This window comes from Panthera onca, chromosome F1 (genome assembly GCF_046562875.1).
Source record: "Panthera onca isolate mPanOnc1 chromosome F1, mPanOnc1 haplotype 2, whole genome shotgun sequence".
Lineage (NCBI taxonomy): Eukaryota > Metazoa > Chordata > Mammalia > Carnivora > Felidae > Panthera > Panthera onca.
The window spans coordinates 69,822,810-69,886,815 of record NC_138355.1 but is presented as its reverse complement, the minus strand read 5'-3'; the positions used below and the strand labels follow the sequence as shown (position 1 = coordinate 69,886,815).

The 64,006-nt window shown below is 60.4% G+C and overlaps 1 protein-coding gene and 2 long non-coding RNA genes across 10 annotated transcripts; 1 reads left to right on the top strand and 2 right to left on the bottom strand.

The window, feature by feature from the left end:
• Positions 1-10,644: 10,644 nt before the first annotated feature.
• On the bottom strand, positions 10,645-15,021 carry LOC144614958 (uncharacterized). Its single transcript, XR_013553316.2, has 2 exons — positions 14,504-15,021; positions 10,645-14,195 (listed from the first exon to the last, which is right to left on the bottom strand). It is a non-coding gene; the product is annotated as an uncharacterized LOC144614958 (long non-coding RNA).
• A 5,667-nt stretch (positions 15,022-20,688) lies between these two features.
• On the bottom strand, positions 20,689-51,885 carry MEF2D (myocyte enhancer factor 2D). Of its 7 annotated transcripts, none has more exons than XM_060644643.3 (12): positions 51,532-51,885; positions 35,549-35,740; positions 34,776-34,979; positions 33,317-33,451; positions 32,377-32,587; positions 32,142-32,198; positions 30,478-30,668; positions 30,045-30,065; positions 28,887-29,016; positions 25,288-25,525; positions 24,611-24,917; positions 20,689-24,338 (listed from the first exon to the last, which is right to left on the bottom strand). In XM_060644643.3, exons 2-12 carry the CDS (start codon positions 35,600-35,602, stop codon positions 24,327-24,329), a joined length of 1,560 nt encoding a protein of 519 aa, XP_060500626.1. In that variant the 5' UTR covers positions 35,603-35,740; positions 51,532-51,885; the 3' UTR covers positions 20,689-24,326. The 7 variants fall into 7 exon arrangements, with proteins under 7 accessions (XP_060500626.1, XP_060500625.1, XP_060500622.1 ...); XM_060644642.3 differs by lacking the exon at positions 33,317-33,451 and adding an exon at positions 33,501-33,638 and having other exon boundaries at positions 35,549-35,623; positions 51,532-51,877; XM_060644639.3 differs by lacking the exon at positions 33,317-33,451 and adding an exon at positions 33,501-33,638 and having other exon boundaries at positions 51,532-51,876.
• Positions 51,886-56,251: 4,366 nt separating this feature from the next.
• Positions 56,252-63,805, top strand: LOC132686747 (uncharacterized). Of its 2 annotated transcripts, XR_009613856.3 has the most exons (4): positions 56,252-56,383; positions 60,937-61,141; positions 63,460-63,548; positions 63,639-63,805. It is a non-coding gene; the product is annotated as an uncharacterized LOC132686747 (long non-coding RNA). The 2 variants fall into 2 exon arrangements; XR_014136458.1 differs by having other exon boundaries at positions 63,460-63,805.
• The last annotated feature ends 201 nt before the right edge of the window (positions 63,806-64,006 follow it).

Here is a 64,006-nt window from a genome sequence, read left to right as displayed (position 1 = left end):
CCCGAGGCTGCGGGGGGGTCACACTGTGATGGTTTGTTAGCGCTGAAACCCCCCTGGGCTGCCCAGGGTGTGCACGCAGGTTTAAGTGCGTCTGAGTCCTGTCTCCACGGCGCGCAGTGATGTGTGTGCTGTGTCCATTTCGCCCCGGCTCCGGCTCTGCTTCTGCCAGGGCGGCGTGTTTGCGTGGCTTGAGGCTGCGTGTCTGACATTTGTCGATCTCGGTGTTTGCGGGTGTGTCTGGGGGTCCCTGAGTCCCAGGGTGAACCATGCGCCTGTGCCTCTGTCTGCCTGGGGCCAGGCCCCGCGCCCCCTGCCCTCCGACTCCAGCCGTGCTTTCCAGGTGGCTGGCTGCCCGCTTCCCACAAAGTCCCCGCTGGGGGCGGGGGTCCTTCTAGGCTCTGCCAGCTCCGGGGACGCGACGGCCCAGGCGACCAGTAAACAGAGAAAGAAAGAAAAAGAAAACAGGGAAAGGGAAACAGAGGAGGAGGAGGAGAACAAAAACTATGTGAAATGAGGTAAAACGTTAAAACCAAAGGGATAAAATGACCCTAAATGAAATAAAAGGGAAACATAACAAGGATATTAAAAACGTTAAATTAAATGATAAAGGCAAGGTAACAAAATGGAAAAGAAAAGGCTCCAAGGCGCCCGAGGGGAGGGGCGGAGACGGGGCGATGTGGCGTTGGAGTTGGGGGTCCGTGGGAATGTGAGGGACGGGTCCTGGCGGGGGGGGGGCGTGCTGCAGGATCCAGGGGGCGCGGGAACTGCCGCGGGAAGCGGGGGAGGGGGGCACGGGATGGGAAGACTGCAGGAAAGGGGGGGCTCGGGAAGTCTGGGGGGACTGCAGGATCCGGGCGGGCCCAGGCTTTCAGGGGTGCGGGGAGCGGGGGTCGGGTGCTGCGGGAAGCAGGCAACACTGGAACCGAGGGGCTGCAGGATGGGGGGGGGTTGCCCGCGGGATCCGGGGCCGCGGGGAGGGGGCGGCGCAGGATGGGGGGCCGAGGGAAGCAGGAGGCGCGGGATCCAAGGGGCTGCAGGAACCAGAGCCGCGGGGTCTCCGGAGCGGGGAAGCGGGGGCCTCGGGGTCTCCTCTGGCCGCCCGCTCCCCCGACCCGGGTCAGGCGAAAAGCGGGCTCGAGGCTGTGCGGGTCCCCACCCCCCTCCCCCCATTGCCGCCGCGGAGCCCGTCCCGGGGGAATAAAGCCGAGAACTACCTCCCCCCCGCCGCCCCCCCCCCCCCCGCCACCGCCATCCCCCCGGTCTTCCCTCGAGTCTGAGTTTTTGGCCGCCAGGCCTTTGCAGACGCCGTCTCGGGATTCGCGGCGCCAGGCTTTGGCTCGCGAAGCCAGAACCGTGGAGAGCGTAGGGACCCGGGTCCGCGGCCGCCGCGCTCCCCGCTCGTCCCCGCTCGTCCCGGCCTCGGGGTCCGGAGAAGCTGGGGCAACGGGGGCAGCCTGGGGAGCCCCGGGAGCCCGGGACGAGGAAGATGAGACACACAGAGGCTGGGGACAAGAGGGGCCAAGACCGAGGGGACAGGAGGGGAAGAGATACGGAGGAGAGAGAGATACGGAGAAATCACGGAGGACACAGGGACCGGACAGGGCGCTGGAAGGGAGGGGGGGGGCTCACGGAGTTTGGCGGAGGCCTTGCTACCCTCCCTTCCTCCCGCGGCGCCGGGTGTCCCTTCCCGTCCCTTCCGAAGCTGCGTAGTTCCTAGACCCAGGTTTCCAGGGGCTGAGGGAGCCCGGCTCCAGAGAGTTAGGGCCGTGTAGACCTCGTGGACCTTGTCTGTGGTTCTCCCGGGCAGGGAAAGGGGATGGAGAGCCGCGCTCCCCGGGGAGCTCTAACATTCCAGGGCACAGAGCAGATAGCCAAGAGGGGGACCCAGCCCGCCCAAGCCCTCCAGATCCAGGTGGGATCCTGGCATCACTGCCACCTGAGAGCAAGTCCCGGCCTTCTGGGGGAGGGGGGCATTTCACTCTCAGAACACCTGAATAGACGCCCCCCGCCAGCCTCTTCCACCCCCGTGTCTGTGGCCACCACCAACCTTGTGGCCTTGGCCTCGTCGTTTCCTCCACCCCTTCCGTCCTCCATAAAAGAAGCGTCCTTCCAGTGCGAAGGTGACCAGAGCCGGGAGGGAACCAGACCGACCCGGATTTGGTGGCTCAATCTCACCCCAGAACGTGTTGGACTTGGTCAGTAAGTGTCTCCGGCATTAATCCGGGGCAGGGTGCGCACAGACTTGAGAGGACACCACGAGCTGTGGGAGTGAGGCTGAAGAGCGGGTACTTCCGCGAGAACCCAGGAGAACGGGGAGCAGGACGGCTGCCCAGGAGGGTCCCTGCCCCGAGGTGAACGTCCAGGCGGGCTGTTCCTGGCAGAGGGTTGATGTGAAGGCCCGAGGGCCCGTGGAGGGTGCGGGTGCTGGGAAGGACACAGTCTACAATGGTCGCCCCACCACTTAACTGGCTGTGTGAGTCTAAGCCAGTTGCCTACCCTCTCTGAGCCTCTCTTCTGAACAGGGAAAATGGACGAGAGGAAACTTACTTCCTGGGGCCGTGAACTCAGTAAATTAACGTGCCCAGTGTGTGCCTGTGTGCCAGCTTGGCCATCCACAGAAATTCACGAGATTGTACTTTCTTCCCATTCAGGGTTGTCCGGCCAACTTTGTGAGTTTTTCACTGGGGGGGGGGGGGGCAGTGGGAAAGGTGGTTGGGGGGGGGGGGGCTGTAGCTCGATGGGCCTCCACTCTGCCTTCCTGTGTCAGCCAGTCTGCAAATCCCCGTCGGCTCAAGCTATCTCAAAAAAATACATACATTAGGGGCTCCCGCCTGGTTCAGTGGTCGGAGCGGGTGACTCTTGATCTACTCTTGATCTCAGGGTCCTGAGTTCGAGCTCCAGGTGGGGCATAGAGATTATTAAAAAAAAAAAAAAAGTAAAGTAAAAAAAAGAATATTTAAAAAATACATACATTACAAAGTGTCCCTCTTTCAAAAAATGCTAAAATAAAGTAAACTATATCTTAATACATTGAAATAGCCTGAAACAAAATATTGTACAAGTGTAATTCCTCCTGGAACCCCCACCAGTCACCTGCTACACCTCTTGCAGCTAAAGTTAATACACTGAGAAACGTTGCATTTCTATTCTGTTCCAGGTAACTCCTGCTGCCTCTCTGTCTGTCCCCCTCCAGCTTCCCTTATCTGTGTATTTAGTTTTAAAGAATTGTGGAGATTCTACGTGCGGAAAACTGCGTACTTTGGTTGTTTCTGCTTTGGCTTTTAATTCCCCCAAATTAAATGCATACATGTGATACGATTACGACCAGACACCTGTTCAAGGATGGCTGTAACCACGCGAGGTCTCGGACAAGACTCCCCAAAAACAGATCGCGCGGCGGGTTAACAGACCCATTTCGCGCGTTGACCGACACCGACGGGTCTGCTAGTGAAGCGAAGGCAGCCGGGACCCCCGGAGCGGGGCCCGTCTCGCAAGCCGCCGGCCCCCTCCCGACCTGCCTCCCAAGTTTTCCGATGCCCTCCTCATTCCGTGGTGAGGAGATCCACATGACTTTCCGAACGTCCAAGTTTCTCTATAAACTACAGGCTACTGCGCAGATGCACACCGCAGAGAGCTCCGGGACCTACTGCGCCGCACCTGACGCGGAGCGGTCCCCCAGGCGCCCCGCCCCCGCCCAGGTCCCCCAGACGCAGGGGCTCCCGCTCCTGGAGGCGCCGGGGCTCTGGGGGACGGAGGTGAGCGAAGAGGGCGGAGGGCTGGGCGGAGTGGTTCATTAGCACCTCATCTCCCCTTCCGCATGCCTTCCCCGCCCCCGTCCCTCCTGGGGGAGGGGGGAGGGTCTGCCCCTCCCCCTCTCCCTGGCCCAGCCTCTGCCCCGCTTGGGCCAGTCCCGTCCGGTCGGGAGCGGGGTGGGGGACAGACTGGGAAGTACAGTTCGAGGGTTACAAATTGGAGCCTGAGAAGGATGTTCTGCCCCTCCAAGGCGGGAGACCCAATACCATTGTCTCCACAAAGAAGAGTCCCCGGACACCCTGGGAATGGAAAGGGTTGGGGGCAGGGGCGGTGGTGCGGACACCTCAACACTCTCAAAAGAGGGGGGAGGGCGACGGGGAAGGAGGAGGCTCTGAGAGCCCTGGGAGGAGAGGGGCCGGGGTGGCGCAGCTAACGAGCCCCTTCCCAAATTCTCTGGGCGGGACTGGGCTGCTCCCAGAGGGGGGTCTTTTCTAACAAGGTGCCCCTGGGCCCTGCCCCTCCCTCCCCAGGAGCCCAAGCCGCCAAAGGTTCGTGGAATATAATGGATCATTTTCCAATTTACCAGGGTCTTAGAGATTACGCCGCTAATCCCATCAAAGACCATCTGCTTACATTGTCCCTCCTGAGCCAAAATAAATAGATCCTTTACTCCCTCCACTTCAACCCCTCTGGGGTATTGTAGCGGGAGAAAGTTCGACAAGGCCCAGCCCGTTCCCCCCTCCCTCCTGCTGTGGGCTGGACAGAAAAGGAGAAAACAAACTTGGCTTGTCTGAGGTGTGAAAGGTCACTTATGCTCCTGAGCCGTATTCTTCTCGGGAGCCCGCGGCGCTGGGAATCGGGGAGAGGGGCGGCCGGCCCCGTGGAGGTGTGGGGCTGGCTGCCCGGGGGCACCCCCAGCCCCGGCCCGCCGGGCCCTGGCCTGGCCTCTTTGAGTCTCTCCCACCTGGGTCCCTGGGGAGATCTAGCTTCCGAGCCGACCCGGCACATGAAAATGCACAGGAGCACCAACTTGTTTCCATCTAAGTCATTTGTTTCATAGACATTTATTCTCTTCTTTGTGATTGCTCTGTCGACGACAGGGGCCTCATACTTGGGGGGAGAGGGGCTTCAGGGGAGCCTGGAGGGGGTTTCATGGCTGGAACCTGGGGGGGGGGGTGGGCAGGTGCAACCCAGGCCCCAGGAGTCACACGGGAAGGGAAGTACATGAGGCCTGAAACGGGGCGGGGGGAGCTCCTTGAAAAGGTGGCTTGTGAACAAGGACTTCTAGGTGAGAGGGGTATTCAGGGGGTATTCCACAGGTTTGTCCATGTGCCGACTTCTTCCCCACCCTGGCCCTCAACCAACCTTTTAGCTGTTTTCTAACCCACTCAAGAAACTAAAGGGGCTATTACTTGAAAAAAAATTTGTTTCTTTTTTATTCTCTCCTTTTTGGGGCCCAGTCTCCTTTTTGGGGCTCAGTCAGTAGAGCCTACGGCTCTTGATCTCAGGGTGGCGAGTTCAAGCCCCACGATGGGTGTAGAGCTTACCTGAAAAAAATAAAAAGAGCTGAAGTGACTCCCAGTAGCCTGTCCCAACCACCACAAGACAGCCTGCAGAGGCAGGGCTCCCCAGCTCTGCCCAACAGCTGCCTGTCTGGGGCGACTGCCCCAGACACACTTGGTCCCCCAAAAGGCACATGTTTTGCTTCTGAAAAGCAGCAGGCGGCAGAAACAAGTCACGGGAGTCGGGAGGACCTCAGCCTGAACCAGCCCCAGCGCGGCGGCTTCTCACTGGCAGGGTGACCCTGGGTGCGGACCCTCCACCCCCTCCCTGTAAAAGGTCATGCCCGCCTCGCAGGGCGGCTGTGGACATTCAGTGAGGTACCACACAGTGTGCTAGTCCCAGGACCGCAGGAAGCTTTGAAAGCATTTGCTCAAGAAGTTCCACAGGGATGGGCAAAGTATTGGCACATGTTGGGACGGAATATCAATTCCCGAGTTATAAGATTTGCCCGTTTGGCAGACGTGTGCTCAGGACCTGGATGCACAAAGCTCTGAGGGCCACCAAGAGCACTGAGGCACGTGCCCCGATTAAAGAGGGCAGACGAGGACACGAACTGCTGGCGTACGTTGTGGGACATGACGTGTGCGCAGAAAATAAGACCGCAATTCTCTGGAGAGAGAAAGAGAGCACCGCGTATGGGGTACTGTGGGATCGGCAAAGCTTTCCTCAGGGAAGCGTGGAGGGCCGGTCCTTGAAGGATGCTAGGCCCCGGAGGTGCAGCATGTGGGGAAGACATCGCCTGGCAATGATGTGTACCAGTAAGCCCTGGACGTTCGGGTAAACACGAGCTCGTTATGAGCCAGCAACATCACGGACCTGGGAAGCCGATGCCATCCTCCCTCTGTTAGGGGGGAATCACGTCCGGATCAAGAAAGATGAAAAACCCGTCACGATACTTTGGAGCAGGCTCACCTCAAGTGAGCTGCTGGCACACAAGCCTCGAGAATAGGGTCAGCCAGAGCCTGGAGGGTCCGCCCGAGTGAGCGGTGCGACCTTGGGAGTCGTTCTCCTGCTCGGTGGAGTGCGGGGGTGGGGTGGGGGGTGGGGGGATGCTCACCTGTTTCCGCACAGCAAGCCAGGGGCAGGTCAGATGATATGTAAGCATCTGCGGAAGCGGGAGACACCCCACGTGATTCCTGAAAAAGAGGATCTAACTTCTCAAAAGAGAAGCTTCACGAAGAAACTGCTGGAGACGGGCTGTGGTCTCTCGCTGCTCGCCCTGGGGGTCCCCGCCGAAGGGGGGCAACTTAGTTAAGGGTGCAGGAAGGATCAGAGATGCCAGGGAGGAAGCCAATTAGGTTTGGCATGAGGAAGACTGTCCAAATAGCTGGAAAAGACCAAATCTAGAGAATGATTGGTCAAGAATGGCCACCCGTGAATGATGTGGAAGGAATTTCTGTCCGGGGCAAGTGACTGGATTAGCCAGTTTCTAACATTCTTCCCAACGCCGCCAATACTCTGCGGGTGTCAGCTGACGTTGAAAACCACAAGCTTCCTTGGAGGTTCCGTGAAGGCAGGGATCATGCCCATTGGGTTCTTTTCTCTCTCGAGCGCCCAGAAGAGCGACAGGCATTTAGCGGGTGTTTGATAAAATTTGTTGAATGGATGCACGAGTGGACGGGTGAGTTCGACAGTGCATGTGGAAGTTCTTATAAACCGAGTTCTTGTAAAGTTAGAATTAGCAATGACAATCATTGACATTTGCTGAATGGCGTCTCAGGTGCTTTCTGTGCATTACTGTAGAGACAGTAAGTGTTACAGGGGTTCAGTCACAGGAAGAGCATGGGAAGAAGCAGGGGGTCATAGCCCGTAGGCAAAGGAGACAGGATGAGAGGCGGGGCTGGGTCTGCGTGTCCGAGGCTGGCTGCTAAAACAGGAGGTTGAACTGGGCAAGCAGGGGAGGGGAAATGATCCAGAAAGGGAGATTTTGTCTCACAATTACAAACGCAAGCAGAGTGAGGCCACGGCGGAGGCGGCATCTTCCGCTGGGGCCATATTCGAGACACAGGACACCTGCATGGTGGTGGCTCGGCGGCCAACCCATGGCTTTGTGCCACGCTGAGCTTTTCAGGGCTTCCTGGCTGAGGGGGGGTGTCCTCAGTGGTCCCTGGGTTTGGGCGGAGCCTTCTATCCTGTAGCAAAGAACCCAAACTCGATGGAAGGGTAGGATGGAGAGCTTCTGTGAGCTACATGCCTGATTTCTGCTTCGCTTTTGCTCTGCGGAGAAAGGTTAGGGGCTCTCCGTCTATGAGGAAACTGGAGGAGAGGGGTCTGAGGTGTCCCGAGGGCAGGAATGGATGAGGTAGGACCATTCCTACATTAAAAAGAAAAGAAAAGAAAAGATTCCTGCAACAGTTCTTTTCCCAGCCAGTTGGGTCGGGGAATCCTATCCCAACCCCCTGGCCCTAATCCAGATTCCCCATACCTCGTTCCAAACTCCCCCTCTTTTTGGTATCCTTTTGAAAGTTGGGAACTCTAATCCTCGGGGGCCCTTTGAAAACAACCCCAGACGACAGACGAACACCTGGCTCCCCCCGGGGCCTCTCCTCCCCGCCCGCCTCAGTGTCCTCGCCACGGAGGGTGTCCTCATTCGCAAGAACACCTGTGGAGAAGGGGCCGCGGTGCCTAAAGTGGGGAGCTCCGGCTCCCGCAGCCGGAAGGCACTCGCCCCTGGTTTGCTGCCCTGTGCTGCCACCTAGTGTCCCCAAGCCTTCCAATCCCTCCCCCGGGGGAGGGGCATTTCATTCACTTGCTCAGATTCGTGCATACGTTCCCTTTAATTCACTTAGTGTTTTAGCAAAACTACGAGGAGCCTTCCCTCTGGCTCTGGACCTGGCCACCGCCTCCCCAGCTCCTTTCCACGCCTGTCCTTTCCTGCGGCTCCCGCTCTGCCCCTTTCTCCAGATGTTTCGGGTCACGTCCATTCCAGCCCCCTCGCTGCGCCTCCGGCTCATCCCTTTCTGTTAGCAGAGGTGGGAGGGAGGCGGAAACCCCTCACAGATGGTGAGTTCCCAGCCGGAGGCCCAGGGTGCCCGGGAGAGGGGAATGACACCATCTGAGATCAGACGAAGGTATAACCTTGGGGCACTTGGTAGCTGGTAAATAGCGTCAGGCCAGTTCTTGTTAGGCTCACAGGGCGGGGCTTAGCGCCCCTGACTCACAGGTGACAAAAGTCGAGCTGTTAGCCAACCGGTGGCCAAGCTGGGGCGGCGGTCTTGGGCCCCCTGGCTCCCATCCAGGGTCCGCTCGTCTAGAGCAGACCATCTGGAAGAAGAGCATGGAAACGGAGACGCAGAGGGCCCCGTGCTTGCTGGGCGGGGAGGGACGGGGACGGTGGTGGCCTCGCCAGACAGTAGCACGCAGTCGCACAGCTCTGTCCTGCGGGCGCGCCTGTGGCACAAGGGCTCCTCCCAGTGGCCATGCTGGGCAGTGTCCTCCTCACCGGAGGGTGAGGACAGGATGGGAAGGAGAGGGTCGGAGGGGCTGGGCTGGGCGGCAGGGTGGGGGGCACGTCCAGGGCTCGCGCTCTCGGCCGGGCGGAGCACACGCGCACGACGGGCCCCCAGAGGGCGAAAAGCTGGCACGGGAGTGGGGGCCTTGCAGGCGAGAACCGTGTCCAGCACCAAAACTATTTAGGCTCTTTGCTTGTAGCAGTTTATTTAAAATTGTGCTTTAGAATGAAGTCTGTCAGGGACAGTGGAAGAGGGCTTTGCTGGTTTCAGGCAAAAGGGAGGCACACTTGCGTGGAGTGGGTCGGCATGTACTGGGTGGGCGCACAGGGAACATTCCCAGGGACGGGGGGGGGGGGGGAACTGGAGAGCGGCCGCCGCTGGCACAGGGGAACAGGAAGAGATTACGTGGGCAAACACCACACCGTGGCTCTAGCACGAGCCAGGCTCATTGAACACCACCACCGTCTACTAGAGACCTCACAGCCGGGACGGGAATAGTCAGGCAGCCTCGCGTGGTTGTGGGAGAGCCTGATTCGATGCCTACGGAAAGCACCTGGCACGCTGCAGGGATGTGCCACAGGGCAGCTCTCGGATGGCGGGGGAGCAGTGGGCAGGGCCTGGTGTCTAACCTGTGGGATCCGCGCAGTCACATCCAGGTGGAGCGGCCTAGCAGGTGACTATAAAACCCGGGGTCTGGCATCCCGGAGAGCCTGTGAGTCATCGGTGCAAAGGAGACCCCTGGTACCCCAGAAAGAGGCGAGAAAACCCAAGAGAGAAGGAGAGCGAGGGAGGGGAGACGGGGTGAGGGCCTGCAGACCTCTGGAGGGCACGCAGCATCACAGGCACTGTCCCGAGAGGGGAGAGCGGGGACAGGGGAGACAGCCTCCCAGGGCATCGAGGGCGTGGCCTGTGTCACCAGCTGACTGAAGGGAGGGGGGTGACTTGGCCTTCCAGCCAGCTTTGAGGTCACTGGGGACCCTGAAGACTGCGGTTTCAGCAGAGAAGAAGGGGCTGGAACCGAGAGAGGCAAATGAGGACGAACACTCTTCCTAATTACTCTCGGGACCTCGGGAGAAGTTTGATGGCAAAGGAAGGCGGAGGCAAAGTGGCAGTTTGAGAGGGTAACGGGGTGACGGAACTGTCTTCCCCTGTACAGGACAGATTTGAGTAGGTTTGCTGGCTGGGCAATGGAAGGCAGAAACACTGTTCCTGGGAGCTGGTGCTGATGGGAGACGAAGCTTCCAGAGATGGGGGAGGACAGCTGTGCCCCTGGGGGATCAGCCCCAACGCGCAGGGAGAAAACCACCACCTCCGGAGGCAGGAAGTTAGGAAAAGAGGGAGATTAGGGAAGATACTGAAGGGTGGCCGGAAAGCTAGCTCTGTGCACAAGAGCAGAAGAAGTGGGGCCAGAGCCTAAGACTGAGACCTGTCCCCGTGGGAAATCTGGCGTCACCTTCCCCTCCGCCTCCCAAGTGACGTGTGTCCCAAGTGACATGTGAGTTGGGGAGCTACCCAGAAGGACACGGGGTGGGGGTGGTTGGGGAGAGGGATGGGGGCTGGGCTCGGAGGCTCAGATGGAATTTATTAAATCAGCAAAAATGAAATCTATCATCCAATCCTAGCAAAGGCACAGGCAATGAGTGGACCGTATACTGCTGGTACGATTTTTCCGGAAGGCCAACTTGGCAATAAGTATTAAAAGCTTTTCAAATGTCCCACTCCTCGGTCCTCCTCTCAGTTCTGAGTGGTAAATCTAAGGAAATAAAAAGTATACGCACAGACATGTTCAGTGCTGTGCGCAACAGAAAGAAGGAAACGGTTTTCAACAAGGCGGCAGACCAGAGTGGGCGCGTACGAGGGAACACCAGGCGGCAGCTAAGAATGTAAAAAGGCATTTATTGACATGCGCAAGTGATCATGACGGTAGTAAGTGAAAAAGAAAACCCAACACACGAAATATAAATATGTTCCTGTTCTTTTAAGTATCTACTATACACATGCACACTTGCGGGGGGAGGGGGGAGGGAGGTGAAACCTGGATCTGGCTTGACAACTGCAAAATGACTGCGACCATTAGCTAGGATATGGAACCGGGGCGCCTGGGCGGCTCAGTCGGTTGAGCGTCCGACTTCGGCTCAGGTCATGATCTCACGGCTTGTGAGTTTGAGCCCCGCCTCAAGCTCTGTACTAACGGCTCAGAACCCGGATCCTGCTTCCGATTCTGTGTCTCCCTCTCTCTCTCTCTGCCCCTCCCCTGCTCGTGTTCAGTGGCTCCTGTCTCAAAAATAAACATCAAAAAAAAATTTTTTTTAATCAAATAAAAAATTAGAATAAAGCATTAAGGAGAAATGACCAGTTCTAGTCATAAAGATACTGGGCACATAGATGGGAGGCTCAGGAGAGAGATCTAGGTCACAGGAGAGAAATCTATGTCACAGACACAGATTGGGAGTCACTAGCATTGAGGTGGCTGCTTAAACCTCAGGTGTGGGGACGACACTTCCCTGACGAGGAGAGGGGGGCAGCCAAGGCCCGAGCCCCCCGGAATCAGTGCAGAGGGAGCGGAAGGGACACAGCCAGTGCAGAGTGATGTCGCTAAGGCGGCCAACAATCCTGGATCCGCTATGCCTCCCTCTGACTGGAGACGGGACGTCGCTTCCGTGTCACGGATGAAACGCACACCGGGGCTCTCCTGCGTCACCGCTGCCCCCACGAGAGTCCGGATAGAATGACGACTCATGCCTTTAACCGTTCTGCCTACTTCAGAGACTCCTCGCTTCCTCGTCGAGGCGGACCAGTCCTTTCAACTGGCTGACTTCTCGATTCTTCCCGGCCCCTGGCGGCCGGCTCTCAGGTAGTCCTTCCCCAGCATTTCCAGTATCTCCCGTGCCACCGGCTTGCCCGCTTTACCTGCAGACATGCCGGGATTTCCTCAACCTCAGGGACTCTGACGGGCACGCGTGTCTCCAATACCTCCTGCTTGATGTCACTTCCCGTGGTGCCAAACTTGTCCAAGGCGCCACCTCTGGGCACCGTCTGTCATCACGTCACCACCCTTTTCTTCGCAGACTACAGCAGCGTACCTTCCAGCTGCCTCTGCCGAAACTGTCCTCTCAAAAGCTAGTGGCAATCTCCTTTTCTTACAACCCAGTGGGCTTCGTGTGGCCGACACAGACTTTGATCTGTCTGCAAATCCCATGGTGCCGACTGTCCTTCTTTGTCGAGGACACTTTCCCGTTTGGTTGCATAAACACCGATGCGACATTTCTCAGGTAATAGATTAAAGCAAAGGACACCACTTGGGTCTCTGAGTGTGAGTTTAGCCTAGTTGGAGCAGTCTCACGAATTCAGCAACAGAGACCTCTGCCCTGGTCAGAAAACCTTCAGTGGAATCACGGAGGCAGACCTTAAACTACAGCGAGCTGAGCAGCAAAGCCGGCTTACAATAGGAAGACAGGGAGAATGCAGTGGATTCTGCTAGGAAATCTGTGGAAGGGAAAAAGAAAGAACTTTCTAGAAAGGCCCTGGCAGGGACCATACGAGAACGAAGCAGCGTCTTCAGGATGTGGAAAGACGCTGGCATGTTTCGAGACTGAAGGAGACACAAGCACAAAGGGGGACGCTGAAAACAGAAGGCAGGGAGGGGATAAATGATCAAAGTCCAGGGAGTATCGGGAAGGGTTGGCCTATCGGAGAACCGGCGTGAACAGAAACGGGAAACTTCCAGCAACATCGTCCTGGGGCATGCGCGGATTGAGGGCACCATGCCAGCGAGGGTAGAGACCAGCAGGCCAAGAGGCGCGGAGGGCTTTTTTGTTCGTTTGTTGTTGTTTTTTAACCTGCGCGGAGTTTTAAAATAATCTGAGTTGGTTGTCAGTACTTAAAAATCACGGGATTTCAAATAAAACGCTGGGAGTCCAGCTTCATCTCAAAAACTGGAAGAGACCGCGGACTTCCTTGGGTGGGCACGGCCTCCCTCCCACGGCGGGGCCACGTCCCACATTCACATCCTCCGCCTGGCTCCTCTGGGCGTCTCAGTTTGACACTCTGCCATTCGTATTCCTCCTGCTTCCCAGCCTGGTCATTCTGTGCCACTCTGGTTGGGGACAACCGGGTGCTGTCTCTGTCCTCAACCTTCTCCACTCTTTCCCTCTGAGAACCCGCCCGACCACGGCTTCTGTGAGATTACCTGCCACTCGGTATTACAACGGAACACTGGAGCTGGAAAGGAATTCAGCAATCAGCTAGTTCAACCTTCTCAATCAATAGAACGTGGTCGGATAACAGAAGTCCAGAACTCAAAAGAATTTTAAAGGGCAACTAGTCTCATTTACAAATAAGGAAACCTAGGTCTTGGGGAAATGAATGTTCTTTCTAGTTCACACAATTCTGTGCGGGGCAACACACATCTACCGAGCTCCGGCTCTGTGCCAGGCACGGCGGGGGGAACAGAAACTCGGGTAAGACGGCACTTCCAGCACAAATGGGGCAGTCCCAGAATGAAGGACGTAACATCATGGGACAACGGAGGCAAGCACAGTTCCAGGGGCGGGTATCTGCATATTTAAGTACAGGAGTCGATTTAACTGGATCTGGACAAGGGGCTCAGGCACATTCTTCTTTTCAGTTCTTGTTGCGCGTATACGTTCTGTACCAAACACTCAGATGAAGTGACGTGTCCCGGGTGACAGGCCTAGGAATCGGGTCTCCTAACTCAAACTGAGGTGCTGTTTCCCTGGCGCGTCGGCGTGTCGTCAGCCCTCACCCGTCCTGAGCGCTATCCTCAGTCGCAAACCACCTGCTAGGCACGAATCCACGTTCCTCTACGCCCTTGTGAAGTCAGCGGCACAGCATCCGGGAGCCACAGACAACACACAACAACACCACACCTCATACCCGTTCCGGCAACGAGTCCTATGAACTTTCCCTTCAACATGTCTCTTTTGTCCCGGCCCTTCTCTGGGGACCGCTGCAGGCGAGAACCTTATTATCGTAACATGGTCTTGTCTTCGGCCTCTGATATACAGACTCACATGAACAGTCACAGAGTGGGCTTCTCTCCGAAGTTTGCCCCAAGTGGTCTCTCTCATCCTCCTGGTCCCCACGGTGGTCAGCCAGCTGCTGAGCAGGGCACCTGCCTTCGGGGCAGCTCCTGTCACTCCTGGACACCCACATGGTCAGAAAGTTCCGTCACTCACCCGCTGAACGAGTGCTTGCCGACCACGTTCTCTGTTCCAGGCACAGTGCTCGGCACCCTGGAGATTTAACTGCCCAGGGCTCCCAGCTGACCTTCTGCACGCTCACCTTTCCTGTCTTTGTGCCACCGGCCTCATGAATCTTTGGTCTCCTTTCTTCACCTTGCACATGGAGACAATACCTTGAAGGGCTGGCGTGAGAATCAACTGACAGAACATGTGCAGAAATGCTCTGGAAATCGAGTGCAATACAGGGAAGACCTTCTCCTTCTCCAACCGCGTCTTTTGTTTTGTTTTGGGAGGCGAGGTGATTCCACTTATTTCTAAATCATATTCTATACAAATGAGTAACGGTCCTATGCGTTATGTATAAACCATAAGGAAATACCCTTCCATGTACCATTTAGCCCGATAACTAGAACGTTACCACTAGCACCCGCCTGGTTTTCCGCATCCCACCCCCAACCCCTCTCCAACATAACTACTGATGAACTTTGTGTTTATCATTCCTCTGCCTTTTTAAAGTTTTACCACACACACCTAGACACTATACTGCTTCATTGTGCGTATTTTGCAGTTTAGGAACACGGTTCCGAATGTCTGCCGTGTTCCGGGGCTTCTCTGTTGGTCTGTCCAGTGCAGCAACGCCCCACGGGGCGGGCAGTCCTCTCAAGGGCCGGGGTCTCGGCCTCCAGGATTGAGGGTCTTGGCCTGCGCGGGTGGGGGTCACGGTGTGCGCGGTCAGGGGTTGTGGTCTCTAGAGATCCGGGGCCCTCGGCTGCCAGGAGAGGGCCCCCGCCGAAGGCCGGGCGCGCGGGGCCAGCGGGGCGTCGTCCACCGGCGGCCTCGCGCGAGACCGCGGCCCGCGCGCACGCGTGGGGCCGAGGTCTCTCCCTGCGGGGCGCGCCCCCGGAGACCCCGGCCGGCCACGTTGCGTACGCTCGCGTCTCGCAGCGAGAGGGTGGTGTCGGGCTCACGCATGCGCACTCGCTGCCCCGGGCCCTGGCCAGACGCAGCCACAGCGGTGCGCCCGCGGCTTTTTTTCCCCATCTAGGGCTGAAGCTTCTGTGGACGCATGCGTCGTGCCCGGGCTGCGGTTGGCTGATGACCCCGTCCGTCACTGGAATAGCCAACGGGGGCGTGGGGGGATTCTCAAGATCCACTACCCCGCCCCACGGTGGGGGCGCTGGGCGTGGCCTCGGGTCTTTGTCCGCTCCCGCGCTGGGGGGAGAGCGATTGACTTGCTGCTTAACCGTTAACGTTTGCTTTATTTGCCGCGTCGCGGCGGAGAGGGGCAGTGGACTGCTGACGGGCCGACGTAAAGGGTCATGGGCTCAGTGACGACGGGCAGTTGCCAGTCGGCCATTTATTGAGCGCTTGCTGTATGCCTGGCGCTGTCAGGTGTTCCTTTGCACCCTCCCCCCCCCCTTTCGCCCTGCACGGAGTCGTCCTCCGGGCCGGCGGGGGGCCGGGGTCGCCAGGGGTTGGGGCCTCCGGCTCCTGAGCGGCACGTGGCGGCGGGGACGCGGCCAGGGCGGGGGCGGGGCGGCCCGGTCGTCGTGCGGGGCCGGAGAGCGGCGGCTGCGGGAAAGCGAGCCCACATCGCGGGAGGGCAAATGCAGCCGAGTCCCAGCGGCCGTAAACTCTGGCCCCCAGGCTCCTCCGCGCTAGACCTCCCAGCCGGGCCCTGCCAGACGCGCAGGGGACAGACCCGGGAGCCGCCGGTTGCTTGGGGCCCGCGGGTTTACCAGCTGTGGAGGAAGGCAGTGACACGGGGTGATGGAAGTCTGCAAACAAATAAGCCGTCTGTACCGACTCCAGCAGGAGCCACCTTGGAGCCTGGGGTGGGGTCGCCCGTGTCCTCTTCCCATCCGCTCGCTGTTCCTGAAACACGTTTCCACAATCACAAGGCTGGAAAAGTTACTCAGCCCATGGGACTGTGGAATGAGTCAGAAGAACATGAGCTACAGCGAACTGGCCTGGCCGCCTCCTCGGCTGGACGACCAGATACCACCCTTTGCTTCCCGTCTCCCCAGGGCCGCCTCTTTGGGGACAGGAGCCCAGTGGGTGCTCGTTCTCCAGTGGACCCAGGAAACTGGAAGCCACACCCCTCTTCCGCCCTGTTGGATCAGGAGCTGGAAAGTAGAGAAGCTGCAGAAAGTCGCCCCACCCTGGGGGGGAAAAAAAGCGTCGTCACGTTTGTAGGGCTCCGCAGTTTACAAAGCCCAGTGTCCCGTTTAGTCCGACGGAACACGCTGTGTGCCAGGCACTGAGCCAGACACGAAAAAGGGGAGCGCTTTCGGTCCAGTTGTAGAGAAAAAAAAATGGGAAACTAGGGCCCGCACTTCGGGGCAGGATGAGCTGGGCGCTATGAAGGAGGCCTCCCAAGACCCCTGGCATGAACCAGTGGGGCAAGACAGGAAAACCAGGACAAGTTTTTCTAGGAAGGGAGCCTTGAATGGCAGGAAAAGTTTCAAAGGTAGAAACAGGTGTAGAGCAGGTTGGGTGCACAGGCCTCTTCTTACCCTAGGAAGTCATCCATCCAGTTTCTTGTCTTTGACAAGTAGCAGTAACAAAATTAGTGACTCACACTTACTGAGCCCATATTATGGATCAAGAATGGTTTTTGTTCCTCTGGAATATTCTTCAGGTGCCTGAGAAGTGTCTTCTTCCCTCATCAAAAGAAAACCAAGAGGGGCGCCTGGGTGGCTCTGTGGGTTAAGCGTCTGACTTCAGCTCAGGTCATGATCTCACGGTTCGTGGGTTCGAGCTCCGCATCGGGCTCTGTGCTGACAGCTCGGAGCCTGGAGCCTGCTTCGGATTCTGTGTCTCCCTGTCTCTCTGTTCCTCCCCTGCTCTCACTCTGTCTCTTTCTCTCTCAAAAATAAATAAAGATTTAAAAAAAATTAAAAAACAAAAAACCAAGAACCTCTGAGGGTGCACTGGGTGTCCCTATGAAGAAGCAGTGGGGCCTTTGGAACCAGATCTTCCTGAGGTTTCCCCGTTCCCCTACCACCCCTGACGTACCCCCGCAGCCACCCCTGGGGAGCAGAGCACCTGTACCCACCCACCCCCCTTTGATGCCTCAAAGAATTCATCATTGAGTTTTCCCTTGTTTGAGATTAGCACAAGGCTAGTGAGTCAAGCAAGGCTTTAGTAAAGACAGGAGACCACAGATAGGAAATACATGTCTGGTTAATCGCACCTACACAACACTGCTACCCTTCGGTGGCTCAGGGCCTCTACATGACTCTTCTCGCCAGGCCCCCCAGCCTTCCTTCATGGTCCTTGGAGCTCCCGTGTCCTGAGGTTGATGTCTTCATGGGTGACCAACACCATGAATGGCTTCCCTCTTCAGAAAAACCTCCCTGCCCACATGGTGATCTCACCCTCCAGGCCTGAACAGCATGACCATCTATCAACAGTGGGCAATGGCTTCCACGTGTACCCGGGACTCGGTTCATCTGAAACAAAACTTCCCTTCTCCAGACACACCTGGGGCTGCAGCCCGACCACCCCGTCAGAATTCCAAGGCTCAGTTTGGGAGCCACTGGTGCTCCTCCGTTTCCTTCCTCCTGTACCTTCACCAGGCGGTTTCCAAGCCCTGTTATTCTCCCTTTTTAATATTTACTAAGGGGCACCTGGCCGGCCCAGTGGAATGTGTGACTCTTGATCTCAGGGTTGCGAGTTCAAGTGCCACTCTGAGTGTAGAGATTTCTTAAAAATAAAATCTTGAAAAATAGTATTTACTAAATTGACCCTCTCTCACTTGTAAAGGACCCCATCTGGGCCTCAGTTCTGCTGTCAGGAGGAGCTTACACAGGCTGGAGCTTTCTGAAATGCAAATCTGACCAAGTCCCTCTTTTACTTAAAACCCTTTGAGGAGGGCGCCTGGGTGGCTCAGTCGGTTGAACATCCGACTTCAGCTCGTTTCATGATCTCACGGCTCATGAGTTCGAGACCCGCGTCGGGCTCTGTGCTGACAGCTCAGAGCCTGGAGCCTGCTTCGGATTCTGGGTCTCCCTCTCTCTCTGCTCCTCTCCTGCTCATGCTCCGTCTCTCTGTGTCTCAAAAATGAATAAAACATTAAAAAAAAATTAAACAAAAAAACCCTTTGATGGCCTGACCGGGGCACCTGGGTGGCTCAGTTGGTTAAGCATCTGGTCTGACTTCGGCTCAGGTCATGATCTCACGGTTCGTGGGTTTGAGCCCCACGTCGGGCTCTGTTGACAGCTGGGAGCCTGGAGTACACTTTGGATTCTGTGTCTCCCTCTCTCCCTGCCCCTGCTTGTGCTCTCTTTCTCAAAAATAAACATTAAAAAAAAAAAAAACCTTCGATGATCACACATCTCCAGAATAAAGTGCAAATTTTGGCAATCACAGCCCTTCTCAGTGAGGCTTCAGCTTTATATGCTGTTCCCTCGACCTGCCCCACGCTCTTCCTGAGCACACCGCTCTCCTTCCCCACCCCACATGCTCTCCCTGCCAGCAGGAATGCCTTCCTTGTACATGTTTGCCCAGGAACTCCGGATGCCTTCAGACCCAGCCCGGACACCTCCAAAGAGACTCTCCTGATCTCTAACTGGCTTGGATTTGGGTGTGCCTCAAGTCTGACCCCACAGCCCACTCACACCCTTCCTATGTGACATTTAGTACAGACTGCTGAGTCAGGTGGTAAGTGTTGCGTCACTTGGCCCTTGTCCCCACTGAGCTGTGAGTTGCCTGGAATCGGGATCTCGATGCGTCTGGTCCGTCTCTCCATCTCCGGGGCCTAACAGACGGGCTCACGCAGAGTAGGCGCTCAATACACGCTTGTCGCATTTCAGACGGAAAGATGGCGGGAGCAAAGATACGAACGATCTGTCAGGGCCCGGAGCGGGCCTCCTGGTCGGCCTCTACTCTGAGGGGTGTGCAGCTGGGACACACGGGGACTAAGCCTGAACAAGAGTTTGGGTTGGCTCTTTGAGGGGGCTGGGAGCCAAGCGGTGGGGTTTGGACTTGGCCCCAAAGCCCCCTGCGATGTTAGAGGACCGGAACGGCACAACGGGGGTGGGTGGGGGTGGCCGGGGAAGGGGAGGCAGGGGTTCGAGAAAATAGGCGGCTATGAAATAGGCATCTTCCAGCTGATGAAACAGCAGCGTGGAGAGGGGGACCGCCCAAGGCCGCACGACCGCGAGGCGGTGGGACCAGCAGGCAAGCCAGCTGCGGACTGCGAGTTCAGAGACCTTTGTGCCCCGCCACAGGGGGTACCGCGGTCCGTGGGGCTTCGGGGCTGTGCAGGTGTGAGTGGATGCCCCATCAGTCAGGATAGGAGAGGTCATGGTGCAGACACAGCACTAACATCTCTGTGGCCCGACACGCTTATTTCCTAGTCACACAAAGTCCCTGTCCTACTGGACAGCACCGGAGACCCCTTAGCGACCCAGGCCACTCGGATGGCTCCCGCCGCTCCCCCAACAGGGACAGAGCGCTTGGAGCACAAGCGCCAGTGCGATTTCGGGAGCGACGCGGGTCTTGGCCAGAACCAGTCCGATGACCACGCCTGACTTACGGTGACTGGGAAATACAGTCTTCTACACGTCCAGGAAGGAGAGCAGGGCGGGAGATGCCTGTGGGCTGTGGTGATGCAGGTCACACGGTCTGAGGAACAGAGGTGCCAGGGACAAAGGACAGGGGTTTTGCTCGGGGATCCGGGTGATACTTCAGGGCACCTCGCGGGCGCAGGTGGGTGTCCCCAGCAGCAGTGTCTGCGGAAGCTCGGACACGGTGAGGACAGGGGAGACAGGGACCGCTCGCAAAGGCTGTTGATGGGAGGCCCGGGTTCCCGGTCGCGTGGGCCTCTCCCCGGGGCTGCGGTCGTGCCCACGGCGTGGCATCTGGCTTCCCCAGGGGCAAAGGACGAGACGGAGAGAGAGACGGAAGTCACGACTTGGCCTCGGCAGTCTCAGGCCTTCCCCTCTGCGGCGTTCGCGGTCACGCACGCCCACCACGAGTCGGGGCGACGGGCCGGCTGCGCGAGGGCACGAGGGCCAGGTTGGGGCAGCTGGCGGCCAAGGGGAAGTGGAGTCACATCTGGAGGACAGCGGGCCCTTCCTGCTTGGCTCCTCCTTTTTGTCTGCTGCGGCAGGGGGGCCCAGTGAGGTGCGGCCCCACGGCGGCCCTGGGGAGGCAGGGCCGGGACGGATGAAGAACCCGAGGCCCAGAGCGTCAACCATGCGACGTGGACTCCCTCCACCTCCGTCTTCGCACCCAGCTGGGCCTCTGCGGACACTCAGCAGGTGTGGGGGCGGGAATAGGGGTCCCTGCCCCTGCTGGAGGGCACCAGCTTGGGGGGCCCGTGGGGACGCCTCAGGACCGCAGGGAGAGGCTCCCCAGCACTGTCAGAGGGAGAAGAGGGCAGACACGCCCGTGCACTGTGCCCGCACACTGTGACCATGGGATCCACGGCAAGTTGTTGCCACAGAAAGGGTTTGCAGTAGTGAAGCCTCCCCCCGGCCACCCCCTTGTTCCTGACCTGGCCTTGGGTGCTCTTACGGGTGTTCCCGTGTCCCGAGATCCTTTGGGGGACTTCCTGCGGGACAACCCTCTCCTCCTGGGACTGCCTCTGCTTTTGACCCCGCACCTGGAGGAAACTGTCACCGGAGAGCACCCCCTCCTGCTGAGGGGACACCCCCCACAGTCACCCTCTCCTCTGCCGGCCGCACCAAAGAAACCAGAACCCAAGCCCGAGTATCAGAAACGTGTATTCTTTTTCTTTTAATAGTAAACCTCTTTACAACAAATATAGTGAAAGAGTTTTCAAACAAAACTCATAAGAATCCCGAGGACTTTGTCTTCTTATTGTGTAGAATACTAAGAAAGCATCACCATACAGCACGAAAAGAAATATTGAAAACAAATCAACAGTCACACACTTGGACGCGCCCTGCCCGGGACCCAGGAGCGGCCCCAGGAGTGTGGGTGATTGTCGGGTTCCGGGGGCAGGGGGCGCCTCCATGCCTCCCCTCCCTCTCCCCCCTTCCCTCTGGGACCTGAATGGGGAAGACAAAGAGAATCCAGATTCTCCGCAGAACATTCCAGCCCCCTGCCCCCACACAAACCCCACGCCTTCCACCACCGCTCAGGGGGTGGAGAGAGGCAGCGGAGGAGAGAACCAGAGTTCCCAGGCTGCAGGCCTCTCTCTTCCATGAAAGCCTAGACTCACCCCCACCCCTCCCCGGGAGATTCCAAAGAAGTCAGTTAAAAATATATAGATATAGATATTTCTAGATACACTTTTACAGCATTTCTGTCTCTCCAAACAAATAAATAATCATCAAGAGAAGGTGCTTTACTTCCTTCCTGTCCAAGGTGGGGAGGGCTGGGTCGGGGTCAGGGGTCGGTCTCGCCGTGCCGAGTGCATTGCTGGGCGGGAGGGAAAATGGCGTGCTCCAACGGCATGGGAGGCTCCTCTTGCCCACTGTCCCCGCGAGCTTGGGAAAGCTGGGGAGGGAGGGGCAGTGGGGGACTCCAGTGAGTACTTTGGCAAATGCCCAGTTCTTAGGAGGAAAGAGTAGGTGGAGGCAAATTTGGCTTGTGAGAGGAAGAAATGAAGTCCTCGCTTGAGGTCCGGGTTCCCAGGGACCCATTCATCTGGCCAGCCAGGAGCCCCTACCCCCAGGAGAAAGCCCGGGGTACCGCATCACAGAAATGTCACATAGCCATTCACGGACCAGCCCCCGCCCCCAGGGGGAGAGAAGACAGACAGACACACATCCACACGGGGGAATCGGAAGCCAGGTTTGCCATTACAAGGCAGAGGGCAAAACTGGTGAATATTGCACCGCGAGCCTCAGGGGCTCCCTTCCCGCCCCGTGTCTGGTGGTGGCCAAGCCCGGCTTCCAAAGGTGGGCAGACTGGCGGCAGGAACAGCCTGAGGAGGGACGGCCAGGCACCCAAGGTTTACTGAGCGCCGATCATTCACCCATTCGGCATCTATTGAGCACTACCTACGGCAGACACGGGGCAGGGCTCTGGGAATGCATGCACAAGGCTACACCCTGAACTGTCTTTCCAGGCCCTGATCAAGTCTCGTCGACTCCTGAAAGTCCCTCTAGGAACCTGCAGGAAGACCGGACGCGCTGTGTGCCCAGCCAGCAGGTGGGGGTTAAACTCTGAGTAAGGAAGAAATCACTGCCCGGGCGAGGAAAATGCTTCCAGAAGGAAGGGGAACATGAGTGTCACCCTGAAGGCAGGGCCGGGGTGGGGGAAGAGTGTACAGCCGGAAAGAGAGCTGTGTGTATGCAAAGGGCCGGGGGCCAGGGGGGCCGCCTGTGCGTGGAGCCCAGGAGAGGTAGGGCCGCAAGGACAAGCAAATGGGGCGACTGTCGGATCCCCCCCCCCCAACTGCAGTGCAAGCCTGTCAGAGCTCAGGGTAGAACAGGGCCGGGAATGGGGATCGGGGTGGAGGGGCACGTGTGGCACACAGCCACCTGTCTCCCCCCCCTCCCCTCCCCTCCCAGGCACGTGCACCCCCAGAGATGCCCTCAGAGCTCAGTCCACACAAATATCCGTGTATATGCCCAGACAGGCTCAGAGACACACAAAGGTACGCCCGTGCACACACAAATACCAGATGCCCTCGTGAACACGCTCAGGTGCTCGTGTGGTCACACACACCCCTTGATCTGGTTCCTTCCCTGCGTCAGGTGTCAGAATACTGCAAGCGGCTGGGTCACAGAGGCAGGCACAGTTTCCTGCCACAGACTGGGCCTTGTCTAGTCTACTTTCCCGCTGGGCTGGGATGAAACCCCCAGGGAGCGCTGCACCCCCAGGGCAGAGGAGCGAGGCTTCTGTGAGACATGGGGGCGCCCCCCCCCAGTCGCCTGCACATACTATCTCAGGCCAGGCCCCTTAGGTGGGGCGGGGGGGGGGGGGTGGATCGCAGGCTGGGGGCCTGCCCCCTCCGCTTCGATCTGTGATCCAGCCTGAGGTCTCAGGACCCCGTGCTGAGGCTGCCCCCACTGGGGCGGCAGCAGGGAGGGGTGGGCTGGGGGGGAGGGGGGCAAGAACAACAGCAGAAGAATCCCATCTGTACAGTACGGGCCGTTTGAGTCATTATTATTACAATATACTTTGACAAAAATAGAATCTCATTTCATATCAATACAACAACAACAGAAAAAAAACAGTTTCCTGGACTGTTACACTGCTAACGTTTTCCAAAGGTTGCTATTTACAATTACAGTAGCCAAGAGGGAAGGCGGGATGCGGCCTGGGGGTGGGGGGACAGGAGGTAGCAGACCAGGAGGACGCCCGGAGCGGGGGTGGCAGGGGCCCGGAGGGGGCCGGGGAGGGAGGGCCCAGGCGGGAAGGAGGGAGGCGGGCCTTCTGCGGACCTCCTCCCCCATCTCCCTTCTCCCACCCTCTCGCCACCCCGGCGTCCCTCCTACGGGGGTGTGGGGACGTGTCCGTGCAAGGAAGAGCGAGCCCCACTCACACCTGCCGCTGGACGCGAGGGTTCCGACCCTGCTGAGCAGCCTCACTGCAGCTTCCCTCCCCTCCCTGCGCTCTGGGGCCGCTTCCTGGGGCTGGTGTCGGCTGAGGGATGGGGCTATTGCACTGTGTGTCTTAGAGAAACCGCTAGGGAAGGAAGGGGGCCCCGATCCGCCCCTCACCCCAGCTCTCTGCCCCCAGCCTCAGATTCCCGGGCGGCCTTCCCAGCCCACAAGCTCGGCCGGCGCTCCCACACCTGGGGGGTGCAGCTCGCTCGAGAATCAGTGAGAGTGTGTCGTGTGGGGGGGGGGGGGCATGAAGGGGCTGGGCTTGGATACTCCGCCCCACGTGCCTGTGGCCGCAGGAACAGCCCAGAAGCAGAGACCCCTTCCAGAACCTCTGCCTCACCTCCCCCCCGAAACACAAACCCACCCGTCCAGCCGACTTTGGGGCTCAGTCTATTGTAAGGGGGTTTGCTGTTTGGTAGTTTTTTTGGTTATCTCCCTCTCTCTGGGGGACGGGGCGGGAGGGCTCGGCACCTGTCCTGTCCCAAAGGCCTATCGGGCTCCCCACCCCCTCCTGCAGCATATGTGAACAACGTGCAAAGTGTCCCCCCCCTTCCCGCAAAAACAGCACCCCTCGCCAGTAAAATGGTGGGGGTGCAGAAAGAGGGGACGGGAGGATCCCCTCTCCAAAGCGAGAATCCAAATTAAAAAAAATATAATAATAATAATAATAATATAATAATTATACACAAATGTAACCGTCAACAGGACACGGGGCACAAAAGGAAGTGGGGTCGAGCGGGAGGAGCCCGGGGCGGGGAGGGGTGGGCGGTGAGATTGTCAACTCTTCATCAGGGAGGCTGAGAGGAGGGGGGTGGGAATCGTCACTTTAATGTCTGCGAAGAGAGGAGATGGAGAAGGGGTGTGAGGGCCCAGGCTGTGGGGGTCTGCGCCCCCCACTCCCCTCTCCCTGCAGGGCCAGGGCACTGGAGGCAGCCGGCGGACACAGGTGCGGGCCTGGTGCTGGAGGGACAGACGGACGGGCCCGTGGGGGTGGGCAGAGGTGGCGGTGCTGCCCCATGAGGGCGACGCGGGGCGGGGGGGGGGGCGGGGAGGGGGCCCCGGGGTGCAGCGGACACTGGCGGGCAGGAGGGTGACGCTACAGTACCCAGGTGTCGAGCCGCATCCTCTTTACAGCAGAGCCGTCGGCCTCGGGCTCGGGGGCCGGGCGCAGCAGGCCCAGCGTGGGCCCGAAGTCCCCCCGGCCGTCGTCCCGGTCCCCGGTCTCGTAGGAGCCACCGGCGGGGCTGCTGAGGCCGTCGCCAGGCTCAGGGCGGGTGGCCGGGAACACAGCTGGAGGGGGCGGCGCAGGGCTGCGCTCACGGCTGGGGGACACCGGCTCTGACTTGATGCTGATGTGCGGGTGGGTGGTGACCGTGAGGGCGGCCCCCACGTGGGGCAGGGGGCTGCCCGGGCTGGGCACCGGGGGGCAGAAGCAGAGGAGGTGCGGAACACAGGGTGATGGGGGGGCAAGGGAGGGAGAAGGAGGTGGTGGGGGTCGGGAGGGATGAGCGGACAGAGAGGAGACAAGAGAAGAGGGGCCACGGGAGGGAAAGAAGGAAGAAGCCACATTAGTTCTTTCTGGCCGGTGTCAGCCACGGCCCCTTGGTACTCTGGGCTGGCAGGGGAGGGGCTCCGGCTGGGTCTCCGGGGCCGCTCGGCGTTCAGTGTTCTGTGCTGTCCGCCGGTGACAGGGCCCTCGAAGGGGCCCCAGCTCCCCCAGAGGACCCCATCTTCCCGCCCTCGGCTCTGTCCCCAACCCTCCCACGGAGCCCCGGGACTCACATCAGGCTGCTGAGAGACACAGGGACCAGGTGGGGCTGCGCCTGGGGTGGCTGCTGGGGCTGCTGGGGCTGCTGGGGCGGCTGGGGCGGCTGCGGCTGCTGCGGCGGCTGGGGCGGCTGCGGCTGGGGCGGCTGGGGCTGCTGCGGCTGCGGCCAGGCGGTGACGCTGCTGAGCGACAGCCCCCCTGGCGAGCTGAAGGCTGGGAGGGAGGAGAGCTCTGCGCTGGTCAGCTGGTAATCTGCAGGGGCGGGGGAGAAAGGGACAGGTCAGCGGGCACACCCCCGTGCGGCGTCCGTCACCGTGCCGGGCATCAGCACCCAAAGCTGAAGCGAATCGTAACCACCACCAGGGGCTGGGTTTTTAAAATAGCCTTGAAGTCGTTTCTTTTTAACCCACCCGTAAGTATCGCTTTGAGAATGTCGACTGGAAAAGAAGAGGAAAACGTCAGGAAGGCCCAATATACGTCTAAGTGTCACCTCTTCCACTGCCGGGACTTCCGGGGCCTTTCCCAGACAGAGGGGCATCGCGGGGACACCCGGGGAATGGCGTTCTGGGGCAGACCACCGTCGCCGCCCTTCCACCCGCGGCCTCGAGACCGCCAACACCAGTCAGGGAGAGGAGGGCGGCGAGGCTCCGCTCGCCTGCCCTGATGGGCCCCCGCGGAACAGGGGGGCGGGGAGGGGAGCCTGCCCTCAGCATAGCCGGCCAAGCCTCCCCTGCTTCTCACTTTCTAAATTCCTGTCTTCGTGAAGAAGCTGCGGAATCTCCACCAGAGACTAAACCAACGCGAGGGGGTTCACAATTTACACGCGCTGGTGTATTTCACGCTGCAGCTTGTTTGGGGTGGTTTAGCAGCGTCCCCCTCGGAGCCCAAGGTGACAACGGCAGTGGCAGTGGGCACGGGCACACCCCGCGTGCTGTCGCCACCACACCGCCATGCTCTTCCTCGAGGAGTCGCATACCGTGGCCCCAGCTCCGCGCAGGGAAGACACCGCCGGGCACAGAGCAAGGGGAAGGGCCAGAGCGACGTGGTCAGACGTCCCGGTGGCCTCCACGGAGGTCCGTGAGCGGGGACAAGTGCCTTGCTCCCTGTTCATGGACCGGACACATGAGAGCCAAACGCACCGCACGGCGGTTGTGAGGACCGAGCTCTCACACGTGGGGCGCACACAACAGACTCTGGCACTCAGGAAATATTCCAGAATCCACAAACGAGGCAACTGCAGCCTCTCATTTGGGGAGCCTCTATGAGAAGCGTGGGCTTCTCACAGAGAAAGCCAATGGCTGAGCTGAGGCAAGACCCCAGGGCTTCCGATTACCCGTAAATCCCCCCTAGGGATATCCGCTCCACACTTGCCTCTGATCTTCTAACATCAGCCAGCAGCTTCGAGACGCCTGCTTAAAAACCAGAGCCAGGGCAGGAGGAGCCCCTAGGACCAGCTCCTTGCCACACTCATCTTACAAAAAGGAAGCCCAGCCTAGAAAGGCGCACTGCGTCGTCGCCTGCCGCCCTGGGCAGGAGGAACACGGCCCACAGGCCCACTCGATCTGCTCCCAGAGCAAACAGAGCCAGACCTCCGCAGCCAGGGTCAACAAGGGGCCAGGCCTGTCCCTTACCCAGGACATTACCGGAGCCAGATCAACCTCAGCCGGAACTTGAACGGGGGGCCAAGGACTATGAACGGGGAATAACTAAACAGCGGTGTGTTTGCCGGGGTTTTGTTTAGATACCTAGGGTCACCTGAAAACACGTGCTGTTTAAACCGAGGCCTGCTCACCTATTCCTTCAGCAAGAGAGCCGGGGCCCCTGGTTTCTGGGACAACGTGAAGAAGCCCACACTTCCCGGCGGGGCCGCAGGGCCAGGCTCAGGGTCACAATCTGCCCTCACACCAGACTGACAAACGGAGTCTAAAGTCTGGCCCTGCTGGGCGCCTGTCCCTGGTTCATGGACACCCACTAAGCTCCCCTCCTGCTTGAGGAGACCTGCAAGGGCCACAGAAGGCGGCAGGAAGGCACCACCACGTGTTTCGGGAACCCCCCAGACAACAGCTCCTGGAGAGTGGCCTGCACTGCCCTCCGCCAAACACCCTGCCAGCCCCCAGGGAGCCTGAGAGACCCCTTGCGGGCCCACGACTCTTCCAGATGAGGAGACCGGAGCCCAGGAGGACGGCCGCCTGAGGCTGCCCCAGGACAGCGTAACCGGGCAGTGGGTCCACGTACAGGAACACACACAGGGACAGGGGACTCATTAGACACCTGGGTGATAAGATCTGGACACAGACACACGTCAGGGTCTGGCCCCTCAACATGAGGTGGTTCCCCCAGGTCTCTTACCTGCCCCAAGGGGCATCCCTATGGACGCTGCTGGGTTCTAGATTTTTGCCCAGGGGGAAGAGATAGGATCTTGTATTTGGTTTTGTTTTTTTTTTAATTTTTGAGCAATCTCTACACCCAACGTGGGGCTCGAACTCACAACCCTGAGATTGAGAGTTGTACGTTCTACCAACGGAGCCAGCCGGACACCTCGATTCTGTATTTGTACAGGCGTCATGGTGTGATTCTGGAACCAGGGTGTGGGGTGGCTGGAGAAGCGTAGGGGTCTTTTGGTCTAGTTTGTTCTGATCACAAAACAGCCCTCACGCAAGCTGTTCCCGAGCGAGGGAACCGGCAGTGGGGGGTGGGGGCTGCAGAGGTCTCTTCGCAGGGAAACAAGTGCTCTGAAAGGAGGTGACAAGGAACGTCCCCACCGAGAAGTCCTTCCTGATGCAACAACAGAGTGCAGGCCAGGATGGCTGAGTGTCACACGCTGTTGCTGGGAGGGGACAGTGGGTGACACAGGCCAGGACAGCCCCGGGGACCCAGCAAAGCCTGGGCACTGGGTGGCCTGATTTCTTCTACCCAGAGGCCTCTCCTGCGCCCCCCAAGCGGCTCTCCACCTTCACACCCCTCTCTGACCTTCCCTTTGTCAGGGCCCTCCTCTCCCCTCCCCATCACCCCCCACAGCAGAGCCACCTCCTGGGTGAGAGGCCGTCTCCTCCCTCCTCCCCCTGCCCGAAGCCCCCAGCTGGCCTTCCCGAGAGGCTGGGCAAACCCTCCTGATGGGCCTCCCTCTCTCTGGCCTCCTCCACCTGTCCCTTCTCCAGGAAGCCTGCCCTGCCCCCCCAAGGGCAGCCTGAGTCATGTGCTCAGCCCCCCACCCCCACCCCTGCCGCTGGCCTGGCCCCTCCTCAGACAAGGAGGTTCCTCAAGGACAGGAACTCCTCTTCCGTTAGGTCCTGTATTAAAACGAGGAATCCCCAGTTAGCAAATTTGAATTTCAGACAAAACAATGAATAGTTTTTTTAATACGAGTACGTCTTTGGGACATACTGTAGCAGAAAAAAGTCTTTGACACGTATTTATACTGCAAGATTACTCGCGGTTTCATCTGAAATTCAAATTTCAGGGGGCATCCTCTCTCTTTCTATTTGCTGAGTCTGGCACTGGCAGCCAGGTGGGGTCTCCCCGCTGGGGCTGGAGCACCCCCCCTTCCCCCTCCCCCCCCCTCCCCCCTCCGGGGAACAGTGCCCCAAGGCCAAGGGCACGCGCAGCCACTCACCTGTGTTGTAGGCAGTGGGCATGGAGGAGAAAGGGAGGCCCTGGCTGAGTAAACTCGGTGTTGCCACGGAAACCACCGGGGTGGTGAGCGAGTGGGTCGACTGGGAGGCCCCAAGGCGCTGGGCGTTGTTCTGCGGGAGAGAAGCGGGTGTCAACGGGTTGCGGGGGGCGGGCCCGCCTGGCGGGGACGCCTCGGCGCGGACACGCACGCCGACGCCGTCACGGGGACGCCGGGGCCCAGCGAGGGGCGCATGCACGCGTGCAGGGAGGAAGGCGCGCCCGCATCTGCCAGGCGTGGCGTGTGCCTGCGTGTGAGCACACACGCGTGTGGGGCTGTCAGCTCCATCTGCCGCTGAGTCACTTGTTTATTCCAGCTCCACGCTGGGGCCGAAACTGCCGCCGTGTTGGCCGCCAAAGCCCGCCTGCCTTTTCCAGCCTCTCTGGCCTCCCGTCAGGGAGCTGGGGAGGGAGGAGCCCCCGCCCCGCTCCTGGCTCGGGGCCGGGAGGGAAGCGTGAGCGCGCGTGCGCGGCTGCGAGCGCCTGGGAGCGCAGGTGAGGCGGGCTGCGAGCGGGCCTGAGCTCGAGGAGGCCGAGAGGAGGCAGGGAGTTACCAAGGACACCCCTGGCCTGGCCCTGGGCCGCAGCTGCCTCTGGGAAAGTGCTGCCACGGTCTGGCTGGCACCCCTCCCAAGGAGGTCCCTGTCCTGGGTTCCAAGAGTGCTCAGTGGGACTGAGTCAGAGGGCAAGTATGGTCCAGCCCCGCCAATGCAGGCGTCCTGGGGCACATCCAGACGGGCCCTCCAAGGCCAGAGGCCGGCCCACCCCCTTGCGCGTGCGCGCGCGCGCGCACACACACACACACACACACACACACACACACACAGGGTTAAGGGGTGTCTGTGTGAACGCATCACATAAAGACGTCCACGTCCACACAGGTACAAACACATGCATGTCTAACCCTGACCCCTGCCCCATTCACCTCTATACCCCGCTTGGCACTGAGCACAGCTCCTGGCAAACAACCGAGTAAACAAACAACACACACGACACACGCAGGCGGGAGGCAGGGGGCACACGCACACTCCATGCTGGGGCACAAGCCACGGGTGGACCCGGAGTTCAAAGCCACAGCACACACCTCACAGCCTCAACTTACCAGATCTAAATGGTCCTCAGTCTGGCAGCGGAAATAAAACCAAGGGGCTGGTTCAGTCTCTGACCTCTGCACACCCCCCGACCCCTGTCCCCACGGCCACCCCATCTACCTCTTCACACAGGAGCGGGACGGCTCTCCAGCCTCGGACTCCGGAAAATGCTATATCCCAACGACCACCAGGTACGAAACCTTCACAATCCAGTCCTCATGCTTCCACAGGGATGTCAAATCCCTTTCTTCTCTCCCACCTCCTGTCCCTTACTGCCCTTCTGGGTGGCACTTCCACATTCCAACCTCTCGCAGGGCCCTCGCGAGAGAAAGCTCAGGAGAAGTCCCGCCTCTACAGTCTCTCTCCGGAGGTCCCACCTGCTGGCTAGCCTCACGCTCTTCCCCCTTCCCCAGCCCCTACCCCTCGGTGCAGACACCCACTCACCAGGTGATGCATCAAGCCCTTTCCTCCCTGGGAAGTGATGACCCTCAGGTCGGGCTTGCGGCTGGGGGCTCCAAGCTGGGCGCTGTGGGCGGGCGGGGGCGGAGACTTGGCAGGGATGCCCTTGTTTAGACTGTTGCCATTGGCCACAGGGAGGAGGCCGGGGGAAGCCCGGGCACTGACGTAGCCATTCCCTGAGAGAAAGAGATGGGGGTAAAAGGAGAGACGCGGACCCAGCCCTCAGCCCCGCTAACTGCCCCCGCACCAGGACTCCACGCTCAGGCTGCCGGTGGGTGCCGAGCTCTCGGTTTTCCCCTAAAACCGCCCTGACTCCGGCATCGCCGGGCTCATTCCTCTCCCTCTAAGTGATGTGCGACGGAGCTCGCGGGGTCGGGAGCCCTAAGGCCGGTAGGAAGGAGCGGCCACGCCCTGCGCCAGCCCTTCCCACCTTTCCTCCTCTTGGTCTCAGACGGGAAGTCCTGCCAATCCCCCCACCTGCCCCGACTGGCTCACGGTGGCCCCAGTTGGAGAAGGGGTGGGCAGCCCGGAGCTGCCCTCGGTGAGGATCCCGGCCCCCGAGGCCAACTGACGCAAGACAGCGCCTCTGGCCAGGAGACGGGTGCCTCGATTTGGGTGGGTGCATGACAACACGCCCGCGGCTCTGGGGCACACGAGCCATCGCCGGCGGCGGTGGCGTCACTGGTAATGGGGAACGGACGACACGGCCACCACCATAATTACACTGGCAACAACAGGCGTAATAACTACCTCTTACGTCCGCCCCACGCTCAACACCGCACGGGACTTTCACGTGCACACGATCTCATTTAATCCTCACGCCCGCCGTGCGAGGCAGACCGGACGTGGCCCATCACCCCTATTCACGAAAGACCAGACTCGAGGCCTGGTTGCCAGAGGTGTGAGGACTGGCCCGGGGCAGCACGGCCGGGCGGAGGCCAAGCCAGGGCTCGCACCCGCACCCCACACGCTGGGCCTGGGCACCTGCAAGGACCACCGGGGGTGCCCGGGAGTCTGCAGGCGCTTCTCTGGCCCTCTCCTCGAGAGGAAGAGGAAGTCGCCATCCCCGCCTCTGACCCCAACACACAATCACTGCCACCAAGGTGTTTATGTGGTGCCTGGGGCTAAGCTGGGGGATTCTAAGGCCCAGAGAAGTGGCGATGACCACAGTCAGACGTGTCACCTTGCTCTGTCCCCTGAGAGCACACTGTTCCCCTGGAAGTGTGGGGCTGCCTTCATCCCAATTCCCGGATCACTCTGGGAATGGCAAGAATGTCAGGGTGACGTCAATGGTGACATTCGAAGTCACAGTCACCAGTCGGACAACAGCACAGGGCGGGAGAGGCTGTCGGCTGCCGGGGGTCTGGGTGGGAGTCCATCGGCAACACCATACGCTCCAGATCCCACCCAGGTGCCCCCACTCAACTGAAAGGACTTGGATATTCTCATCCAACTAGAAATGTTGGTTCATTCCCCCACTTGCCCAGAACGCCCCGGGCCTGCGTCTCTGATGATCGTCCACGCCAGTCACTGCTACGGACAAAAGAGACCCATCCAACTCAGGCCCCGGCATCTTCCTCTCATCTAACGGGGGTCCCTCTTGGTCCCTGGGCCCGCGAGGCCGCGAGCAGGCAGGCAGCTGCACTCACCGACAGGGCTGGGGCAGGCTCCGTTAGCACTGGTGAGGTCTCCCCCCAGCATGGCCCCTGGGGGACAAGCAGAACCGTGATGAGTCGGCAGGACGCCCCCTTCCACGGTGTGTCCCGAGGGACCCCGCAGCGGGAGGAGCCACACAAACGGCAGAATGCTGCAAGGGGTGCAGGGAAATACCCAGTGCTAGAGACAGAATCCTGAGGTCCCCGGCACGGCTCGGTCCCACCTCACCTGCGCTGGCCGGCCGCTGGGGCAGGCCCGGAGACACGCTGTTCCTCTGCAGCGCTGGCTGCTGGGGGGACAGGAGCCGGGGGTCCGTGAGGGATGATGTCACCAGGGAGGGGGTGACCAAAGAGCCGCTGGGATTGCTGAACTGCAGTGAGCTCTGGTTGGACACGGGCACCGTGACGGGCATAGCAAAGTTGGGGGCCGGCACGGCTGACTAGACACAAAACGGAGAGGCAGGGTCAGGCCAGGTGACCCCTCGCCCCGGACCCACTCTGCCTGAGGGGGGCAGGCGAGGCTTCCTCTTGTCTCTGGGCTGTGTGTCCGAGGGCCAGCAGCTCGACCTCTCTGCCCTGGGCCCTCTCGGGGGAAGTACGCGGGCGGGGTGCCGTGGGGTGGAGCTGCGCTCACCACAGACAGGCCCAGGGATGCCCCGAGGCCCCCCAAGGAGGTGGTTAGTCCTCAGCCAGGCGGGACACACAGGGAGCAGGTTAGAGGCCCTGAGTACAGCCCCGAACGCACCCGCACAGCCGGGAAGGGCCCGCAACCACCGGCCAGGCCACCACGTCCCTTGTCGTCTCCCGGCACCCCGCTCGCCGCCCTCCCTGCTTGGAGGGGGTGTCAGCGCAGGCCCGACAGGGTCCCTGCCCTCCGGCGCCGTGGACAAGGAGCGCGGTCCCTACTTCCTGTCGGCTGAAGCCCTCACGTCATCTACACACGCCTCGCCGGGGAGAGGGACGCTCCAGGCCTCTCCCACTCGTGCTGCGTCCGACACGACGCGCGTCTCGGCAAGGGTCACGGGGTTTTCACAAGCAAGGTCGGCGGCTGCTCGGGGGCGACCGACGTCCCCCACGGCGCAGGGCGGGCGTCCGTCGGGGGCAGCCGAGGGCCGGCGCGAAGCCACACCATGCAGCACGGGCAGGCGTTCCTCCACGCGACTACTCACGGCCAGTCTATAACTCTGCATCATTTTATCAAACTCCTCGTCTATCTTTTTATACTTCTCCTCCGTCTGGGGGGTCAGGGCAAACACCTCGTCCACCTCAGGGCTCTCACATTCCCTGTGTTTCTTGTGCAGCGCCTGGGGGGGGGCCGGAGGGGCCGACAGGGAGACAGTGAGTGGGGCTCACCCCGTAGCGCCGGAAGAGCCCGTCCAGCTCCTCGCTGGCGCGTCGGTACTTGTCCTCCAGCAGGGGGCTCTGCTCCAGCGAGTCCTCCCCGTCGGGCTCCGGGCTGTCACAGCCGTTGAAGCCCTTCTTCCTCAGGGTCTGCAAGCGCACCACTGTGTCAGCTGGGGGGAGGGGGGGCGGCCAACCCCACCCCGGGGTGGGGGGGGGTGAACGCGTGCTGGGGGGGGGGGCCCTACCCCAGAATTCGGCATGCACTTGGCACAGACCCCTCCCTCCAGGGTGGCAGGTGGGGAGGGGCCCTAAGGAAGCGCCACGGGGGGGGGGGGACGGCAGCCAGGGCGGGTGGTGCCCCGCGTGGCCCCTGGGCTCTGGGAGAAAAGCAGAGAGGGAGACGGAGGGAGAGGAAGGAGGGGGAAAAAGGCCAAGGGGACAGCAGCGTCTCTTGAGCCCCTACGACGCGACGCCCCGTGTGCTGTCCTTGCCCAGAGGCCGGGGGCTCCCCGCACATGCCCACACGAGGTCGGGGCACGCCCGGTAGGCCTGGAGTAGACCCCAGGGCTGCCGCCTTCCTGTCAGAACATCTTCACAGATGTGGTTTGTCTTTAAAGTCAATAGCGAGTGTAAATGTTCCATCCTAGACCAAACCTGTTTTCTCGAACAGAAAACTAAGGCAATTTCCTCCCCGTCTCGGAATTAAAGTCCCTCTCGGGGAAGGCAAGCCCGTGGCTTCCGGGCACCTCTTCACTGGCAGTTCTGTGCCCTGGGAGGGCACCTGAGCGGGGCAGGCTCCGAGGCCCTGGGAGGCTGACCCAGCCAAGGCCGTGTGGCCAGTCAGGGCCACAGCTGGATCCCAAAGCCCGTGTCCTTGGCCGGCTCGCAACACTGGCTCTTTGTGAAACGGAAAATTGCGCCACAGGGACCCACAAAGGGGCTGCGGCGGAGCAGGGGAGACAGAAACAAGGAAGGAGACAAAGGCAGAAGAGTGGGAAGCAGGAGTAGCCCAAAAGACGGAGCAGGAGAGAGCGAGCGAGCGAGCGAGCGAGCCCGAGAGAAGCCAGAGCAGAGACGTCAGGCGAGCCGAGCCGGCCGAGCATGAACTCGGCCGAGCATGAACTCGGAGAGGCCGGGCGGGCGACCCCCACCCGACCTCGACCTCGACCTCCCGGTCCCGCCCGCCTCCCCCGGCCTGGGCTCGAGCGAGCGCGAGAGAGGATGTGGGTCCCTACGGCGTGCCCACGGGCGAGGGGCTGCCAGGGGCGGGACAGGCGGGCCCACCTCGATGATGTCGGCGTTGGTGCGGCTCTCGTGCGGCTCGTTGTACTCGGTGTACTTGAGCAGCACCTTGTCCATGTCGGTGCTGGCATACTGGAACAGCTTGTTGGAGTGGTTGAAGATGATGAGCGCGATCTCGCAGTCACAGAGCACGCTCAGCTCGTACGCCTTCTTCATCAGCCCGAACTTGCGCTTGGTGAACGTCACCTGCAGGTGGCGGGGAGGGGGGTGGCCAGGTCTGGCTCAGTCAAAGCCCGCCCGGGAGCCCCTGGCCCCAGGGAAGAAACAGGCCAGCGCCTCTCTGCCCACACAGGGCCGAGACGGAGCCTAGAGCTGACTCGCTGAAGGGAGAGGGTGTGGACGCACAGAACGCCACACCTCTGTGCTGGGGGCTACAAGGAGGTCAGGGAAGGAGAAGAGAAGGGCTTCCCAGCTCCTCCCCTGGAGTAGGAAGAGGGGAAGAATTCCTCTGGGGGAAGAGAGGGTGTGTCCAGGGATGGCCTGAGGCGTGGGTATGGCTCCTGGGTGGGCAGCGGGGGGGCACAGGTCCACGTGCTTGCAGCAACAGAGGAGCCTCAGAGTTCTGAGACACGGGGTTCCAAGAGCTGCGGGAGGTGGGGGCTCCTCTCCTCCTAACTCAGTCCTTCCCCTTCCATGATGGCCTCCAGAGGCCCCCTCCTCCAGGAAGCCCTCTTGGACTGGCGGGAAGGAGTGGAGGCAGAGGCCAGCTCCCTGCCCTCCTCATCCCACTCTACGTGGCTCCAAGACCTCCTCACCTGTCGGTTCCGCTCATCAGTGATTCGCTGGATCTGAATCTTTTTCCTCCCCATCTTCTCCGGGGATCCTCAGTGCTAGGGAGGGGAGGGGATCGCTGGGTGGCGGGTCTCGGCACGCCTTACACTGTGCTCATGAACGGCCTGGGACCAGGGCTCAGTTCATGGTCTGCAGGACACCTTCTGCACAGCCTCCTGGGAGAGGAGGGCCAGGAGACGGCTGTCAGCCCGGCGAGTGCCAGCACACAGGCGCGCAGGCCAGGCTCACAGCACCCCCAGGGGAGGCTGGGCAGCGCCCAGCCCCATCCTCAGAATGAGGAAATGGTGATGTCCTGAGGGGACGACGGCAGGCCGCGGCCAGGCACCAGCTGGAACTCGCACCCAGGGCCCAGGCTCCGGTCCAGGCTCTGTCCACACCAGCCCTGCCACGCTCCGGTTCGAGATCACACAGAGCCGATGCCCAGGGCTCTGGGTCTTGGAGGACGCCCCGCACCCCTTCCTCTCCCCGGACCCTGCCCAGAACAGAGACATCGGGGTTCGCCGGCTGCCCCTCTGGCCGAGAACGGCACTTGCAGTCCTGGAGCCCGGTGGGCAGAGGGCACCTGCTGAGGCCGTGAGCGGCTACCACGGTGCACCTGCCAAGATGGCAGGGCCCTGGGGCCCCCGGTCCGGAGCACAGCAGAGCTGGGCTAGAGCGCTGGTCCTCGCACCAGCCTCACGGAACCCCGGAGCCTGGAGTCCCCGACGGGGCTGGGGCGGCTGGGAGGGCTGTCTCCCCTCCGCCAGGGGTTGCTCCACACCCATCGGCACTACTCGGTGGGCCTCGGCCTACGGTTTCGTTAGAAGAAAGAGCTCTGCTGCTTAAAATGAGTCAATACGTGACCACCGCCCCCCGATTAGAGCAGAGGTCTGCAAACTTTTTCTGTAAAGGGACAGATAACAACTACTTTAGGCCTCACAGGCCACATGGCTCTGTTGTAACTACTTGACCGCCATTGTGGCGGGAAAGCAGCAGCAGACGACACATAAACAAGTAAGCGTGGCTGAGCTCCAGCAAAACCAGATTTATAACAACAGGCACGGGTCAGATAGGGCCCAGAGGTCACAGTGTGCCGAGTCCCGCTCTGGAGGAGCGGGCCACGTCTAGAACCCAGGTTCACAGCCGCGGGTGTGCATGGGGGAGGCCGGGGCAGGCACCGGGAAGAGGGCGCCCCATCTCACACACCCATAAACCAGTCATGGCCCACAGGCGAGGAGCCCCAGTTCCACAGCCAGGACGGAGGACGGGACACGGAGCCCTTCCAGAACGGGAGGGGGCGCGGGGATGGAAACCCAGCCTGACCCAGAAAAGCTACATGCTCTCAGGTGTGGGAGAGGCTGGTGCCCTAACAGGCTGGGTGAGCCCTTGGGGCCTGGAAGGGCCCTGGGTGGGGTGGAGGCAGTTGAAGACCCCTGGACCCCTTCAGCTCTGTGATTCCAGGAGAACTGGGGGCGGAGCCTTCCAGGACACCGAGCAAGCGGGCAGTGAGCACGAGGCCCGTGCGTCCTGAGGCCACTCTGATTAGGTCCTAGGAATCCAGGCCTCCCCTCCAGAGATTCCCCCCCATAGAGCCCCAGGCAGAGAGACCCCACTGCAGAGTCCAGGGAGGTGGGTTCTCAATTCCCCCCGGCCTGGGCACAGGTGATGGACATGCCTGTAGTTAGGAACCCCCTCCCCAACCCCCATTTCCAACGGCTGCTGAGTTTTCCTGGAGCCTTTCCAGCCCCTCTCAACCGTGGCCCCCAAGGTGCCAGAGCAGAAACCAAAGTTCACCCCTGCCGGCGTCTCGGCCACGGAGGGCAGGGAAGGAGGGGATCGGAGGACTTGGGAGGAGCCAGGGACACCTCTTCCCATCCTTCTCCAGCCCAGCCTCAAAGACAGTTTCTGCTCTGTCCTGAGACCTTCAGGAAACAGCTAGAGGGGTCCTGTACCCCTCTCTCGCCCCAGAGATGGATCCCAGAACCTCTTCCTCTCTTCCTTGCCCTCAAGGTGCTCCACGGGCCCTGGGCCTCCTACTGCCCCCCTTCTTGCCCCCCTTGGACAACACCCACACGGCCCAGGGGGCCCAACAGACACCCCATTCTTTGCCTCTGACGCCCATCTCAGCCAAAGCCCCACCTCAAAGGCCCCTGCCCAAGGGTTACAGCTAGGCTGCTTCCCCGTGCGACCCCGAGGCTGTGTCTTCCGGAGCCGGTGATCTGGGCTTGGCAGGAGGGTGGGGAGGGAACGCGGAGGACAAGGGGGCGAAGACGACGGCTTTTTCAACTGGATTCTGGGGCCTGGCCATGAAAACCCCAGTCTAGACTGGTTAATGCTGTCACTGCTGCACTTCTGTGGCTCAGAGCACCCACCTTCCCTCCAACACCCCTGTTCCCATCTCCCTCTCACCACCTTTTGTGCGTAAGCAGGTTCTCGCGGAGACGCGGCCTCTATCAGCTTATGGCCAATTCTGCCTCCTCCTCCAAGTGGAGAGAGAACCCTGTGTTTGCTCTCACGACCCCCTGCAGCCTGACCTTGTTCCCGTGGTCCTCGGGGCGCCCTGTTCCTTCCCTTCTAGCGCTCGTCACGACCGTCCGTTAGTTCCAAGTCTGAGCTTCCGTTTCATGCCTGGCTCCCAAGTTGCTGGGGCTTCGTGAGGGCAGGACCCACATCTGCCCTTTCCACTACTCCACCCCTGGAAGGAGCAGCTCAGGAAACGTCTGCTGAAAGGGCAGACTGTGTCACTGCCGTGACCCTGTGAGAAGTGCTCCTCGTGGTCTAACTTCGGTCAGTCCTATTGCGGGACCAGCTCCTTTCCCTCTGTCCTCCGTGGGGGCGGAACCCCTCTTCCCCCAACCGCCCCGAACTCGTCCATTTGGATACCATCTACCCTCCAACCACGCCGGCCTCTCCAGGCCTCAACTCTCCCGGCCCTCCGGCTGGTGCAGAGGGTGAGACTCTAAAGTCTTCTAAGAAGCAGCCCTGAGCACATGGATGGGGTTGCTTAGGCAACTGTCGCCTGGCAACCAGCTCCCTGGCTGATCTCCTACACCACCCCCCCACCCCCGCTTCATGCTGGGGGAGCTGGGATGTGAGAGGGATCAGGGCTGAGAAGACAGGGAAGCCAGAGACCCCCTGAGCGTCCTCCGGCAGAGGGGAGTCAGGGATGAACACACCAGGCTCCATCCATCCCCGGTCTCTGCCAAGGGACCCCAAGCACCTCTATAACCAACCGCCCATGTCCCCAGGGCCCCGTGCCCACTGCCGCCCCTACCTCTGTGCCAACAACACCTGCCAGAGCACGAGATGCCCCTGAATCGGCAGTCCTTCCTCCTATCTAACCAGGAGCCCTCCTACAGAGCAGGCTGTCTGTAATAATGTCTCTCCCCTTCCATCCTTTCTATCCCTTCTATGCTGCCGCAGTCTGAAAGCCCTGGGGCGAGGAGAGGAACTGGGCACACACTTTGGAAGAAGGGCGCTGGGGCCCGGGTGGGCACAAAGGACCCTATACAGACCCTTCCCGAGGTACGGAGACCCATCCTGTCCTGCTTCCCTCCTACTCAATTAGGAAGAGCCTAATGAACACCTGGACCTCCTTAATGAGCCCTCTGCCTGATTACCTCACCAACTGCCAGGAGCCAGAGGCCTGGGCATCTGTTCTCCAGATGTGTACCTTTTCTCCCTGGCCCGGCCTGCCCCCATTCCTCTTCTCCTCTCTGGCCTCCTCCTCTACGAAGCCCTCCCAGACCTGGCTTTTGGCTGTTTCTCCTGGAGCCCAGAGCTTGAGGGGGCTTAGCAAGACGCCAAGGAGACAAGGGGTTGGCCAGGATGGCTTTCGGGCTCCAGCGGCCCCAGGGCCCGCCTGACCTCAGGCCACAGCTAGGACTCCTCAGGCTGGCAGCATCTGGGTCACCAAAAGCAGCCCTTGGAAGGCTCTGGCCGCTGCTGCTTCTGCTTCTCCCACTCGAGGCAGTGCTGGCAGGACCGAGCTGGGCAGGGTGGGCCTCCTGGGGGTGGGGAGCGAGGATGGAAAGAGCAGAGGGGGAGGATGGCAGCTGGGCTGATCCCTGGGGAGACAGGCACAGACCCACCTTCTGTGGGGAAGGGTGGCTGCAGAGAAGCCTTAGCAAATGGAGAACAGAGAGGGACGCAGGGCAGGAGCTCATCTGACAACACCCCAGACAAGAAGGAGGGGCTAAGGGAACCAGAGATGGTAGGAAATCCAGAAGGACCCCACAGACAGACATGTGTCCAGGCCCAAGCCGGGATCCAGACCCAATGGGAAGCCAGAGGGTTGTATCTACATGCAAACGAGGTGCGAACAATATGCAAAACGCACCCCAAAGGGGGTCTCAGTCTGGAAGGGGCAAGGGAGAAAAAACAGGCCCCTGCCTCCCCCAATTTAACACCTCTTGGTACCTGAGCAATGTTCAAACCATTCTCGGGTTTCAGAATGATGCTATCTCAGTTCCTGTGTGAGGGTGGCCTGGGGCCAGTGGGGAGAGTTGCGGGGAGTGGTCAGGGCAGCTGTGGCAGGGCTGGCCTTCCTGGGGAGCCCAGAAGTACCTTCCAGCAGACAGCCTCCAGCCCCTCTCCTGCCTCCTCGCGTCCCCCATAGCCTCCCGCCCACATCTGCCTGCCCTTAGCCCCTATCTGCCTCCAGAGCTGCCGTACCGGTGCAGGTCAAAACGGAGCAGAGGCCCAGAGAGGCTGAGCGAGCGGCCTCCCATCACAGAGCACTGGGCTTCGCACGGCAAGGAAGGCAGCTCTCATCAGGCAGGCCCTCCAACCCTTCCTCCCAGGCTGCTCCAGGCTGCAGGCTGTGGACTGGAGGGAAGGCAGGAGGCGCTGGAGACAGCTGTCATCCCTCCTCCCGCCCCTTCCCCGTGGCTGGGCTGCAGGGCATGAAATAAGCAGCAGGCGCTGGGGGAGGGGGTGACAATCCAATCCACCTGTCACCCCCACAGTCAGGCGGCCTCAAGCAGCCTGCTCACTAACGAGGGAGGAGGCGTGGGTGAGGCAGACACAGAGGGGGGTGGGAGAAGGGGACAGACACACAGATGCGAAAAAAGAGGCAGAGAGGCCAAGAGGAAGGCCAAGTGTGGGGCAGAGGCAGGAGGCAGCGACAGGCCAGAGGGCCAGAGGACGGAGGGCGAGGCTGGAGCCCAGACTCAGAGAAGCGGGCAGACAACAGAAGCAGGCTCAACAGCGCCCCGGAGCTGCGCTGGGTGCGTGGGCACAAGGGGATGGGCCGCCAGGCCTGCCCTCCGAATACTTGCAGTCCAGCCAAGAGACAGGCCAGGGAAGGGCAGGTCCCACCCAGGGCAAGGGCAGGGCGAGGCAAGCAGGCCCTAGGGGCCTGGACTGGGCCCAGACCCCGCTGGGATGGGGCATCTGGGCTCCTGAGGGCGGGCAGGCCTCCACGGCGGGCAGAGGTGAACACGAGGCCCAGGAGCCCTGTGGGTCCCCCTGGGTGCCATCTCTGTTCCCACCCCAACCTGGAGCTTACAGCCCTCCTGGCCACCCTCTTGGCCCTGCAGCCCTCTTCCCCCCAAGCAGGGACATGTGGAAGTGCCCTCTGGAAGGTACGGTGGGCAGGTGAGCCCAGTGACGGCCCCAAACAGCGAGAGGGTGCAGGGGCTCGGGGCCCCTGGGGGACACACAGGGAGCCTTCCTCCGCAAACTCCAAAGTTGCCAGCAGCGGGGGGCAGTGCCCAGTTCTCACGCCCCCAGCCGGCTCCCCTACCGCTCCCCTGCTCCTCTCTGGTGTCCCTCTCTGGTCCCGCCCCTCCCCCAGCCAGGGCAGCCTCTTCGTCCAACCCAGGGCTCCAGCGTCTGCTTTCAAAGGCACAGGCGATGCCCGTCCAGTCCCTAGCCTCCTCCCCTCAAAGTTCTGTTTGGCAGGCTCGATTCCCAAACCCCGGGTTCCCACCATCTTCCCCTCCCTCGGGATCTCCCCTCCCCCAGCCCGGCAGCCTCAGGGTTGGGCAGGGGCTATTTTTAGCCTGGGCACTGAGCTAATTTTAACTCACCGACAGGGACCTGGGGGCGGGCTGGCAGGCTGGGGGGAGGGGGAGCAGCGGTCCGGGAAAGCTGGACCCCGGGCACGGGTGGTCTCGGGTCCTAGGCGCCCCAGGAGGGCAAGTGGAGGCAGGCTCTGCAGCTCGGGCTGAAGGGACAGGAATGGACTCGCCAGAGGAGCACCGACCGGAGTGGCCGCTCCCCGGGCGCCCTCCCCGCGGCTTCCGCTGGACACCTCTCCCGCGCCCCACCCCAGGCTTTCCCTCTGGGCAAATCTCCCGGGATGGGGTCATCCTGTTCTCTGCCCAGGAGATGCCTCTCCAGTGAGGGTCCGTCTCCCGAGCCTCCTCCGCTGCTCCCGCCAGCCTGTCCTTCCTGTAGTCTAGCTCCCATCCTTCCTGCGGCAGCTGTCGGTGTCCAGCTCCCACACAGGCAGCGGCCAGCCCACCCCCCAGGCTCCAGCACCGCCCACCGCAGCTCTGGCCTTCCCCGGAGGCCTCTGGGCTGGCTCCGAGGACCCAGTTCCTCACCAGTTTCTGGAGCCACCCAGTCTGATCTCAGGAAGAAGTTGGGGGTCACAGGAGACTGAATCTTAGCAGAACAGGGGTGGGTGCGGTTGGGCAATCAACAGCCCAGGGAGGCGTGGGGTCTCTGGACACAGGGATTCTGGACGCCTGGGTTCTAGTCCCTGCTCTGACCCTAAATCGCAGCGTGACCTTGAAGAAGTCACCGCCCCCTCCAGGCTTTACACCGCTGGCCAGTACAATGGGTGGGTGGCAGGGACTAGGCACCTGAGTGCCCTTCCAGCCAGGACATTTGGTTCCCGTGCCCTTTGGAGAGGCCCAAAAGGGAGGTCGGAGTGGCTTATTCCATGGGGAGGTAACAGAAGAGATGGCCCGGTTGGGTCCACTGTCCTCCAGCTTAGAGGGAAGGACAGCGTAGAGGCCAGAAGAGAGTAGGGATGGGGCTGATAAAGGGGGAAGGTGTTTTCTGAACAGTCATCCTCACAACAGATGGCGAGGGTCGATGGAGGCCCAGGGTCAGCCAGGGCGGGTACGAGGAGGGCACGCCAGGAGGGGACACCAGGGCCCTGGCAGCCGAGAGTCAGCTACCGCACTGCCCAAGCACACCTGGAATGCCTATCGGACCCAGGGCTTGGGGTCCTACTGCTGATTACTAAGTAATGACTGGCCCAAGGTCACGGTCATGGTCATAAGTGGGGTCAGTTCTGGAACCCGAGCCTGAGCCTTGCTTCACACTCTACCGGGCGGACTGATCAGGAATGACTCACTACCACTCATTTGCATGAGGATTTGCATAGTGTCTCTGACCTTATTCCATCTGGGCTCAACTTCCCATTCCAGGAACTGCCCCCCCCCCCCCCCCCGCCCCCAGCATCCCTAGGCACTTCGGATGGCGTTCCTGGTACCTCAGACCTCCAGTGCCATCTTTCTCCTCCAGAAGGCACTCCTGGATTGATCAATAATCCTGGTGGTCCTGTCTAAGTTCTCAGGCAACAGGGTCCCCCACTTGTGCCCAGGTGCCTGTCCAGGTGAGGACAAGGGAGCAGGTGTAGTGAAGAGTGAGGGCTGCAGCAGGAGAGACTCGGGCAGTGAAGCGTGCCCGCCGCACGGCTGCCCGGGGCTCCCCAGGAGAAAAGCCCTGCCCCACGGCTGAGCACCAAGGCCCCAAGGCTGGGGCAGCAGAAGGATGCGGCGGGCTGTCCTTTACTTCCGCCCCTGTCCTTATTTCTAAAATCCATTTCCAACACTCCAAACGAGAGGGGGCGGCCCAGCGCAGCAGGCAAGACAGATGCAAAGCTACCGAGAGGACTTCCCAGGGCTGAAGTTTTGGCCTCAAAATAGTCTCTGGGGCTCAAGTTTGCTTTGTTAGAAGTCACCCAGGGGCACCTGGGTGGCTCAGTCGGTTAAATGTCTGGCTTTGGCTCGGGTCATGGTCTTACAGTTCATGGGTTTGAGCCCCACACTGTGCTCTGCACGGACAGCACTGAGCCTGCTTGGGACTCTCTCTCTCTCCCTCCCTCTCTCTGCCCTTCCCCACCTGTGTTCCCTCTCTCTCTCTCTCTCTCTCTCTTGCTCACTCGCTCAAAATAAATAAGCTTAAAAAAAAAAGCCATCCAGCCAAGCACGGGCAGTGGGTAAACGTACAGGAGAGCATGGGGACCTAGTACACCACTCCAACCGATGGGCACCCCAGGGCCACCGGTCCCCTGCCTGCCCTGAGGAGGTCGGACAAGCTGACCTCTGCCTGTCCAGTTACAGTGTCGACGCTTCCAGCCCTGCCCTCTGAAACACGGGAAGCCCAGCAGTGGCCTCCTATCCTGGGCCAGTCCTTCCTGCTATCTAACCTCCTTCCCTCCCACAGTGGCCGATCCTTCCACTGGAACCTAAAGCCGCTTCAGTCGCCTAGAGGAGAGTGGTGGACAAGGGCCCCTGGCCAGATGAAGCGGTTGGGACGGTTAGTGTGTCACCTTCCACCTCCCCACCCAACTTCCCTCTGGGGTCTCAGGAGACAGAAGTGAAAGTGGCAGCTGGGGCCTTGGGGGCGGGTCAGCTTGGGAGCCGTTGGGTGAGCATAACGCCACCGGTGCCGTGTCTGGGCCGCCTGCCATAGCAAACGGGTGGGCTGATGGTTAGACCAGGGGAGGGACTTCCCGTGGAAATGAGGGCATGGGGTAACTATGGACTGGAGGCCCCCGACCAAAGGGAGAGCAGGCTAAAAAGGAAACAATGGAGGAAAGCGAGCGGTGGACGGTCTCGGAAGGGCAGTCTCTTCCAGGGCGGCGCCTGGTCCCTTGTTTAAAGCGGTTAGATCTTTCCTTCCCAACCACAGGGCAGGGGCCCGGCTGAAGAAGACGGAGGGGGTCTGGGCCCTGACTGCCAGAACCTGGGGGCCAGAAGAGAGGAAGAGAAGGCCCGAGGCCTGGGCCCTCCCTCACACCGGGTGGGACCCATCCTGATGACGGGCAAGGTGGGGGGTCAGAATGTGACCGTCCACCCACAGTCACAGTACACACCGGGCCGAAAGAGGCCAATCCAATCAGAGAAGGCAAATCCTCCTAGAGACATCATGACCTCAGGGAGCCACAGGGGATTTAAAGGGGCCGCTCAGGGCGGCGGCTGGGTCTCCTCCGGACTGGAAGGACAGTCCTCTAAGCCCCTGGCAGGGGAGGGCGGGCAGTGCGGCTGCGTGGGCCTGCTGAGGCGGCCAGCCAGGCAGCTCTTACAGGATTAGCTTGCTGCTTTCAGGAAAGGTGCCAGGTGGGGCTAAGATGCCCAGCCAGATGGAGGGGGCCCGGCGGGTGGAGGGGGGTACCTCCACACAGCTATGCAAACACTTGACCCCACATTCAAGTCGCACCCCTCCTGCTACCCCGCATCCCGCCCTCGCGTGAAGGTTCTGTGCAAAGACCCTCTGCTCGCCGGCCGGGACCCCTGGCTGTCGACCAGCTTTCTCTGCCTGTGATCTGGTGCAATCCTTCCTCTGAGCGGGGGGAAGTCCGGCCAGTTGTCCACTCTCAACCCTTCTGCCACACTTTACCACTGGGACCCACCCCCACCCAGGGGGCAGAGGGGTTCCTACCCTCCCCTGCCGGCCAGCCCCTCACCCCTTCCCCCACCCCGGGCTGACAGGTGGGAGAAACAAGAGGGAACAGCTGGGCCAGGACACCTGTCTCCACCCAGTCAGTCCGGGCCCCACAGGCCTGCCATGGGGGGGTGCACCGGGGAGTCAGCAAAGGCGGGGTGGGGGGGGGCGCAACTGTGCTGGCTGGAGGAAAGGGGCTCAAAGGTCAAGAAGAGATGTGAGGGGGGAGGCCAAAGTCCCCCCCCACCCCGTTCAAAATCAGCCCTTCCTCCTGGTCCACCCCAACCGTGACCCTTCACCAAACGCAGAACACAGACACGCTTTAAAGGAGAAAACTCGAGGTTTGAGGTCATCAGCTCCATTCTCTAGGCCTCCAGGTTACTTGATTGTCTGCAGCCTGGACCAGGAAGTCTCCAGAAAGGAGACAGACCCCTCTTCTCCCCCCCGGCCCCCACCGACTGTTTCCTCTTGAGGTTGGGGATGAGCTCTCTTACGCCGTATTCTCCCAAACCCGAACCCCAAGTATCTGCTGGGAGGGGGCGGGGCGGGGGGCAATCCTGAGGACTGAGGGAGCATGCGGCCAGAGGGATCTGCTCGGACTCACGGCGAGGTGGAGGTGGAGGGGCCGGTTCTGAGGCAGGGAGGCAGCTGGCTGGGGAGGCAGGGCTCCGCTCAGTGTCCCCAGCCCATCCCAGAGTCAGACTGAGCCCTAGGCCCGGAGGCCCCCGCAGGGCCCCCTCAGTACCTCCCACACAACCAAGCCCCTGCCAGGACACCGCCTGCCCCCACCCTGTCTTCAGGGCGGCCGCCCAGGGCCGGCAGGTCCAGGCCAGGCTGCAACTGGGGTCCAGAAGAAAAGAGGCACACCGTCTAAGCCCCCGCTCTCCGGACCGCCTCGCGTCTCCCCGCGGAAGTCAACTCAGAGCCGGGCAGGGACAGGCCCCCAGGTCAGCAGGTCAGCGGTGCAGCGGAGCGACAGAGGTGGGCCCACCGCACCTCCCTCCCCCTGGGGGTTCTAGCAACCCCTCCCAGGGCACAGGCCCCACCAGCCAGGCCTCCCGCCTTCCCACAAGCCAGAGCTCTGGCCCGGCCCGCCTTCCCGCACTGGTGTCTCGCTGTGCCCAGCTCGAGGGGGCACAAGCAGGGGGTCACTGGGGCCTGCCCTCACACTCCTTGCCTGGGGCCCTCCTCCCGTGGCACTCCATCGGGGGACAACACCTCCTCAGGGAACCGAAGCAACATGTCCCTCAGTGTGCCCCCAAACGCACCTCTGACCTCTGCCAGGGAGTCCTTCCACTCGTCCTCTTCCTCCTCCCAGGCCTCCCCGGGTCCCCGGCTACATGGCCCCGGCTGCAGGGCAGGACCCTTCCCTTCGCCTCAGACAAGACCCCTGACACTTGCCAGCTGGGAAGAGGGGCCTGTGAGGTCTCCCTACTCCAGCTGGATCGAGTGATGTGGAGACAGGGGTGGAGCAGACGACCCCCGAAGCAAGTGGCTTCAACCTCCAACTCGGCTCCCCAACTGGGAAGAAGTCGTGCAGACAAACGCAAGTCTCCGTGTCACCATGCCCAGCACAGAGCTTGGCACACAGGGACACGACAAATGGAAGTTTCCTCCCTCCAGTCCCCAGGGATCTCAAAACTTTCAGTTTTAGGTCTCCAAAGTATACTGGAAAGTAGAGCAAAGGGGTACTGCCGACGGTGAAGTTCCCTTGACCAGAGGACAAGAACGCCTCCTTTTCTATATGCTTTCCTGGTCTGCCCAACTCCTAGGGGAGTGGCCGGAGCACCCGGCCAGGGGCACCAAGCCAAGGTCAGTGACCAGGCCTAGAGCCCGGAGCCTCCCGGGAGGCTGACTTTAAATGAGTAAATATGGTCCCGCCTGGGTGTGGCCAGCAACAGGCCAAGCTCTGCACAAGTCCCTCCCTTCGCAGCCTGCAGCAGAGGGAGACAGCCCAGACAGCAGGCACTTCCCATCCCTGCAAAGGCTGTTGGGGTCCCGCGCAGAGTCCGTGAACACGTCCTCAGGTCTCCACGCCAACCAGGACCAGCCAGAAGCATAGCTAGGCTCCCAGGAATGGGGGGGGGGGCGGGGGGCGGGGGGGGGGGGGGTTGCGGCCACAGCCTCAGGAAAAGGAAAAATCAGACGCAAAGGGGCTTGGGGACCAGCCAGGCTGAGGATCTACCCCCACGATGCCTGAGGACTCAGACGCCACCCTGCTCATCAGAGTGAGTGGGGAGGGTGACAGGGACCACAGCCAGAGCAGGACTCCCGGGTGCTCTGATCCCAAGGCTGGTGACACTCCTGGATCCCTGGAGGGCTGACTTACCCCAGGGCACAGGTCAGCATGAGGGGCAGAGGCGGTGCGAGCCAGGGCCTCGGGGAGGGGCACGTGGGGATGCTGCAGGGGTGGTGACAGAGGTCAGCCAGGGGGGCTGCCCAGCTGTGGTCTAACCTCCGTGCCTCCTGCTCCGGTCAGCCCTCCCTCTTGCACGTTCTCGCCCCTCGTCCCCCACCCGTCCTGGGCCTCCGAGCCTTTAATCATCTTTCCATTTGCTGCCCTCCCCCGCCCCCCTCGGACCGGCAGCGGCTCCGTGGGTGTCCACACGCTCGTGTGCGCGCGTGTGTACTTGCACACCTTCATGCGTGTGCACCACTGAACTCTGGGGACGTGCCAGGTGCGTCCGGGCACAGCAGTCTGTAGGGGACCCTCCTTCCCCAGCACCCCTGCGGGGGGGAAGGGGCCCAAAGACTCCAGGACAAACTCTCCTCGGCTTCAGGCAGGGGAGCAGGAGAGAAAATGAATACCCCGTCCTCACAAGGCCGCCGTGCGAGGCCTTCCAGCAGAGCCGCCTAGAACCGCCCGAGAAGCAAGTGCTTGGAGATCCCCGTCTCTCCCAGGCCAGGCTAGAGCCACCTCTGTGCCCTGAGCCAGCTCCGCCCACGGGTCCCTCCCCGCATGCTGCCGGGGTGGACAGGCCGGGCAGCATCAGCCACAGCACGGCCAGGTGTCCTGCGTCCCGTGCACAGCGGCTAGCGCCTCACACCTCCCCCTCCCGCCATGAGTAAGCCACCAAACTGGGACAGAAGGACGGTCGGTTGGCCGGACTCCGGCCCCATGACTGGCTCATAAAAGCCACCAGCAATTACAGTGATGCTGAGGCTCTGCCGGCTCGCCACCTCCTCCTCCTCCCTGTAAAAAGGGAGACAATTGCCTCAGACCAGGTGGCCTCAGAGAGCCCGGAGAGGCCCAGCCGTGGTCCCCAGGGATGGGGAGAACCCACCACCACCACCGTACCACAAGACCCAGGATCTGGCCCTCGACGGCGGACTCCAGGCCCACGTCCGATCCTCACGTCCGCCACGGAAACTGAACGGACGCCAGCTACGACCCGTGCCCCGGAGGTCGGGCCTCCACGACCCACCCCCCATCAGCTCCCCTTCTCTGGTAAGGCCACGGCCGCCCGCACTAGAAGGGCAGAGAAACGGGGGCCTTGGCTCCAAAGGCAAGTAGGGAAATGCCGGCCCCACCCGTCTGTCCCTGCCTCCTCTTGCTCCCACACAGGCAGAGAAGGGGCTGGCAAGGTGTCCCGCACGGGGCCCACCCACGCCAGGCCAGCGTGAGCGCCGAGATTCCGGACGCAGTGCCAGCCTCGGGAAGGCTGATGAAGGTGGGCACAAGTGCAGGCCCAGGTGGCCAGGAGAAGGTCAGCAAGATGAGCGGAGGACCAGGCCTCTCTGGGGGCACGAGGGCTCAGGATGCTCAGAGACACCTTCCCAGGGCAGGCTCAGAGGAGGAACAGTGGGAAGGGTTAGGTCACAATCAGTGAGGGTCTAACCTCAGGCTTCCTCTCCCCGGGACCCCTAAGGGGCCAGTGGGCCTCCCCCCACCCCGCCTCCTTGCTCTGATACTCTAGACCCCACCTAAGTGTATCCTCCACGCACCCCCCCCCCCCCAGCACACACCTCCCAGGAAAGACCAGGGAAGATTAAAAAAAAAAAAAAAAAAAAAAAACCTGCTGGAGAAAGATTATATAACAGCAGCCAGAAAGACTATCATATCTCCCAGCCTGCGAGAAGAGCCAGGAGCCAGGGCAGAGCTGGGAAGCCCAGGCCCCTCCAGCCCCGAAGCAGAAGGGACAGAGTGGGGTGGGCAATGGGCAGTAACAGCCACCCTTCTAAATCCCCCACCCCTCTGCTCCGGCCAATGGGTCCAGGGCACAGAAGCCCCGGAGGAACCTCTCACGCCCATCCCCCAACACAAGGGTTATGATGCTCCCTGACCGGGTCCCACTTCTTCCCTTGGACCAGGGGTTCCAAGAGCAAGAATTGTGGCTTCCTTCTTATGGCCTCTCCCTACTACGAAGCCATGCCTGAAACAGCGCAGTGAGACTGAAGCTCTGACACAGACTTGCTGTGTGATCTCAGGCAAAAGGCTCAACCTCTCTGGTCTCAGAGGAGTGTGAGTGAAAACTCTTCCTTTTCCAGGGAAACCAGAGACCCCTCCCTTACAAATCTATACACACGAATACACACACACACAAGCACATACAAAGTAGGTGGGGGGTGGGGGAGAGACAACAAAGAGAATATGACCACTGACACCTAAGGGTCCAAACGCCTGTGCTAGGACAAAGTGGGAAAGAGCCACACGTCAGCTCTAGTGTCCCCCCAGTCACCCCACATAAACGGGTCCTCAGCCACCCTCACGCTGATCCCACCCCGCCCCCACCTCCTGCCCAACACACTGGGAAACCACAGGAAGGAAATTCATTCCCAGGCAGGCCGTGGGAGCTGGGACAGCCAGGCTAAGTCCTGGGGCGGGTGTGACCCAGCGGCCACAGGCGGGCTGGACAGCTGTGAACACTGACATGTGCCTTTTCAATGCTCTCCTTGGCTACCAGGACCTCCCTGTCCGGGGTTTGAGGACAAGTGGGAGGCGGACAGCTCCCTAACTTCAATACACCCAATCTCCAGCTGGCCTGGGCTCCCCTCCTACTTTGAGGCCAGAGCAGCCCAAGGTCACCGCCCCAGACGGCAAACTTCCCATAGTCCAGGCTGGCCCCCGAATTGCCTAGGAGACCCGCGGAGGGGCTAAGGGAGGGGGGGAGGGCCACCCCCCAAACCAAAGAAACCAGGCCAACTGGGAACCCTCACAAAGGGGACTGGGCACAGGGAAGGGGGACACAGGATCCACCCACTGTACCCTCCCCCAACCCACCAACAATGCACCGTTTAGGAGGAGGTACAGAGAGCCTCCCACTCGGAAGGACAAACCCGAGGTAACCCAGTCGTGGTGCAAAGTGTGCCCCCAACCGGGACCCTCCCCGCACAGGGACAGACCTCCGGAGGCTGCTGAGAGGTCGGCTGGAATCACGAAGAAGGAGCCTTCTGCTCATCCCCCTAAGACCCCAACCTGACAGGAGGGGGCTGGCGTGGGCGCGAGACACAAGATGCATCCCAGTCTCCTTTGGCCCTCCCTCCCCGGAAGCCCCCCAAACTCTCCGTCGACCCCCACTCCCAGACCAGTCCAGCCTGCCATTGGTGGAGAGAGGGACTGGAGAACTCGTGCCCAGATGTTGAACAGCTGCAAACTTCTGGCCAGGGTTTCTCCGACTGGGGCTGCTGCCGAACCAGATCAGGGGTCTCGGAACGGGGGCAGGAGGTCCCCGGGAAGGGTCGAGCGTGCCCACGCCCGCGGCGGCCCCGCGTCCCAACTCCACAGGCACCCGGCAAACCCGGGCCCCGGACACACACACACTCACACACCCCAACCCACCACCCCGGTGTCATCTGAACGACGTCCCCCCTCCCTCCCCCGCTTCCCAAACAGCTGCGGCTCCCCCCGCCCCCACCCTCCCGCCGCCCTCCCAGGCCCCCTTCTGCACCATTTCGGGCCAAGGAGGAGTGAACAGGCGGCGCGAGGAGGGAGAGGGAGGGAGGGCCGCCTGTTAAAATGTCAGTCGCTCCCGGCTGTCACCGGAGACCCCCTCTGAGGATGGCGCCCCTTCGGCAGACCACTCGGAGGCCGTCGTAACCCCGGACACCCGCAGCCGGGCGCGTCCCCAAGCGCGGGTCCCCACCCCGACCCCGACGCGCAGGGGAATGAGCCCCCTGCACTTGTCCCCCGGCCGCGTCCCCCACACAAACAAGCAGCCCCCCACGTAGTCTCCCACCGGCGCCGCCCGGAAACAGCCAGCTCCGCGAGTTCCTCCCACCCGGGGGCCACCCCATCCCACCCCTCAGGGGGACGGTCCCGACCACCCTCCACCCCAAACCCAGGACGGGGTGGGGGAGGGGGCCTCTTAAAGCGGCAGGCGCATTATTTTCCCCTACTCACCGGCCCCGCTGGGGGAAGGGGGTGTCACGGCTGGGACGGGTGGCCCTCGCCCCCGGTCCGGGGGATCTTCAACACCGGGCAGCCGCAGCTCCGGGCGGGGGGAATAACAAATGAGGCCGGCGTCCGCGCGGGCCCTGGGCGGCGCCGGGGGGCCTGGGCCCCCGCCGGGGGCGCGGGGGCGGACAGGCGCGCGGCGGGCAGGGGGAACCGGGGCCGAGCGCCCGAGCCGCCTCGGCGTTGTTGATATTTTGCTTCCTTCCTCCTTTCGGGCTCCAAAGGTAACTCCTCCAGCCCCCGGGAGTCGAGGCCGACGTAGGCACAGCTCAGCCTAGCTTGAGGGGTGGGGCCCGGGGCTGACGGGCAGGCAGGGGGGCCAATGGGAGGAGCCCGCGGCGGCGGGGCGGGGCCGGAGGGGGCGGATCTGGCCGTGGCCCCGCCTCGCGCCTCCCGCGGCCGGCCGGGCGGGCCGGGCGCCCCACCCACCGCCCTCCAGGCTAGGCTGCGGCGCCGGGAGCGGCGGATCCCTCCGCCGGCCGCGAGGGGAGGGGAGGGGTGGCGAGGCGAGGCGAGGCGAGGCGAGGCGAAGGGAGGGATGGGGAGGGGGCCGGGCTGGCGGCGCGGGGAGGCGAGGCTAGCCGATCGCGGAGGGCCGGCCGGCGCGGGGCGCCCCTCGGCGCTGCTGCCCCCGTGCGCTTGCCGCGGTCCTCCCCGCAGGCGCGGCAGCCGCCGCGCACACGAGCGGCCCCCCTCGGCCCCCAAGCCCCGGGAGAGTTGGAGGTGGCGGTCTAAGTAGACAAATTCAGGGTGGACGCCAAATGGCGACAAGATTCCGGCTCCCCCACTAAGTGTGCGCCGAAGCCGCGCGCAGAGGAGCACGTTCTCTGCCGGGGGTTACCTGGGGAGCTCGCCCGCCCCTCTACCTGTGACGGGCGCCTCCCTCCCCGGGCCCGGTTCGGCAGACGCCCAGCAATTTAAAGCGACAGCTCATAGTTCTTGGGTGACCTAATCCCCAGTGCCTGCGGTCCCAGAGCACTTACAGCCGAGGGGGGCAATTTAAAGGGGCGGGACCTTAATTTCCCCCAGCACAGGAAACGCCCGAAAGCATCTTATTAAAGAAGCAGTAGTAGCTCTTAAAAAAAAAAAAAAAATTAAAAATAAAAAAATCCCTAGTTGCCCCAGGGCGTGGTGAATCTTCACGTGCCCTACAACAGGAGTGTGGGTGCCATGCCTGCCTACCCCACTGACCCGGGCAGACTTCTTCTCCAGCAAACCTATTACCTCCAGATCCTGCTGCTTTCTACCTGCAGCCTTAGGAAATGATGGAATCCGGCTTCGATCTCTAAGAACCTTGCAGAACAGAGGGGCGCTCAGTTCTTCACACACCCTGATTTCTATCTGGCTGGGTCTGATTTACTGAACAAAGACGAGATTCTGCGTGAAGTGTTGGGTTAAGTTCTGGGTGAAGAGACTAATACATACGAGAGAGACAGCTAGTCGTGGTGATTGAAAGCATCAACAGTGGAGCAGTGGAGCTGCCTGGGTTCGAGTCCTCACCTTACCCTGCGTTACCTTCCCCCATGTATGTTACCTGTGAACACGGGTACATCGGTTAACCTCCCTGAGCCTCGTGATCCTCATGGCTAAAATGGAGATGGTGATAACAGTGCCTAACTCCCACGTTTGGTGTGGAGATTAAGTGAGCGTATGCAAGCAGACTGCTTAGAACAGTGCCTCACGCTACATTATAATAACTTAAGGGTTGGACTCCCAAGACAACTTTAGGCCCATTATCCCATACGAGCCTCAAAGGAGGCAAGATCAGTGGAACTGCTTTGCCAATAGGTTGGAGGTTTATCTTGTATGTCCTAAAACAGGAAGCCAGCAGGCTCCTATTTCCTTGGCCTCAGTTTCCAACCCTTCCACCTGGCCCCTCCTTCGGGAAACCTGATTTAAACAGTGTCCTGCTTTGTCCCCAAATGTAGCTTCTCAGTTCTCCATCAGATCTGGCAGATGGGGCCCCAGCACCAGAAGATGTCAGTCTTCCCTGCGAGGCAGGGCTAGCTTGCCCCAAAGACCTCACTCAGGGGAGGCTAGGGGAGCCTATCTGTCCCGTCCCAGAGGACCGTGAGAGGAGCAGAGCCTTGTGCCAGGGCTGGGGCTGTGGCAGTAGCAAGATGGGAAAGTGCCTCCCCCCTCAAGTGGGGAACCTCCCCTCACTTGTGGCCTCTATTTTTAGTGCTTCCCCAGGCTCTCGCTGGAGAAACCGTTTAGTCATCAGGGTGTTTATTTTCCGGCTGTTTCCGACGTCGGGAAAGCAGAATGTTGAGACTGGAGAGATCCAGGGCTGCTGGAAAAGACTTCTTAGGAACAGGCCTGGGAACTCAGCCTTCAGACCTTTGGGTCCCAAGATCGTAGTTAAAAACCAAAGTGGGCACGGGGCAGCCAAGCCCCCAGGAGACCGAGAGATGGGTTCTCAGCCTGCCTCCAGTTTGGAGTCTCTCCAAGCCAGAGACCCCTATGGCCCCAGCTCTACTTGAAGGATTTTCTCCAAGAACATAAGCAGCCCCCAGAACAAATTCTCCCTGACCGCTGATTCCCAGAAACCCCCTCCCCAACCTCTGATAGATCTGCGCGGTGAGCCTCCCGCCAACCACAGCTCCAGCCAATCTCAAGCCGGAGGCCGGCTTGCCAGGGCTGTGATTGGCTGGCTAGTCCTCCTGCCTTGGAATGTTGGGTCCTTAACAAAGGAATGAGGAAGGAAGGTGAGTCACCTGGGAGGGTGTTAAAGGGCCAGGAGCTGGAGAGAGAAAGGAGCGAGGGAACAGTTCAGTGACGGAGATGGAGTGTCCCGAACCCTGCGATGCTGAATGATAATTCGCTAGAGAACAGAGTAGGAGAGAGTCGCAGAGACTGACGTTACAAGCGGGGTAGAATTTACATATATTTATTGGGAGAAATTCATGGAAAAGAACAGTAACAAATACAAGGTCTTCATTTCCGAGAAAGACTAACAAAGGATCTAGGGAGAAATGTTGCTGGGAGTTAGATTATAATAAAGACTTCCTGAAACTGACTCACCGCATCTTTGCCTTCTAGCCCCTGCACTACCCATCCCAGGATCCTTTAGGGGGAAGAATACCCTGGCAGCCTCAGGGGCCTGGGTTTTCATTCTTCCTTCTCCCCCTCTGGCTCCCAACCCATCTTTTGTAGAGAAAAGTCATCTTACAGCCCAAAGTTGCTATAAAACCCCCGAGGAGGCAGACAAGTGCCCACCAAAGGCCTATAAAGTGTGTGACTCCTCTGTACAGCGTGGCCCTCGCAGTTTCTACAACAAAGGGACACCCTTTATTCACACCGCCATCGGAATTGGGAAAGGTCTTCCTCACCCCCAAGGGCTGCTTCCCTTCTTGCCTGTTGTTCCAGAACCCTAGGAAGCCACTGCTGCTGTTCCAGCCTTCTTCTGGCTGCTTGGTTTGACCCCTTTCTCCTTCCTCACTGCCATTTGGAGGATCCCCGCCCCCCACCTCCCTCCATTTCATCCCTTCTACTGGGCTGATCATTCTTCCTCCCCATTTTTCAATCTCTCCCCACACCTTCCACCTTGTTTGTGGGGGCAGGGGCCATCAGCGGGGGCCTGGGGGCCCTCCTGTGCGCACATTCTCCGCCGGGGCCTGTGTATCATCTGCTTGTGTAGAGTGCTCTGTAAGCCACGTGGCTACCTCGCCAGTACACATCGGGCTGGACTGACATTTTTGGTTTCCAATTTACTCTTCTGCACCAGGTCCTGATCTCCTTGAGGGCAGCAGTTAAATAAGCTTTGGTTTTGCAGGGCCTGGAGTGGAACGCGTTCAGCCAATGTCTGTCACATGAATCTGTGCATATCTGTGTACGTAGCCGTGTATCTCAGTTAAGATTACAAAAACTTTAATGGATATCTCCTCTATTTGTCCATTGATTACTCTGCGCTGGCCCAGGGATGGGGCTCTGATCTGGGGCCCAGACAAGTCCAGCTCTAGGCCAGAAAGGGGGGCGGCGGGGGTGGGGGGGGGGAGGAGTTAAGCAGAGAGTTGTCCGAGGCTGTGCTGGCAAAGCTGTGCCCCAAGCTCAGTGCCAGGGTGCCCTGTCTGGGGCCAGGCCCGGGGCAAAGGGCAGAGGCCCCACCCTGGATCTGAAGGGGGCAGGAAAGGGGTGCCAAAGCCGGGTCCTCGGTCCGTGCCCCCCCTACAAGAGTTCCCTGCCCCGGGCTGGGCAGGATGTGGTGGCAGCTGCAAGAGGGTGGGCAGGATGTGGGGGTGGGGGCAGCTGAAACGAAGCCTGACATTCGCCTCCCCAGCTCCTCCCTCCTTCCCTCCCCCCCCAGCCCGCCCCCCTCCAGGTCACGTGCTTCTAGCCCGGGCACCGACGGACTATTTCTCCCTTTCTGCGGAAGGACATAATTGACATGGCAAACTCAAGTCACCTTCGACTTCAGCGGTACCACGCCTTTTTCTTGCCTCGTAGCCCAGGACAGAAAGTTTGCCAGATACACATTTCTTTAAAGCCCTGCTCACCAATTCGGGAGTGGCCCCTTTAAATGCAAATGAACTGCCTTCTCGCTCTCGCCCCCCGCCCCCATCCCAACTTCGCTCCTCGTGCCCAGACTCCGCCAGCTGCCATTGACGTCACGCGTGCGTCAGCGTCGCCAGCCCAACCAGACGGCACGTGGGGGGAAGAAGGTGGCCTTAAAGGGCCAGCCGCCTTCGGACGGCAGGGTCGCAGCTGTGAGTTTGGCCTTGGAAAGGAGGCATGAAATGAGAGGTGGGGAAATCTATTGGAGCGAGAGGACATGCAGGATAGACGTTAGGAAGGACAGGTAGGAGTTGTGCTCCTTCCCAGAGTAGGAGGGCCAGGCGTTTCCTCTAGACTCCCCAGAACGTTGGGGTTTGCGCCCGGGAGAGCAGCGCTGGAGGAGAACAGCTCTGAGGGTAGAGGAGGCTGGCACTTAAGACTCGCCCAGTTATAATGTCAGTCCTTCCTTCATCCCTGCCCCGCATGTCCGCAACGCAAGGAACTCGTTCTCCCCGGCATCTCCAGCACGGAGAGCAAAGCTCCTGGTAGGCAGGTATTCGGTATTTGTAGAACCAATGGGATCCAGTGCAAAGTCGCCTCCTTCAGGAGGCTCTCCCTGAATGCCCCACCGGCGGGCTAGCGCGTCCCAGCTGCTAAGGACGGACCGCCCACAGCATTCAACGAACCTGCGTCTTCCTTCCTTGCATTAGCGACCACGAGGCAGTGCTGAAGCGCTCAGATCTTGGAGTGATGTAGGCACGGGGGGTCGAATCCCCTTTATACTGTTTACTAGCTGAGGGACTTTGGAACAAGTGTGTTCATCTTACCTCTGCTAAGTGTGAAATGGGGCTAACGCTGCTTGGACCACATACTTGTCAGCGGGATTGAAGGAGGCCGCCCCTCTTGCATGGTATCTGTTTCATTGTAAGCCGCTCAGTGATGGTGGGGAGTGCGTTTTAGGATGCTTCCCTCCCCCACTAAACTGTGTGCTTATTGAGAGCGAGGACCGTGCCCACTAATTTATTCCCAGAACCCACACCATGCAGGGTTTAGGGTTGGTGATTTAAAAATGTTTGCTGAGTGAATAAACATGAGTGAATGAGTGATTTCAGTATTTCCTGAAATCTGACCTCCAAACTCACCCCTGAAGCTGTTACCCAAAGGGAGAAAACATTACAAATGCCCCCCCTCTGTGCCCCAGCTTTTCAGCTCTGTGGCAGAGGTTGGGGTGAGGCCCTCATCACTGTGGTTGAACCAAAAGTATTATGCAAACAAGCCAGAAATGATGGGTCTGCAGTGGAGAGTTGAGGGGGCCTCCCCACCCCAGCTCTGCTGCTTAGAACCCTGACCCGGGACCCCCAGGCTGGGCTGCCAGGGGCAGAGGACACTAAATGGAGCTGGACGAGGGGAGTTTCTTGCCCCTTCAGAGTCTCTTAGCCCAGACACAGGTCCATCTTTGGCCTCTCCTTCTCCAGAGCCCTGTCTGTCCTGTGCCTGGCTCTGCCTCCCATCCCCCACCCCCAACCTTCATTCCTTCTACAGCTTCCCTGCCGTTATAGTGGGGGGTGAGGGGGGCACAAGGCCTCCTACCACCTGATTCCAGCTCGCTGGCCACAGGAGCAAGAGCCACCTCATCCTGGTTCGGCCTGGCTCGTAGCTGCTTATCGATCTGATTTTCAATATCTGTCACCATCTCTGAAGTAGAAGGGCGTTCAGACAACAGAAGGAACTTCTTGCCAGGGGAGGAGCTCTGAGAGCCCTCTCCTTCCCTGAAGACCAGGAGGAAGTGGGGTGACCCTCCTCTGGGAGAGAGCAACCCTGTCAGCTCAGGAACCGCGAGGGGCACGGATGGGTCCCCACAGGACTCTCCCCGCTGCCTGGGTGCCGGCTCCACCCTCTGCCGGGGTAGGGTGCTGTCCAGGAGCATTCTGTGTTCCAGAAAACCCCAAAATAACCCAACTTGGCTGTCCAGCTGCTATTTCTGTCCATCTTGTTTAATTATTCAAACCCAAGTTGGGGAGTGAACTATAAAAAGCTCTCCTACTTGGGGACCCAGGAGAGCTGGGAGGCTCGCCAGGCTGCATTACCAACAGGGCCACATGGTTTGGGTGAGGTCACTTGGTCCGGTCTCCTGCCTGAAAGTTCCATCTGCTGTTTGCCTGCTTCCTCTGCTAGAAGGCAGAGGCCAGGCCTCCCTCCCTGCATCTCCGGCTCTGTGGCAGCCCGTCCTGCCAGGGAGCCGGGCTCCAGCCCGCACTCTGGAAGCGTGCGCTCACGGCTTCCTAGCCCCGGTTCTTATCCCACAGATCCTATTATCAGACCCAAGCATCCAGGACTGAGGGGGTGGGGTGGCAGGAAGTGCAGGTAAAGAGGTCAAGTCAGGTGGACAGTGGGCCCTTGGAGGGCACTCTGTCGGTGGGGGGGCTGGGGGACGCTTTTCTGGGTGGGGCAGGTTCCTGTCACAGGTGCTGAGCTTCTTCAGGGGCTTCTCTTGGGGACTCTGATATTGTAGCTGAAGGGACAGAGGGAAAGCCGCAGGGACTTTGTTCTTCTGGGCCTAATCCTCTTCTGGTCGCCCAGAAGTTCAATGTCAGTTTCCATTGAAACTGAAGCCCAGGTGGCAGGTGGCGGTGGGAGGTGTGGAAAGCAGGGTACCCCTGGGGGTCAGTTCTGGGATCCCCCCCTCCCCCCTTAGGCCTTTCCTAGAGAGGTGATAACAAAGGGTGTGGCCGCAGTTGCTATGGCAACTTGGGGAGCGTGGGGGGGGGCGGTGTTAGGACTGGGCCTCGCTCAGTCTGAGCAGGAGGGGCCGAAGGAGAGGCCGGGCCTGCCCTTGGGACAGATGCAGGTGGAGGCAGACTTACAAGATGGACAAGAGGACTAGGGCTTTGAGCCCCAAGAGAGGAAGGGACCACAGGGACAGACCCGGAGACCCAGGACACAAGTTGGGGGGGGGGGGCGGCGGGAGGTCCAGTGTGGGAGGGGAGGCGGCAGCCTGCCAGAAGCTGGGGGCGGGGGCGGCGGAGCCCGGCAGGACTTTCCAAGAGACCATGTGGGACCCAAGTGTTAAAGAGGGCCCTGGGCTTTACCCTCGGCCTGTCTGGGGGCTTGTTCCCACACATTCCCTGGCAGCGGTTCCTGTGAAGTCCAACCTGCCCCCACCCCTGCCTCGGCTCTACTGGAGCTGCAGGGGAAGGTGCTGAGGTAGGGGAAGAGGCTGGCCGTTGCTAAGCAACCAGAGGCTGTGTACCTGGAGGGCATGGGAGGGCCCCCGGGCCCCCCCCCCCCCCCCCCCCGCCAAGGATCGCGGGCGCCAGGGAGGTGGGGAGACCGCGGAAGGCCTGGGTGGGTGGACAAAGCTCAAGGCTCCCTCTGCCATCGTCCTCCTGACAGCGGCAGAGGAGGGACGCCCTTGTCACCCAGTAAGTGTGTTAATGAATGTGTGCGCGTGTGGCCCCTCTCCGGGGGGGCTGCCGCTGCACACGGCCCCCGTGGGACTCTCTCTGAGGGCAGGCGGGGCCCGGGCTGGGGGTAGGGGCCGAAAGCCAGTGTAAGCCTCTCTCGCTGGTTAGGGGAGGGGGGAGGGCTTGCCTGTCCGTTGAAGGTAGCGGCCCTGTGGAGATGCTGCGGCTGGAGGGGGGCAGCTTGGGTGAGACAGGCTGCACAGGAGAGGCCGCCTGAAGTCCAAGTGCCCTCAAGGCCCGTGTGGTCCACCGTATTTCATCGTTTCTAATCTATCATTTTCAGCATATTTGGGGGCGGGCTGGAGACTGACAGAGGTAACCACCGAAGGGAGCCCTGTGGCCCACACACCTGCATCCCTGCCAGGCTAAGGAAGCCGCTCAGGCCATCCGCAGTGTGGACACACGACCGCCCCCGCGCGTGGCTGGTGGCTCCCCACGGACTCAGCTCCCATCCAGAAAGCGCACCTTCATGGGGCGAGCATTCGCTGTGCACCTGTGCCGGGGTCCTGGGGAAGCGGCGAGAGGTGGGCCCGGTGGACTCTCCCCCCGCACCTGCGGTCTCTCCCGGGATGGTCCCCAAACCCTGCAGGGGACCGCCTGTGCTTCGCCCCCTCCTCTCCATAAGCGCTGGCAAGTCGCGAGACAGCCCCCCCCCCCCCCAAAGCACGTGCTCCGGACTGACCCCCGAGGGCCGTGTTGCTGGGAAGACACAGGGGCCTCCTGGTTGCTGACCCACGAGAAAGAGAAAAACCTGGGAATAAAAGGGTACAGGCTCATTTTGTTTTCATGCCCGCCTCACGGGGGCACCCCGGAAGGCATGAGGCGTATGTTCTCAGCATGGCACCACAAGCCCACGGATGTCTGAATCCTCATCCTCCTTGTACAGATGACCAAACAGAAGCTCAGAGAGGTTGAGGAGCCATGTTCATGGTCACACAGCAGGAAATGGCTCTGGGATTCCAAGCCAGGCCTGTCTGTTGCCCCGTAAATGATCAAGGGAGAAAACGCTTTCCCTGTTGCCCTGACTACGTGGTCACAGGGACACTGGAGGGGCCCAGGACCCCAGAGGGAGGGGAGACCTCAGAGCACAGTTAGGCAGTACCCCCATCAACTAATAAAGAAGCAGCGGGCACTCAGAAATCCTGCGTGGTCACACGGGGACCTCGGAATCGCTCAGGTTTAGAGAAAGCCAGTGCAGAAGGCTGGGTCGGGCAGACCGGAGATTGAGTTCCAGCTCGGCCGTTTCTAGCTGTGTGGCCTTAGGCACGCCACTGACCCTCTCTGAGCTTCACTTTCCTCAGCGTGAAGGTGACACTCCTGGAAAACTGCAGAGATTAGATAGGGCTATGTGTGGTGCCTTGCAATAATTCTCCTCTCCTTCCTTTCCCTGCAGGAGGAGATCGCGGGTGACCAAGGGCACATTGAAAGGCCCACGCAAACCTGGTGGCCGAGTGACAACAGTATTTTGGGGGAGCCTCGCAGAGGTTTGTGGAAGGTCTCTGAGATGTCTCCCCCTCTCGTGGCGGGGGCAGCAGGGAAGTGACGTATGAAGCAAGAGTTATCAAGAAAGGGCCCGAAAGCTGTCCTCTGCTGGAAGGGTGAGTAATGACCACAGGTGACAGAGGGGACACAATGTCCATTCCTGTTTCTCACCTTTAAGACAGATTTTTTTTAAGTTTATTTATTTTGAGAGAGAGTGAGAGAGCAGGGGAGGGGCAGAGAGAGAGGGAGAGAGAGAATCCCAAGCAGGCTCCACACTGTCAGCAGAGAGCCTGACGTGGGGCTCGAACTCATGCACCACAAGATCATGACCTGAGCTGAAGTCGGATGCTTAACCAATTGGGCCACCCAGGCGCCCCCCAAGACAGATATTTAAAGTGGAGACAAGAGGGGCACCTGGGTGGCTCAGTCGCTTAGGCATCCGACTTCAGCTCAGGTCACGATCTCGCGGTCCGTGAGTTCGAGCCCCGCGTCGGGCTCTGGGCTGATGGCTCAGAGCCTGGAGCCTGCTTCTGATTCTGTGTCTCCCTCTCTCTCTGCCCCTCCCCCGTTCATGCTCTGTCTCTCTCTGTCTCAAAAATAAATAAACTTAAAAAAAAAAAAAAAGAAAGAAAGCCCATATGACTTTGGGCAAATCATTTAAAATAAATAAATAAATAAATAAATAAATAAATAAATAAATAAAGTGGAGACAAGAGAATGGAAGTTCTAGAAAGGATGACAATAGACTCCCCAGCCCAGTCATCCGTGACTTCCTGTGTGCAGCATGGGGATCAGCCGCTGTGCCCCGAAGCCACAGGCGGCCTCGCCTGGTCTGGGAGGCGTTTTGGAGAAAGACGTGCTAAGACTGGAGGGGAGAGGAGGCTCCAGGGAAACGGGGGAAGCCAGACCCTCGCAGCTGCAGGCCTGAGCCACAGGTTGGGAAGGTCAGAGAAGAAATCAGAGCGGGCCGGGCTTCTCCAGCCCCCGGACCGACCGGCCGACCGCTCAGGCCTGTGGACGCCAGCTGGCAGGTGCGGGAACCACCCGGAAAAAAGCCCTCTGCTCACCCGCCAGTCGCTGCTCGCATCTCACGAGTGCACAGGTGAGTGGAGCGTGTGTCTGAGACTGAGAAACACTTCTCGCCGCAAGAAGAACAGTTAGCGACTGTGCGGTAACGGGCGTTCGCTGGGCAGTCGCGGTGGTCATGCCACGGCACGTGCAGACACCCGGTCCTTCCGTCGTGCGCCTGAAGCAGATGTACCGTTATAGGGTAGTGGACTCGCAGGGAAGGAGGAAAGACGGAGCATCACTGCTGTGCCCGGGGCTTGGACTCTGTGCACAGGGCAGGGGTCTTTAAGGGTGGCCTCGAAGGCTCGGGGCTCGTCAAGGGCCCTCCCGGAGCTCCACGCAGGGCCCAGCGGCTTCCTTCGTTCGTTTGGCACAGCGGGCCCCCAAGTAGGCCTTCCTTTGAAGCCCCCTCCCCAGACCAAAGCAACCCCCCTTCCCCGCCGTGCTGCGTTGTGGAATGTCTCTGCCGCGGAAGGAAGGCCGCACGGCCGCACGGGGCGAGGAGCCGAGCCGGACCCGCTGAATGGCAACTGTCGTTACAGTGACTTACGGTTTCCGGGATCGATTGGGTTCAGCTGGGTGGTTTTCACTCAGCGGCTCGTGTTCTGACCGGGTTGCGGGTGAAGGCGTCCTCTTGGCCTCACGTGTCTGGACTCGGGCTGGGAACACTGAGACGGGCGGGCTCCAGAAAAGCTCTGCTGATTTCTCAGTCTAGCCCGTCCTTGTGGTCTTTCCAGCACGGGGCCTTCAGAATCCTTCCAGGGGGGGCTCAGGGCTCCAGAATTGACATGTCTGAGCACAGAGAGCCACGGGGGGGGGGGGGGGGGGTCGGTCCTGCTTCTTAGGACCTGGCCTTGGGAGTGACCTAGTGTCACTTCTGGGCCACGGTAGTGAGGCGGTCACGGGCCCCTCCCGGGTGGGGACAAAGCCTCCACCGGTGGACAGGGCAAGGTTTTGGAAGAGCGGTGGGATAGGAAGTGGCCTGCCCGTTTCTGGAAACCGCACTCTGCCACAGTATGTTTGCACACGTGGATGCAAATATATAGAAAAAAGGCCCCAGAGGGTCTGTACGAAAATATCAGCAAGGCTTACCTGTGGAGGGGGTGGGGTGCTGGTGTCTTCTGTCTACCTTCGTATGCATTACTCGAGTTTTTTACTTTGAGATGATATGTACGTTATTTTGTTGAATGGAAAGGGAAGAAAAAAGGGAGAGACACCAGGTAAAAGTTGGCTGTAAGCCCTTCATCATAACAGGTTTGATAGATTGGTGTTTCTGGAGACTGTGGCACCAGGCATCTGAATTTCATGAACGCATTTCATTAGGTTGGTTATGTTTTATTTATTTTTTTAAGTTTATTTTTGTTAGTAATCTCTGCACCCGACGTGGGGCTCAAACTCACGACCCCGAGATCAAGGGCTGGAGGCTCTTCCGACCGAGCCAGCCAGTAGCCTCAGGTTGGTTATATTTTATTTTGTTTTGTTTTGTTTATTATTTATTATATTTTATTTTAATTTTTTAAATGTTTATTTATTTTGGGGAGACAGAGAGACAGAGCGTGAGCAGGGGAGGGGCAGAGAGAGAGGGAGACACAGAATCCGAAGCAGGCTCCAGGCTCCGAGCCGTCAGTGCAGAGCCCGAGGCGGGACTTGAACTCACTGACTGCGAGATCGTGACCTGAGCTGAAGTGGGACACTTAACCGACTGAGCCACCCCGGAGCCCCAGGTTGGTTACATTTTAAGTAAGATGCAGAAATGCGGACAGAGTTATTATTATTTTTCAGCGTTATTGAGATATCATTGACATATAATACATTATATCAATTTCAGGTGTGCAATGTAGCAATTCGATGTGAATTCCTATTGAGAAAGGATCACCACAGAAGGTTAGTTAACACTCCATCACCATCATCGT

Excerpts from the sequence above, each read along its gene's own strand:
- MEF2D (XM_060644642.3), bottom strand. The coding sequence starts at position 35,602 with ATGGGGAGGAAAAAGATTCAGATCCAGCGAATCACTGATGAGCGGAAC. Across the intron at positions 29,017-30,044 it reads CTGAGGACCATTTAGATCTG|AACAACGCCCAGCGCCTTGG; the intron begins GTAAGTTGAGGC and ends TCTCTCCCGCAG. Across the intron at positions 24,918-25,287 it reads GTGTCTCTCAGCAGCCTGAT|CCCGGGCAGCCCCCTGCCCC; the intron begins GTGAGTCCCGGG and ends CCCGGTGCCCAG.